Raw genomic sequence first — 72,089 nt, 5'->3', positions numbered from 1 at the left:
CAGTGTAGGCATATGACTGCTTTCTTGGTCACTTCCTTTCTTGCTACAAGGGACATTCCTTAGAATGTAGGAGACTGAGGTAAGTTTTCAAAATTGTGAGAGGCATAGATAAGGTGGACAGGAACTCTTCTTTCTTCAGGACAGGGGTGTCCAAAACCAGGGAGCATTGGGGGGTGAGAAGAGATAGCTTTAAAAGGGATCTGAAGGGAACTTTTCATGCAGAGGTCACTTTCAACAAACTCTGCACTTGTGCTCCTCAGTTTCCCTGTTCCATTACACTCCCAAATGCCCTACCAGTCATACATAGGATAAGCCTTATGCTGGTTTGACTTCCAAAAATGGACTATCTGTCTATATACAAATTTGATGACCAAGCCTAGTGCAATTTTCTTTCAAATAACTTATATAAATAACAAACAACAAATAAGTAATGAACAACAAGGATCCCAACACCAATGCTTGTGTCACACCATTAGTCACTGGTCTCCATTCCTTCGCACAACCTTAAAACCACCACCATTGCTTCCCCCCTCTGAGCCAGTTTTGAACCGACTGCACTAGCTCCTGCTGGATTCTGTCTGCTGCAACACTCACAACATGCTGGAGAAGCTCAGCAGGTTGGGCAGCATCCGTGGAAACGAACAGTCAATGTTTCAGGCCGAGACCCTTCGTCAGGACTGTAGAGGGAAGGGGCAGAGGCCCTATAAAGAAAGTGGGGGGAGGGTGGGAAGGAGAAGGCTGGTAGGTGCCAGGTGAAAAACCAGTAAGGGGAAAGATGAAGGGGTGGAAGAGGGGAAGCAGGGAGGGGATAGGCAGGAAAGGTGAAGAAGGAATAGGGGAAAACACAATGGGTAGTAGAAGGAGGCAGAACCATGAGGGAGGTGATAGGCAGCTGGAGGAGGGGGCAGAGTGAAACTGGGATGGGGGAAGGGAGGGGGAGGGAATTACCGGAAGTTGGAGAATTCAATGTTCATGCCCAGGGGCTGGAGACTACTGAGATGGTATATGAGGTGTTGCTCCTCCAACCTGAATTTAGCCTCATCATGGCAGTAGAGGAGGCCATATATGGACATATCTGAATAGGAATGTGATGCAGAGTTGAAGTGGGTGGCAACCGGGAGATCCTGTCTGTTGTGGCAGATGGAGCGGAGGTGCTCGACGAAGCAGTCCTCCAATCTGCGTCAGGTTTCACCGATGTAGAGGAGGCCGTACCGGGAGCACTAGATGCAGCAGATGACCCCAACAGACTCACAAGTGAGATGTTGCCTCACCTGGAAGGACTGTTCGGGGCCCTGAATTGTGGTGAGAGAGGAGGTGTAGGGACATGTGTAGCACTTACACTTGCAGGGATAAGTGCCGGGTGGGAGATCCGTTGGGAGGGACGTGTGGATCAGGGAGTCGCGGAGGGAACAATCCCTGTGGAAAGCAGGGAGGGGTGGAGAGGGAATGATGTGCTTAGTGGTGGGGTCCTGTTGAAGGTGGCGGAAGTTGCGGAGGATAATGTGCTGGATCCGGAGGCTGGTGAGGTGGTAGTTGAGGACAAGGGGAACTCTGTCCCTGTTGTGGTGGCAGGAGGATGGGGTGAGGGCCGAAGTGCAGGAAATGGAGGAGATGCATGTGAGGGCATCGTTGATGACGGCAGAAAGGAAACCACGATCCTTAAAGAAAGAGGACATTTGAGATGTCCTGGAATGGAAAGCCTCATCCTGCGAGCAGATGTAGCAGAGACGGAGGAACTGGGAATAGGGAATAGCAGTTTTGCATGTGGCAGGGTGGGAAGAGGTATAGTCGAGGTAGTTATGAGAGTCAGTGGGCTTGTAGAAGATGTCAGTGGACAGTCTGTCTCCGGAGATGGAGACCAAGAGATCAAGAAAGGGGTGAGAAGTGTCTGAGATGGACCAAGTGAATTTGAGGGCTGGGTGGAAGTTAGAAGCAAAGTCGATGAAATTGACGAGCTCAGCATGGGTGCAGGAAGCAGCACCAATGTAGTCGTCAATGTTAGCGAAGGAAAAGTTGGAGAGGAGTACCCGTATAGGTTTGGAGCATAGACTGTTCCACATAACCAATGAAGAGGCAGGCATAGCTGGGGCCCATGTGAGTGCCCATAGCAACACCCTTGGTCTGAAGAAAGTGGGAAGAGCCAAAAGAGAAGTTATTAAGTGTGAGTACCAGTTCTGCCAACCGGAGGAGAGTGGTGGTGGTGGGGAACTGGTGCGGTCTATTGTCCAGAAAGTAGTGGAGGGCTTTGAGGCCGCCTTCATGGGGAATGGAAGTGTATAAGGATTGGACATCTATAGTGAAAATGAAGCGGTCGGGACCGGGGAACTGGCAGTTATTGAAGAGGTGGAGGGCATGGGATGTATCCCGGATGTAAATGGGGAGGGACTGAACTATGGGTGACAAAATGGAGTCCAGGTAGGCAAATACAAGTTTGGTGGGGCAGGAGCAGACAGAAACTATGGGTCTACCGGGACAGTCAGGCTTGTGGATCTTGGGGAGGAGGTAAAATCGAGCGGTACGGGGTGTGGAAATTATGAGTTCAGTGGCTGAGGATGGTAGGTCTCCGGAGTTGATAAGGGCGATGATGGTACGGGAGACAATGGTTTGATGTTTCTTAGTGGGGTCCTGTTCCAGAGGTAAGTAAGAGGAGGTGGCAGAGAGCTTTCTTTTAGCCTCAGTGAGGTAGAGGTCCGTTGGCCAGACTACTATGGCACCACCTTTGTCTGTGGGTTTGATGGTGAGATTGGGATTAGTGCGGGGAGAGTGGAGGGCAGTGCATTCAGAGAGAGTGAGGTTGGAACAGGAGAGAGGAGTGGTGAAGTTGAGACGGTTGATGTCTCAGCGACAGTTGGAGATGAAAAGATTGAGTGCAGGTAGAAGGCCCAGGTGGGGTGTCCAGGAGGAGGAGGAGGGTTGAAGACGGGAGAAGGGGTCATCAGTAGGGGGAGGGAAGTACTTGCCAAAGAAGTAGGCTCAGAGACATAGGTGACGGAAGAAGAGATCAGCGTCATGGTGGGCACGGAACTCACTGAGGTGTGGACGGAGGGGGACAAAAGTGAGGCCCTTGCTAGGGACAGAACGTACTGCCTCAGAAAGGGGAAGGTCAGAGGGGATGGTGAAGACACGGCAAGGGTTGGGGCTGGGGTCAGAGGAGGGTGAAGAGTGGCAGGTCTCAGGAGGGAGAGCGGGGTTGGGATATTCAGGGAGAGCGGGGTTAGGGGTGGATGAGGGATCAGAGGAATGGAGGGGCAATGAGGGGTAGAGGGAAGGTTGGGAGTCGCGGGGAGGATAGAGGGTAGTGGAGGAATAAGACAAGCGGTAGGAACCAGTGGCAGTAAGAGTCTGGAGAGGATCAGGACCTCGGACCGAGCTGGATCTAGAGCTGGGGGTGGTGGAGCCTGTGGCCTGCAGGGCACCATAACTGAGGTCCCAGTCAGAGGCAAGTGAGTCCATGGCCCCCCGGGGGCTGGTGCCCATGTCCGGAAGGCTGTGGTTCCAGTCAGGCTCAGAGTCAGAGGCAGATGGGTCTTCGGCCTGCCGAAGGCCTGAGAAGTTGAGGTCCGAGCTGGAGGCGGTCGTCGTCGTGGGCTGCAGGTGGGGTGGTCCTTCTTGGATGCAATGAAGGAGAAGAAACAATGGTTGGAGGCATGAATCCAGCGGAGAATGAACAGAGTATTTTGTGTTTAGTATTTTGTCTGCTGTATTCCAGTACCCCCATTGAAGAGGTTCACTCATAGCCACGTAGATATGCCCTGGCCATAATAAAGACATAGCCAGCTTTGAATTTGATGAGCAAGGCACCACACTGGTAGTATTTTTCCGTGGAGAAGTTCCCAGTGAACATTCAGGAGCACCGGGTAATTGAACGAATCCCTGTATTCCACTGGATACACGAGCACGAAGATAGGAAATATTCAGCAGGTTTTGGAGCATCTGTGGAGAGAGAATTGATTATGTTCTAGGGGGTGGGGTTGGTGAACATATCAAAACCATCAGAGCTTAGTCATTGTATAAACCCAGAGCAGGCATTGTTTGTAACTGTATCTGAGTGCCTGAACAATGATACCAACAAAGTGCACTGACAATCCAATGATTGCGCATTACCCCGATGGGAAGTGGTTGCTCTGTGTTTTATTGGCTAGTTTGGAATTTATTATTAAGAAGTAAGTCTTCAATTGTTTGTTTATGTCTTCTGATGTTGATGGTTGGCCGGTATTTAGTTGATAATGCAATTATTTCTCTCCGTTTAAGTCCTGTCAATGGCAACAGGCATCAACGACACCCTGAGTGACCTGAACCGGACTCAAGAAAAGATCAGATTTGTTCTGAAAGTTTTTTATATTCATCCAGTCTATGATCTTCGTGATTTTATACACCTCTATAAAATCAGCACTCATTCCAATCTTTTTGAGTGAATAAATTCCCCACCGATTCAGCATCTCTCCATGACTCAGATGCTCAAGCTCTGATGACATCCTTGTTAATCCCATCTGCATTCTTTCCAGTTCAATGGCATCTTTTCTATAGCAGGGCAACCAAAACTGAAAATAATTTCCAAATGCAAACACCCCAGTACTTTCCAGAACTCCAATGTACCATTCCAACTTCCATGATCAATGTCCAGACTGATGAAGGCCAGCATGTCAAAAACCTTCACCATTCTGAGTACTTACAAAGCCTCTTCAAGGAACCATGTACCTGTGCACCTTGGTCCCTCTGTTCTACAACACTCCCCAGGGCCCTACCATTCACTTTGAAAGACCTATCTGCATTCCAAAAGTACAAATCGCACTTAACCGATTTTAACATCAAGCCCAGTTACCCAGTTACCCAGTTTATCAAGATCCTGATGTAAATTCTGATAACTATCTTCACAATCTGTGACACCAGATGGTTTAGTGCCATCTGCAGCTTACTATCTGTGTCTTGTACATTCTCATCTAATTAATTAATATTCTTGATAAATAGCAAAGGGCCAAGCACCGAGCCCTGGGAATATCACTAGTCATGTGTCTCCAGTTCAATAGCTCGGGGGATCAATGGGCATCTCACTGAAGAATATTGAATATTGAAATGTCCATATAAAATGGACATGGAGGGGATATTTGCTATAGTGAGGAAACCTGGGATAAACTAAGAATAGAAGAATACCCTTTTACAACAGAGATAAGGAGATGAGGAGGAATTTCTGTAGCAAAAGGTTGGTGAATCTGGAACCCGTTCCCACAGATGGCTGTAGAGGCCATCATTAGGTATATTTAAAGTGTGGGTTCAAAAGCTTGGAAAATGTTTGTTTGTTATGTGCCATGTCATATGAGGTGGGCGATAATGGTCTTTTCATTGACTATGATTGTCCTTGGTATATTTTGCAAAGAAGTGATTTGTCATTGCATTCATCTGGGCAGTGTCTTCACAAGTTGAGTGATCTCAGACATTACCTTGTGCCTTAGGCATTATATTCAAACAATTCCTATAAGTAACAAACAACAAAGATCTTAACACCAACTCCTGTGGCTTGCCATTAGACACCAGACTCCATTCCTAAGGACAACCTTAAAACCACCACCATCACTTCCTATCAGTTTTGAACCAACTACACTAGCTCTTGCTGGATTCTGTCTGCTGTATTGCAGTACTCCCAGTGAAGAGCTTCACTCATAGACACATAGATATGCCCTGGCCACAACAATGACATAACCAGCAAGGCACCACACTGGAAGTATTTTTCCATGGAGAAGCTCCCAGTGAACATTTAAGAGCATCGGGTAATTCAATGAATCCCTGTTTTCCATTGAATTCACAAGCACGAAGATAGGAAATATTCAACAGGTTGTGGAGCATCTGTGGTGAGAGAATTGATTATATTTAGGGGAGTTGGTGACCATTGCTCAAAAGTTAATCAGAGCTTAGTCATTGTACAAAACCAAAGTGGGTATTGTCTGTAACAGAATCTGAGCTCCTGAACACTGAGAACAAGAAAGTGCACTGACAATCCAGTGATTGCATATTCCCCTGAAGGGCAAATGGTTGCTCTGAGTTTAATTGACTGGGTTGAAATACATCATTAAACAGTAAGTCTTTAGTTGTTTGTCCATGTCTTTTGATGTTGATGCTGGGCTAGTGGTTATTTGTTAATGGAACTATTTCTCTCCTTGTAAGGAAACAGAAGAGATGGGCACACTCAGTAATCTGAACCAGTCTCAAGAAACACGTAAATTGATCAGATTTATTCTGAAAGTTGTTTGTTTTCACCCAATCTGTGTCTCTCATGATTTTATACAGCTCTTCAAAATCACCACTCATTCCAATCTCTTTGAGTGAATAAAGTCCTATCTATTCAACTTCTCTCAATAACTCAGTCCCGATGACATCTTGTTAATCCCATCTGCACTCTTTCCAGTTCAGTGGCATCTTTCCTACAGCAGGGCGACCAAAACTGAAAATAGTCATAGTCATACTTTATTGATCCTGGGGGAAATTGGTTTTCATTACAGTTGCACCATAAATAATTAAATAGTAATATGTAAATTATGCCAGGAAATAAGTCCAGGACCACCCTATTGGCTTAGGGTGTCTGACCCTCCAAGGGAGGAGATGTAAAGTTTGATGGCCACAGGCAGGAATGAGTTCCTATGACGCTCAGTGTTGCACCTCAGTGGAATGAGTCTCTGGCTGAATGTACTCCTGTGCCCAACCAGTACATTATGTAGTGGATGGGAGACATTGTCCAAGATGGCATGCAACTTGGACAGCATCCTCTTTTCAGACACCACCGTCAGAGAGTCCAGTTCCATCCCCACAACATCACTGGCCTTACGAATGAGTTTGTTGATTCTGCTGGTGTCTGCTACCCTCAGCCTGCTGCCCCAGCACACAACAGCAAATGTGATCGCACTGGCCACCACAGGCTCATAGAAAATACTCAGCATCGTCCAGCAGATGTTAAAGGACCTCAATCTCCTCAGGAAATAGAGACGGCTCTGACCCTCCTTGTAGACAGCCTCAGTGTTCTTTGACCAGTCCAGTTTATTGTCAATAATTTCCAAATGCAGTCACACCATTGCTTTCCAGAACTCCAATGTACCATTCCAACTTCTATGCTCAATGTCCAAACTGATGAAGGCCAGCATAGCAAAAGCCTTCACCATTCTGTCTACTTACAAAGCCTCTTCAAGGAACCATGTACCTGTGCACCTTAGTCCCTCTATTCTACAACACTCCCCAGGGCCCTACCATTCACTTCGAAAGTCCAACCTTCATTCTGAAAAAGCAACACCTCACACTTAACCAAACTTAACATCATTTGGCTTTCCTGGACCCAGCTCCCCAGTTTATGAAGATCCTTCTGTAAATTCTGATAACCATCTTCACAATCTGTGACACCAGTTAGTTTAGTGCCATTTGCAAACTTACTAACTGTGTCTTGTACATTCTCTAAATCATTGATGTTGTTGAATAGTAGCAATTGGCTCAACACCGAGCCCTGGGAATATCACTAGTCATGTGTTTCCAGTTCGATAACTCAGGGGGATCAATGGGCATCTCACTGAAGACTATTGAATATTGAAAAGCCCATATAAAGTAGACATGGAGGGAATGTTTGCTACAGAGTGGGAGTCTTGGACAACCTAAGTATGGAAGAATGCCCATTTAGAACAGAGATGAGGAGGAATTTCTGTAACAAGGGAGTGGTGAATCTGTGGAACCCATTCCCACAGATGGCTGTAGAGGCCATCATTGGGTATATTTAAAGTCTGGGTTGAAAGGCTTTGAAATACTTTGTTCATTCATTATGCACCATGTTATATGACATAGGCAATCATGGTCTTTGCATGACTATGATAGTCCTTGGCAAATTTTTCAAAGAAGTCCTTTGTTATTGCATTCATCTGAGCAGTGTCTTCACAATATGAGTGATCTCAGACATTATCTTGTGCCTCATGCATCTGCATTCAATTCATTTATATAAATAATGAACAAAAAATCCCAACACTAACATCTGTTGCATGCCATTAGTCACAAGTTCCATTCCTAAGGACAATCTTAAACGAAACACCATCTGTTTATAACCAGCTTTGAACCGACTAACTAGCTCTTGCTGGATTCTGTCTGCTGTATTGCAGTACTCCCAGTGAAGATCTTCACTCATAGACACGTAGATATGCCCTGGCCACAACACTGACATAACCAGTAAGGCACCACATTGGAAGTTTTTTTTCCATGGAGCAGCTCTGAGTGAACGTTCAGGAGCACTGGATAATTGAACGAATCCCTGTATTCCACTAGATACATGAGCACACGCTTATGCTCGGTAGCGGGTGTGCTTTTTGTTTTGCAGTGGGGAGAGGGTGGATGGTTGCTTGCTGCCGCTTATGCGCAGTAGGAGGGAGCTGTACCCCCCGTACTTTGGGGTTCTCACGTTTAACTGTCCTTCTTTCTTTGGGGCACTTCTCTGTTTTCGTGGATGTTTGTGAAGAAAAAGCTTTTCAGGATGTATATTGTATACATTTCTCTGACATTATACTTGACCTTTGAACAAAGATTGGACATTTTCAGCAGGTTGTGGGGCATCTGTGGAAAGGGAATTGATTTTGATTCCCTTCCCCCACATATTTCAGCAAAAAAGAATCAGCACACACCACCCACCAACCAAACAACAGCAAAGCTTTCAAGTGAGCCATGATCTGCAGTACAGAAAAACTAATTGTCAACCAGCCCATCCAACATGCCGCGGGCTGTCCCTCTCTCTCCCTAATAAAGGGGAAGGGAGGTGTCACACAGTGAGAGTGGAAAGCAACAAAAACAAACACCTTGGTGATTTATGGTGTTAAAATCTGCTGCATCACTTTTTTTGAGTTCTCAAACTCAAGAATCAGCTGCAAACTCTCCACCAGCAATGATAGAGAGAGAGAGAGAGAGAGAGAGAGAAAGAGAAATTCACCAGTGTAGAGACCTCCGATAGCTGATCTGCTGTTCCTGGTATTGCATTTCCTCCCACGACGCTTTAGTCAGTGGCACTGGCATAGAATTGGCTTGTCCACAGCCTCAGAGTCTCGAAGGTGCATTCATTTTCTTGGCTGCACCCTTGGGATACTGATAAATGGCCAGTCTGTGAGCCCCGGAAATGGGAACCAATGGTGTAAAGAACCATAGTTTGAGTGCACTGACAGAACCCCTCCACCTTGAAAAGGAAAAAAAAAGAGACATTAAAGGCAGAAATTAAACTGTGCCCACAGATGAGCTCAAAAGATGTTGTTCTCTAGCACTGTCATTTCTCCACAATGATGTTATTCAAGTCGGAATAACTGATGCTAAGATTAAGGAAGGCATTTTTGTTAATCCACAAATCATACAGATTATCAGTGATAGACAAGCAATTTGAAGAACTTCCATCGGGACCAAAGAAAATCACATGGAAGACATTCAAGGATGTTATTGAATTTTCTTTGGCAACCACGGAGCACCAAATTACATGCAGCTGGTTGACAACATGCTTCAAGCATACAAAACCATGAAGTGCAATGTGTCACTGAAGATTCATTTTCTGCATTCCCATTTAGACTTCTTCCCTGCAAATCTTGGCACTGTCAGTGATGAGCACAGTGAAAGGTTTCACAGGGACATTGCAGTCATGGAGAAACAGTATCAGGGCAACTGGAATCCATCAGTGCTGGCTGATTTTTGTTGGACACTTAGCAAGAAATATCAGACACTGACTACAAATAAAAATCATCAACAAAACATTTTTAGTTTAGTTGAACTATCGCAAAGTATCAGCACCATTATGTAATTAAATACATTATATTCAATAGAAGTTAATTTCTTGTTTCTCAAAATTCCTATGTGATACAATAGTTTGAAATTAAATTTGTGTTCGGCTTCAAGTAGTCTATCATAACCAAAGAAAATTCTGAGTGAAAAACATTTCTGAAAAAATTTGTTGTCCGGTGTAATGGAATTATCTCTCTCTCTCTCTCTCCCTCCCTCTCTCTTTTAGTCTCATCGATGGAAGCAAAATTGAATGCCGCAATGGAAATGCTGAACCAGACTCAAAACAAAAGTAGGTTGGAATCACTACTTGTTTATATGTTTGGAAAATTCCTACTTCCGATAAAAAGTGAAGGAAAGATTGCGAACTAGTGGCATGGGAGGAGGAAGTTATAGATTCTTTGAGTCATACAGAATGGAAGCCATCCATTTGTCTCAATTCTTCCACACTGACCAAAATTCCTGTTAGTTAAGTGATTTTGCCTGTGTCCGGGCCCATATCCATCTAAACCTCACCTATTCAAGTACCTGTTCAAGTGCTTTTTGAATGTTGTTTGTGTACCTTCTGCGAGCTCATCCCATAGATGGGCCAATTTCTGGATGAAAATGTTGTCCTTTACTGTTAAATCTCTCCCCTATCTCCCTAAATCTATGGCCTCTAGTTCTTGATTTCCCAGCCCTGGCTAAAAGACTGGACTTTCACCATATCTATACGCAGCTTGACTTTAAGCACCTCTAATATTAGATCACCCTTATTCTTTTATGCTTCAGTGATTAAAGTCTCAACGTGCTCAATCTCTCTCCATAACACTACTGACATTTCCTCTGTATTCTTGCCATCTCAGTGGCTTGGGTATGGAGGAATTGGCTGTGAATATGAAATCTTCCATTGTCTGCCCATGTCTTTTGATGTTGATACTCAGTTAGTCTCTATGATGATGATTTTTTTTCTCTCTCTCTTTTAGTCTCATCGATGGAAGCAAAATTGAATGTCATGATGGAAATGCTGAACCAGACTCAAAGCAAAAGTGGTTGGTCTCACTACTTGTTTATATGTTTGGAAAATTCCTACACACTCTGATAAAAAGTGAAGGAAAGATTGGGAACTAGTGGCATTTGGAGGAGGAAGTCATAGATTCTTTGAGTTATACAGAATGAAAGCTGTTTGTCTCAATTCTTCCACACTGACCAAGATTCCTGTCAGTTAGGTGATTTTGCCTGTGTTTGGGCCCATATCCATCTAAACCTCACCTATTCAAGTACCTGTTCAAGTGCATTTTGAATGTTGTTTGTGTATCTTCTGCGAGCTCATCCCATAGATGGGCCAATTTCTGGGTGACAATGTTGTTCTTTACTAATAAGTCTCTCCTCTATCTCCCTAAATCTATGGCCTCTAGTTCTTGAGTGCTTAAGGAAGTAGCCCAAGAAATAGTGGATGCATTAGTGATAATTTTTCAAAACTCTTTAGATTCTGGATTAGTTCCTGAGGATTGGAGAGTGGCTAATGTAACCCCGCTTTTTAAAAAAGGAGGGAGAGAGAAACTGGGGAATTATAGACCGGTAAGCCTGACATTGGTGGTGGGGAAAATGCTACAGTCAGTTATCAAAGATGTGATAACAGCACATTTGGAAAGCGGTGAAATCATCGGACAAAGTCAGCATGGATTTGTGAAAGGAAAATCATGTCTGACGAATCTCATAGAATTTTTTGAGGATGTAACTAGTAGAGTGGATAGGGGAGAACCAGTGGATGTGGTATATTTGGATTTTCTAAAGGCTTTTGACAAGGTCCCACACAGGAGATTAGTGTGCAAACTTAAAGCACACGGTTTTGGGGGTATGGTATTGATGTGGATAGAGAATTTGTTGGCAGCCATGAAGCAAAGAGTGGGAATAAACGGGACCTTTTCAGAATGGCAGGCAGTGACTAGTGGGGTACCGCAAGGCTCAGTGCTGGGACGCCAGTTGTTTACAATATATATTAATGACTTGGATGAGGAAATTAAATGCAGCATCTCCAAGTTTGCGGATGACACGAAACTGGGCGGCAGTGTTAGCCGTGAGGAGGATGCTAAGAGGATGCAGGGTGACTTGGATAGGTTAGGCGAGTGGGCAAATTCATGGCAGATGCAATTTAATGTGGATAAATGTGAGGTTATCCACCTTGGTGGCAAGAACAAGAAAACAGATTATTATCTGAATGGTGGCCAATTAGGAAAAGAGGAGGTGCAACGAGACCTGGGTCATTATACACCAGTCATTGAAAGTGGGCATGCAGGTACAGCAGGCGGTGAAAAAGACGAATGCTGTGCTGGCATTCATAGCAAGAGAATTCGAGTACAGGAGCAGGGAAGTACTACTGCAGTTGTACAAGGCCTTGGTGAGACCACGCCTGGAGTATTGTGTGCAGTTTTGGTCCCCTAATCTGAGGAAAGACATTCTTGCCATAGAGGGAGTACAAAGAAGGTTCACCAGATTGATTCCTGGGATGGCAGGACTTTCATATGATGAAAGACTGGATCGACTAGGCTTATACTCTCTGGAATTTAGAAGATTGAGGGGGGATCTTATGGAAATGTATAACATTCTAAAGGGATTGGACAGGCTAGATGTAGGAAAATTGTTCCTGATGTTGGGGAAGTCCAGAACGAGGAGTCACAGTTTGAGGATAAAGGGGAAGCCTTTTAGGACTGAGATGAGGAAAAACTTCTTCACACAGGGAGTGGTGAATCTGTGGAATTCTCTGCCACAGGAAACAGTTGAGGCCAGTTCATTGGCTATATTTAAGAGGGAGTTAGATATGGCCCTTGTGGCTATAGGGATCAGTGGGTATGGAGAGAAGGCAGGTACAGGGTTCTGAGTTGGATGATCAGCCATGATCATACTGAATGGCGGTGCGGGCTCGAAGGGCTGAATGGCCTACTCCTGCACCTATTTTCTATGTTTCTATCAATGGCCTTTAGCTCTTGATTTCCCAGCGCTGGCTAAAAGACTGAACTTTCACCATATCTATACCCAGCTTGACTTTAAGCACCTCTATTAGATCACCCTTCATTCTTTTATGCTTCAATGATTAAAGTTCCAACATGCTCAATCTCTCTCCATAACTCCACTGACTTTCCCTCTGTATTCTTGCCATCTCAGTGGCTTGGGTATGGAGGAATGGGGTGTGAATGTGAAATCTTCCATTGCCTGTCCATGTCTTTTGACGTTGATACTCAGTTAGTGTCTATAGTGATGATTTTTTCTCTCTCTCTCTTTTAGTCTTATCCTTGAGAATAAGGGCTCCCTTTAAATAATCATAGATTTCAGGAAGCACATGCTGATCACAATTATCTTGATAAGATAAAAGCAAAAGCACCTGGACTTACCGGTTTTAACAATTAGTCAATATGGGTTGCGCAAGGAACCCTGAAGCCTGATGCTCTGTGCCAAGCCAATGAGGTGTGCAGGGCTCATGACTGTTGGATGTTTCAGGTTGAGACCCTTCATCTGAGCTGAAGGATATGAGGGGAGTTAGGCAGTATGAAAAAGTGAAGGGAAGAGGTGGAGCAAAAACTGGCAGGTGATAGGCAAATCCGCGCTTGGGGAGGGGTGGGGGGTGGTATTGGGTGATAAGCTGATGGGAAAGGAGGAGAGTGGGAATGTTGTCTGTGGGTGTGGCAAACAGTGGAAGATGGTGGAATCTGATAGGAGAGGAAGGTGAAGCACAGAATCAAGGGAGGGAGATAAGGAGGAGAATGTGGATGATGAGCAGATGGAGAGGCTGGGGCGGTGAAAGAGAGGGTAATGGGGCTGATGGAAAAGGAAAGGAGAGAAGAAAGTGGGAAAAAGAGGACAGGGAGGGAGCAGTTTGAGTATATGATGGGAAATTGCTGGGGCACCCACCCCAAACCCTTAGGTGACATTTCATTTTGTGTCTTTATGCATTGTGCTGTGAAGTGTGCCCAGACACTGTGCTGTGACCTGTGCCCACCAAGATGTTAAACATCTATCAACAAGTATTGCCAATCAGAACACTTCTCCGTAGCTATGCTTGTAGACTGCTGAGTAACCGGGATGACACTTGATCTTATGTCATCTGGCTCTAGACATCTGCTGTGATGGAGGTGCCAATGAGTTTTCCTGTAGATAAGCCTGCAGGTGGGATGCATTTAACTGCACCAATATTATAGAGGCTGAGCAGTTGCAGAGCACAACTAATTTTGTAGGCAGAGAGTTGACTAAACTTCATATTTCAGGATGACAAGGGCAAAATAAGTCATAGTCATAGGAGCAGAATTAGGCCATTTGGTCCATCGAATCTGCTTCACCATTTGATATTGATTGATCCATTTCCTTCTCAACTCTATTCTCCTGCCTTCGCCCCATAATCTTTCACACCCTAACTAATCAAGAACCTATCCATCTCTGCCTTAAGTACACCCAATGACCTGGCCTCCACACCTCAATTGGCAATGGGTTCCATAGGTTCACCACCCTCTAGCTAAAGAAATTCCTCCTCATCGCTGTATTAAATGGATGTCCCTCTACTCTGAGGTTGTGCCCTCTGGTCCTAGCCAGCCCACTATAGGAAAGAAACAACCTCTCCACATCCACTGTATCTAGACCTTTCAATATTCGATAGGTTCTCCCTACCCCCTCCCCCCCACCGACATTCTTCTAAATTCCAGCGAGTAGAAAGCTCGGTTTGGACTTTTACATCTGTACGTTCATGGAAATTTGGCTGCTATTGATGTGTTTTCATTGAAACTTAACTATCGTGCTGCGTTTGTGGGCCTCATGGTGAGGTTCATGGAAAAGTAGCTGCTTTAACATTGACAAATCTGGATTCATCCCCAGCAGCGGGAGAAATGTTAATAGCGATCATTGCAGGATGAAGTGCACTCACTAATGTTATGTCTTCTTTAGTAGTTGTATTATAAGGTATGCTGTGTAGATGCCGTAGATGAGATGCATTTTATATTGAGTTGGAGTTTATAGTTAAGCAGGGAGGAATGTTGTGTGTTTTATATTTCAGTAGTATTTGAATAATACTGTAAATATCTCATTGATTAAACATTCTTGTTCATTTAAATAATTTCATAATGGGTTAATGAATTATTAATGGCTGAGAGGATCATACGGGTCTCCCTACCATCCACTGGGATCATTTATCAGGAGCGTTGAGTATGCAGGGCCTTTGGTACTGTTAAGGATCCTACCCCACCATCCACTATCCTCTTTGACTTTCTACCATCAGGTAGGAGACTCTGATGCATAAAGACAAGAACGGTCAGGGAGGGAAACAATTTCTTCCCTCAGGCCATTAGAAACATAGAAACCTACAGCACAGCACAGTACAAGCCCTTTGGCCTTCAATGTTGTGCTGACTGTGTAACCTAGTCTAGAAGCTGCCTAGAATTTTCATACCGCATAGCCCTCTATTTTTCTAAGCTCTATATACCTATCTAAGAGTCTCTTAAAAGAGACTTCTGACCTCCTTGCCACGTCACACTGAAATGTCACCAGTTGATCTGTTCTGTACCTCACAATATTTAATTTATGCACTTTGGTATTTTTATGCATAATGCATCTGTAGATTTTATTCTTTCTTTCCTAGGTTATTGTGTGTTATATGTGTGTTATGTGTACGATTGTGGTTCAAGAAACACTGTCACATTTGACGTTATACAGTTATATACAGTTAAATGATAAACAACTTGATTTGACTTGACTTGATATGTATCAATATGTGAATTGCATACATCCAAACACTACCCTATGATACATGCACACTTTGTGAATCTAAAACCCATTCTCATGGCCTCCCATCTCTTTCTTGCAATTAGTTTTTGTGTTTTGGAGTTACAAAACATAATTAATTTTCCAACGTGAGAACACTTACCATGAATGTTCCTCTGCACAATAATGGTGAAATATGAAACATTGCTCTGTGCTGGGTTAGTTTGTTTGGAACTCTCCTGCTGTACACTGGTCTTTTAGTAGGGGATTTGATTGCAATGGGTTAATGACCAAGTTAAACATGCAGGAGAAAGGTAAGAACAGTTTCAAAAGCTCCCTTGCAAACTGCCATAGTTCAAATAAAATTTATAAATTTATGAAGTAATTTCTACAGCATTTATCAAGGAGGATAGGAACGGTGGAGGGTACAGAGGATTAGGATATGAATGAGAAGGGGTTGGAGGAGGAAATGGATTTTTCCTTCAGCCATTTCTGGAGAAATCTTGTTCTCACTTGCATGAAATCTCGTTATGCACATGATGAGTAAGGTAATTTTATAAATCCTATTCTCAGCCTTTAGCTGAGAAATTGCAGTTGACACAACAAGCCTGGGGAAGTGAGGGTGTTCTGCGTCACATCAGCGATACTCTTGGGTGAGGCACCAGGGCTCATTGAGGGGTGATGTCCTACGAATGAACTCTCAGACAATGAGGCTGAGTGGGCGATTTAATGCTGAATGCAAGCTTGAAGGAGAGGAGCTTTCCCAAGATACAGAGATGCCGTGGACTTATTCTCAATGGAATCCATGCCCTTGAGAAATCACAAGGAAAGCAATGACTAATGGCTGCAAATTCACCACTAATGCCAGAGAGTTACCTTGTGTTCGGCTGGTATGCTTGGAGTTCACCTGCATTGAATTAGTCTTTGGTGAGTTCAACATTAATTCCTCAGTTGATGTTTATTTGATGGTGGAGGTGTTATCTGTGGTGAGAGACCTTGGTGCGGGTGGTTAGGACCCAAATGCTGGAGTAACTGAGACTAGAATCGAGACACGATACGAGACTGAAACGAAGACTGGGCTCTAAGCTAGACAAGAATCCAAAGTTGAACAGACGATCGAACACCGAACCTCAGTTCAGATGCTCTTTAAATATTAGAATCCTGGAGACAAACCATGGCTGCCGATCAGCGGGGTGGGCCTGAATCTTTAAAGGGATCATGCCAGTTGTCCGTATTCCAGAGACTGAGCATCTAAACCATGGATGCTGGCGTGGTTGAGTGCGTATTGTAACAGTGTCTGTGTCTTGTACTCCGATCTACAAGCAGAACCAACGAACATGACTGGGCAGAACAAATCTCACAATAAAAATAAGTCAGTAGAATCAATTTCATTGCCATTTTCTCATACACACTATTGGTATTGGGTTATTATTGTCACATATATTGTACGTGCTCTGGACAAAGAAGCGCGAGGTGAGGTCATTGTGGACGTTACCCACCCTGCAAACTGCCTTTTCCAAAAGCTCCCTTCTGGAAAGCTCTGGTGTTATTAAAACAAAAACTTCACCATGCTGTTTACGTTGTAAGTGCATGATGGTATTTATCTATTTATGCCCTATCCGTACTTTAACTTCTAAGATTTTTTTGTCTAGTTTTTTATTCTTAAAATTGTTGCGTGTCACACTAACACACCTCAGTAAATTACTAATCTATGTAAATGTATACTTTGAATAAAGTTGATTCTTGAGGGACAGTGAAAAGTTTATCTCGCAGACTGCTCTTACAGATCAAATCATTACACAGGCTATTGAGGTATAATGTAACAAGGGAAAGCAGGCTTCAGAAAAAGTGTAGTGCAAGTAAACAATAAAATGCAAGATCATAATGAGGCTGATTGTGAGGGAAAGACTCCATCTTATCATGCAAGAGGACTGTTCAAGAATCAGGTAACAGTAGTAACACTCACAAGATGCTGGAGGAACTCAGCAGGCTAGGCAGCATCGATGGAAAAAAGTATAGTCGATGTTTCAGCCCGAGAACCTTCGGCTTGGATTTCCAGCATCTGCAGATTTTCTCTTGTTTGTGATCTGATAACAGTGGGGTAGAAGCTGTCTTTGAATGAGGTGGGACATGCTTTCAGGCTTTTGTACCTTCTGTCCAATAGAAGAGGAGAGGGGAGAAGAGAGAATGTTTGGAGTGGGCGGGATCTTTGATGATGGTGACTGTTTTCCAGAGAGACTGGAGTCCATAGAGGAATGGCTGGTTTCTGTGATGTTCTCAGCTGTGTCCACAACTCAAAAGCAAGAGAAGGCTGGGATGGGACAGTCAGAGCAGAGAGTCAAATCTGAGAGATGGGCTAGATGAGCATGAGACTCCTGTCTCTCAATCTGTCTGTCATTCAGGGTGTCTTCCTTCATATTCTTAGTGTCTTTTTTTTGCTTCAGGACACACTGATTTGCAAAATATGAACAACTTCACTGGGAAATGCTGCCTCTCGTCAGACGAGTCGGGTTGCTGCAATGCTGGCAAACAGAGCCCATCGATCAAGATTCAGATTGCGGTGGACAACAAAGGGGTGGAACAGGTATGGAGCTGTTATACAAATTAACATACACACAAAATACTACCAGGAGCTCAGCAGGTCAGGCAGCATCTACAGAGAGGAATAAATAATCAATAATTTTGGCCGAGACCATTCATCAGGACTGACCCAAATATCAGCCTGAAATGTTGATTCTCCACAGACACTGCCTGATCTACTGAGTTCCTCAGGAACTGTGTGTGTATTAGCGTAGATTTCCCGTATTTTGAATCTCATGTAGATGATAAGTGGTAATATATCCTATTCTGGCGCACTGAGCAGCTCCTAACCTGATGACTGCAAAAATAAAAGTGCTCATAGCAACAGGACTTGCTGGGCTGGGAGTGCATCCAACATATGGGTATTACACGCCTTACTCTACTGAATACAGCTGGACCATTGGTGTGCACAAACAACAGCACGTGGGGAGTGGATTGTCACCCGGACGAAATGGGGAGTGATGTCACCCGGACAACACGGGGAGTGGATTGTCACCCGGACAACACGGGGAGTGGACTGTCACCCGGACAACACGGCGAGTGGATTGTCCCCCGGACAAGATGGCGAGTGATGTCACCCGGACAACATGGGGAGTGGTTTGTCCGCTGGACAACATGGCGAGTGATGTCACCCGGACAACACGGCGAGTGACGTCACCCGGACAACACAGCGAGTGGATTGTCACCCGGACAAAACGGGGAGTGGATTGTCACCCGGACAACACGGCGAGTGGGTTGTCCCCCGGACAACACGGGGAGTGACGTCACCCAGACAACACGGGGAGTGGTTTGTCCCCCGGACAACACGGGGAGTGGTTTGTCCCCTGGACAACACAGCAAGTGACGTCACCTGGACAACACGGCGAGTGGATTGTCACCCGGACAACACGGGGAGTGGATTGTCACCCGGACAACACGGGGAGTGGTTTGTCCCCCGGACAACACGGCGAGTGACGTCACCCGGACAACACGGCGAGTGACGTCACCCGGACAACACGGCGAGTGGATTGTCACCCGGACAAAACGGGGAGTGGATTGTCACCTGGACAACACAGCGAGTGGATTGTCACCCAGACAACATGGGGAGTGGATTGTCACCCGGGCAACACGGCGAGTGGATTGTCACCCGGACAACACGGGGAGTGGATTGTCCCCCGGACAAAACGGGGAGTGGATATAAACTGACAGCACTGGCCATCATTACATAGGTAGCAGGAGCCAACCAGCTACTCATTTCAACCTCTTCCCTCCACACATCCCCTTCCCCTCCACACATCCCCTTCCCCTCCACTCATCCACCTTCCCCTCCACACATCCGCCTTCTCCCCCACATATCTACCTTCCCCTCTCTCCTGGTAGATTGCAGTCCTTCCCCTCACCCCTCCCCCCTGCCCATCTTATTCTGGTTTCTTCCCTAATCCTTTCTAATGCTGATGAAGTGTGTTGGCCCAGACTCTTGGACTATTTATTTCTGTGTATAGATTTTGCCTGACCTGCTGAGTTACTCCAGCATTTGTGTGTGTGTGTGTGTGTGTGTGTGTGTGTGTGTGTGTGTGTGTGTGTGTGTGTGTTGTTGTGGATTTTCAGCGTCAGCAGAATCTCTTGTTTATTTGGTTGACTCACACATTTCTCCCAGCCACTACCTTCTTTGCTACATACACCATCAATTAGAGTCCTTAAAGAAGTACAGTGCAGAAACAGGCCCTTCAGCCCATCTAGTCCATGGCAAAACCATTTAAACTGCCTACTCCCATCGACCTGCGCTGGGACCAATGAAAAATGCGAGAGGTGATAACCCATTAGTTTAGCTGCTGTACCACTTTCTATCAGTGAATGTGAAAAATACATGAGTTTGTTAAAAAGTACAAATCTTATAAAAATATTATTTAAAAACTAGTAGTTTCCAACAACCCACAATGACACATTTCACTGTATGTTTTGATGTAGAGTCATAGAGAAGTACAACACAGAACAGGCCCTTTGGCCCATCTAGTCCAGATCAAAACCATTTAAACTGCCTACACCCATCAACCTGCTCCCGGACCATAGCCCTCCATATCCCTACTATCCATATACCTATCCAAACTTCTCTTAAATGTTTAAGTCAATCTCACGTGCACCACTTGTGCTGGCAGCTCATTCCACATTTTCACAGCCCTCTGAGTGAAGAGGTTTCCTCTCGTGTTCCTCTTAAACTTCTCACCTTTCACCCTTAAGCCATGACCTCTGGTTGTAGTCCCACCGAAGCTTAGTGGATGGAAAAAGCCTGCTTGTATTTACCCTATCTATATCCCTCATAATTTTGTGTATCTCTACCAAATCTCCTCTCAGTCTTCTATGTTCTAAAGAAAACAGTCCTAACCTATTCAAACATTCCTTATAACTCAGGTTCTCCAGACATGGGAACATCCTTGTAAATTTTCTCTGCACTCTTTCAACTTTGTTCACATTTTTCCTGTAGGAAGGTTCACCAGAACAACATACAATTCTCCAAATTAGGCCTCACCAACATCTTATACAACTTCAGCATAACATCCCATCTTCTGTACATTGGCCTTCATAAATCAATGTGCCTAAAGCTTTCTTTATGACCCTCTCTAACTGTGACACCACTTTTAATTAATTATGTACCTGTATTTCCAGACGCTTTTGTCCTGCTACACTCCTCAGTGCCCTGCTGTTCACTGTGTAAGATCTACTTTGGTTGGTACCACCGAAGTGCAAAAATGTAAATCCACAGATTTACCGCCCTCTGACTAAAGTAATTGATCCGCATCTCAGTTATAAATGGACGTCCTTCAATCCTGAAGTCATGCCCTCTTGTCCTAGAATCCCCTACCATGGAAAATAATTTTGCCATATCTAATCTGTTCAGGCCTTTTAACATTTGGAATGTTTCTATGAGATCCCCCCCCCCCCGCCCGATTCTCCTGAACTCAAAGGAATACAGCCCAAGAGCTGCCAGGCGTTCCTCATAGGGTAACCCTTTCATTCCTGGAATCATTCTCGTGAATCTTCTCTGAACCCTCTCCAATGTCAGAATATCCTTTCTAAAATAAGGAGCCTAAAACTGTACACAATACTCAAAGTGTCATCTCACAAGTGCCTTATAAAGCCTCAACATCACATCCCTGCTCGTATATTCTATACCTCTAGAAATGAATGCCAACATTGCATTCGCCTTCTTCACAACCAACTCAACCTGGAGGTTAACCTTTAGGGTATCTTGCACAAGGACTCCCAAGTCCCTTTGCATCTCTGCATTTTGAATTCTCTCCCCATCTAAGTAATAGTCTGCCCGTTTATTTCTTCCACCAAAGTGCATGACCATATACTTTCCAACATTGTATTTCATTTGCCACTTCTTTGCCTATTCCCCTAAACTATCTAAGTCTCTCTGCAGGCTCTCCGTTTCCTCAACACTACCCACTCCTCCACCTATCCATTAATACCCCGTAGACCAAATCATTGATGTACATCGTAAAAAGCAGTGGTCCAAACACCAGCCCCGTGGAGCTCCAATGATAGCCGGCAGCCAGCTAGAATAGGATCCCTTTATTCCCACTCCCTGTTTTCTGCCAACCAGCCAATGCTCCACCCATGCTAGTAACTTCCCTGTAATTCCTTGGGCTCTTATCTTGCTAAGCGGCCTCGTGTGGCACCTTGTCAAAGGCCTTCTGAAAATCCAAGTACTCCACGTCTACTGCATCTCCTTTGTCTATCCTGCTTGTAATTTCCTCAAAGAATTGCAATAGGTTTGTCAGGCAGGATTTTCCTTTCAGGAAACCATGCTGACTTTGGCCTATCTTGTCATGTGCCTCCAGGTACTCTGTAATCTCATCCCTAACAATCGATTCCAACAGCTTCCCAACCACTGATGTCAGGCTAACAGGCCTATAGTTTCCTTTCTGTTGCCTTCTCATCCTTCTTAAATAGCAGAGTAACATTTTCAATTTTCCAGTCATCAGGTACAATGCCAGACTCTATCGATTCTTGAAAGAGCATTGTTAATGCCTCTGCAATCTCTCCAGCTACTTCCTTCAGAATCCGAGGGTGCATTCCATCAGATCCAGGAGATTTATCCACCCTCAGACCATTAAGCTTCTTGAGCACTTTCTCAGTCGTAATTTTCACTGCACAAACTTCACTTCCCTGACACTCTTGAATGTCCAGTATACTGCAGATGTCTTCCACTGTGAAGGCTGATGCAAAATATGCATTCAGTTCCTCTGCCATCTCTGTACCTCTCATTACAATATCTCCAGCACCATTTTGTATTGGTCCGATATCTACCCTTGACTCTCTTTTACCCTTTATATACTTAAAAAAGCTTTTAGTATCTTCTTTGATATTAGTTGCCAGCTTCCTCTCATAAAAGCTCCCCAATCCTCTATCTTCCCACTAGCTCTGGCTTCCTTGTATGCCCTCTCTTTTGCTTTTACTTTGGCTCTGACTTCCCTTGTCAGCCATGATAGTGTCCTTCCCTTTGAAAATTTCTTCTTCTTTGGAATATATCTGGCTTGCACTTCCCTCATTTTTCGCAGAAACTCCAGCCATTGCTGCTCTGCTGTCCTTCCTGCAAATGTCCCTTTCCAGTCAACTTCGGCCAGTTCCCCTCTCATGCCATTGTAATTTCCTTTATTCCACTGAAATACCGTCACATTGGATTTTATATTTTCCCTCTCAAATTTCAATGTGAACTCGATCATATTGTGATTACTAAATTCCATGTAACAGTTTTCAGCCCATTTTTCCATCTGATGCGGATCCCTCTGCAAGCCATGATAGCCTTTCTTGCTGTCCACTATATCCCCTTCTCTCAATACCTCCGTCTCCACCATATCTGCTCTCAGGCTTTTCATTCTAGAACAAAGTAGGTTTCCTCCTTTTACAAAGAAAGGGGCTTCCCTTCCTCCAGCATTAACACTGCCCTCAACCACATCTCTTCCATTTCACTCAAATCTGCTCTTACCCCATCCCCCCATCCTCCCGCCGTCCTACCAGGGATAGGGTTTCTCTTGTCCTCACCTACCACCCCAGCAGCCTCTGTGTCCAGCACATAATTCTCCGAAATTTCCACCATTTCCAGCTGGATTTCACCATCGAGTACATCTTTCCCTCACCACCGCCGACCCCCCCCCACCCCCCAGCCACATTCTGCTTTCCACAGGGATTGCTTCCTATGCATCCCCCTTGTCCATTCATCCTTCACCACTGATCTTCCTCCTGGCACATATCCTTGCAAGTGGAACAAGTGCTACACCAGCCCCTACACCTCCTCCCTCACTGCCGTTCAGGGTCCTAAACAGTCCTTCCAGGTAAGGTGACACTTCACCTGTGAGTCTGTTGGAATCATTTACTGTGTTCGGTGCTCCAGCTGTGGCCTCCTGTATATTGATGAAACCCGACGTAGGTTGGAAGACTGTTTCGCCAAGCATCTACGGTCCATCCGCCAGAACAAGCAGGATCTCCCAGTGGCCATCCATTTTAATTCCAAATCCTATTCCCATTCTGATTTGCCAATCCATGGCCTCTTCCACTGTCGTGATGAGGCCGCACTTTGGTTGGAGTGACAACACCTTGTATTCCGTTTGGGTAGCCTCCAACCTGATGGCATGAACATCGATTTCTCAAACTTCTGGTAATGCCCCCCCACAACCACCCCCCACCCTTCACCATTTCCCACCCCCTTTTCCCTCTCTCACCTCAGCTCCTTGCCCACCTCTTGCTCTGGTGCTCTTCCCCCCCCCCTTTTTCTTTCTTCTATGCCCTTCTGTCTCTTTCAAAAATCAACTTCCCAACTCTTTTCTTTATCCCTCCCCCTCCAGGTTTCATCTATCACCTGGTATTTCTGTCACCCCTTCCCCCACCTTTCAAATCTACTCCTCAGCTTTTTTTCTCCAGTCCTGTCGAGGGGTTTCGATGTGAAACATCGACTGTTCTTTTTTCCATTGATGCTGCCTGGCCTGCTGAGTTCCTCCAGCATTTTGTATGTGTTATATCCCTAATCTTGGTGTCAGTATTCTTTATCCCTTCCCCATTTCCTCTGAAAGGTCCCATACCTGATACGTTAACTATTTCTCATTCCAAAGATGCTGGAAAACCTGCTGGTTGTTTCTAGAATTTTCTGTTTTTATCTCTGTATTAACTGTCTATTTATCAGGATACAATCCCTGAAGCTAATCAGTGCACTAACATTCCCTTCGAAAAGGGGGAACATTATCTTGGCCTGAGACGTCAACTGTTTACTTCTCCTCCACAGATGCTGCCTGTATGTTGCTGAAGATTTCCAACATCTGCAGAATCTCTTGTGTTTATAGGCCAAGGGGCCTGTTCCCGTACTCTGCTGGTCTATGTTCTAACTTCTATAGCTATCTGTCTTAAACTGAGCGCAGCTTCATGTTTTGACCATTGGTCTTAAAAGTCTCTTTAAGGACTTAACCCTTCCCACACCCCTAATTAGAGTGCTGTCATTCTCACCCACCTGCCTTCCCCCTCACCTGTTTTCACCTATCTTATAGCTTGTTCTGCTTCTCTCCCTCTCCTTCCTTCTTATTCTGGCTTCTTCTCCCTTCCTTTCCAGTCCTGATGAAAGATCGCAACCCAGAACGTCGACTGTTTATTTCCCTCTGTGGATGCTGCCTGACTTGCAAAGTTCCTCCACCATTTTGTGTGTGTTTCTATGTGTTGGCAGATACCTGAAGGTTTACTATGGCTGGGGCGAGGGCTATAGATCTTGGGTGCCATTGTTGGTGATAATAGTGTGATTGATGCCTGGAATGAATAATCTGGGATTGGGGGTAGTTTCACTCTGGGAAAGGATAATGATCTGGAAGGTGGAAAGTTACGGGGAGAGGTTGGGAGGGGTTCAGTGACTGCAGTAGTTGGGAGTCGAGCAGTGCAGTACGTAGTTTGGCGATATCACGTGTCACGTGTAAGAATGCAACTAGACAAAGTCGGGAACATGCGCAGAAATGACAGAATGATCTAGAAACTGTATGTTAAAAACATGCTTGTTGTTAACTGTTGTAAATAAAATGTTCCAGTTTTAGTTCTTCCAGAATATGGTTTGTTCTTAGTAATCCACGGTACGTGTAAAGAATACAACATAGTGTCAGCAGTCAGTCTCAAAGAATAATATGGAAACGGGAGCATTGAAGATAATCGAAAAAAAAGCACAAACTTTTTCATTGTTTGCTAAAAAATGGAAGTTAAAAATGGAAATGGAAGTCTTGCAACCCCCATCAATGCTTCAGCTGACTGGAAACATAGCTGAAAACTGGAAAAAATTTAAACAACATTTTGAAATTTATTTATCGGCGATTGGAGCAGAAAATAAAATGGAAAAAACGAAAGCAGCGATTCTACTCCATGTAATAGGGGATGACGCAATTGAGGTATATAACCATTTTACTTTTGAAAATGGAAATAATGTGAATCTAAAAGCGATAATGGACCAATTTGAAGCATTTTGTAAACCGAAGCGTAATGTGGAGTATGAGTGGTACAATTTTTTTCAAATGTTGGCACAGACCTGGTCAAGCGATTGATCAATTTGTTATGGAGTTGAGAAACCACAGTAAAAGATATGAGTTTGCAGAGCTTACAGACTATCTCATTAAAGACAGAATTGTTTGCGGCATTCTGGATAATGATCTGAGAGAAAGACTGTTAGAACAAGATTTGAATTTGGAAAAAGCTGTGGCACTCTGCAAAGCTTCTGAGACTGTGATGTCGCAGGCTAAAGAGCTTTTTATCGAGAACGGCTGTGTAGACACTGTAAAGTGTGAACATATTAGAAAAAATAACGCAGCGATAATGAAACCGACAGAGAGCAAGTCGGCATCTGAAAGAAAAAAACTTTGTGATCGCTGTGGGCGGCAACGTCATCTGAAAAGGTGTCCAGCGTATCGGAAAGTGTGCAGCACCTGTGGTAAAAGTAAACATTTTTCACGCTGTTGCAGAAGTAGAAAGGAAATAAAACATGTAAATGCAGTGCTTGAAAATTAACTTGAGGAGTTTTATATAGATGTGCTTTGTGAAAACAAACAAAGGAAGAATGACTGGACTATACCATTGCAAGTGAACCAAAACATTATTCTGTTTAAACTGGATACTGCAGCACAAGTAAATGTTCTTGCAGAATCTGAGTTTAATGCATTAAAGCCAAGACCAAAGTTACATCAGACAAATATAAAAGTGACTGGGTATTCAGGTGCAGACATTCCGATGTGTGGCACAAGTATCACACAAAAATATTGAGCACATACTTTCATTTGTGGTAGTGCCAAAAAATGTACAGTCAATACTGGGTTTATCTGCCTGTGAGAGACTGAATTTGGTAAAAAGAGTATTAGTCCTGGATAGTGATACAGAGTCAGAATACAGTGGACAGAGGCCAAATTTGCCGGTACAGTACAATATGGATCTGAAGCCAAAGAGTGACAAGAATCAGGATCCAACTGAAGAAGTGAAAGCACAAGTGAAGGAATTGAGAAGTTTTACTGAAATGATGAAGCCTCAGCATAAAAAAGAGATTACACAGTTAATGAATGAATTGTGATTTCTTCTCAAGGACTTCAAGAAAGAGCCAACTTCAGAGTTTCAGTTAACTTATGCAGACCAGACAACACATGAAAATAACAACGAAACACAAGAACTGTGTGAACTACTTAGAAGGTCTACTTGTGTTCATAAACCCCCCCAGAGAGACTGATAGAGACATGTTAAATTATGTATTTGTTCTGATCAATGTTGCTAATTGATTTTCTTTTTAAGGAAAGGAAGATGTGGTGATATCATGTGTCACGTGTAAGAACGTGATTGGACAGAGTCGAGAGCATGCGCAAAAATGACAGAATGATCTAGAAACTGAATGTTACCTGTAAAGAACACAACACGTAGGACTTTAGTTGCAGGGTAATGGGAGGGTAGGGTGTGAGTGGTAAGGGAAGTGAGAGTATATAGGATTAGGGTTGAAGAGCAGGAATGGGCAAGGGAGTGGTGATCAAGAGAATGGGGAACAAGGGAATCTGGAGTTGGGGGAGCAGGAATGAGAGAGGATGGAAGTTTGGGCAGTGGTATTGTCAAGAGAGAAGTGGAAGAATGTAAGGACAGAGAGAAAAGTTGGGGAAGATTGTGGTTTAAATAGAAGTCAGCTATCATTGAAAGGTGGAGCAGACTTGATGGATCCAATAGTCTAACTGTACTCCTTTATCTTATGGTTGAACATTCCTAGTGTGCTGAGCTTGCGTTGAGATTAGTGATTTTGGAAGTGGGGGCATTGCTGTGTGGAAATTCAGCCCCATTGTTTCCTATCAGTCATTTGATAGTAATTATGTACAAATTCCCTGAACAGGTTTGCTCAAGGATAAAAGGCAGTATCTCCACCAGTACTGAAACCCAACCTGAAACAACATCAGTTAGTAGCGTTACCGCAACCAGCTTGGATCAGGTTAGTTATCTTTATCATAGTCCGATTATGAATTCTTTCCCCGATTCCGAGCTCCTTCTCCACATAGTGCCCAAAGAGAATCCAATCCAAAGAGCCACAGAGATTTATTTATTAATTGTTCTGGACTCGGGGGGCGGGGGGGAGGGGTGGGGGGGGCTAGATATCAATGTTCAAAGTAAATTTATTATCAAAGTACATACTGGTATACAATCCTGAGATTAATTGTCTTGTGGGCATGTTTAGTAAATCCATGACAATAACCATAACAGAATTAATGAAATGTACCAACTTGAAATTTTACCGTGTGCAAAAGACAGCAAATGGTGCAAATGCAAAAAAAAAAGTAATAATAATAAATAAATATACAATAAATATGGAATGCATGAGATGAAGTCCTTGAAAGTGAGTCTATAGGTTGTGGGAACAGTCAGAATTTATTGCATTTCCCTATTTGCCCCTGAGAAGGTGATGGTGTTGCTTTCTTTAAAGATTGCATTCCTTCTGGTGAAGGTAGTACTACCGTGTTGTTGATAGGGGTTTTGGATGAAAGAGCCGCAGTAAGGATGGTCTGTAATCTAGAGGGGAACCTGCAGGTGGTGGTGTTCCCCTCTGCCTGCTGCCTGTGTCCTACCTGACGGTGGACGTGGTGCGTTTGAGTGGGGTTGGGAGAGCAGTCAGAGTGAGTAATGGCAGTGTATTCTCTATGTGGCACCCTCTTCAGACACAGCCTGCCTGTGGTGGAGTGAGAGAATGTTTAACACGTTCAATGGGGAGGGAGATTTTTTTTGCGCAGGACAGGGGATTTGGGGGCTGATATGCCTGATCCGTTTTGTTCATTTTTTTTTGGTGTGGGAGGAGAGATTTAGGGGTCTCTGTGCCTGGTCTGTTTTACTGGGTTTTTGTGCAGGAGGAGGGATATGGAGATGATGTGCCTGTTCCATTTTTGTTCATGTTTTTGCGGGGAGTGGGGCTTTGGGGGTTTGATGATCGTGCTGTCTTTCCTTTCTTGGTTTCATGGCTACCTGGAAAACTGAAGAATTTCAGAGTTCTCTACTTTGATAATAAAAATGAACCTTTGAATGGGGATTTAAAATAGATTAAAATTTAAGGAGGGCAAAGATAGATGGAAGTGTAAAAGAAAAAAATGGGAATGCAGAGCAAATTGGTGAACAATGGGTTAAGATTTCAGATGAAACACCTTTTAAAAATGGTGACAAAACTTGCATACAAACACTCCCAGAGTCAACTGATGACAACATTCTTTTGATTTTTGAATGTGCTCATCTCTCAGCCATTTTAAAAATCAAGCCCTGTTTTCTTGACCGGTCATGTTCTTGTGAAGTGTTCTGTGGACTGAGGCTGCTGTCCTTGGTGCAGGACATAATTTTGTGTCCATGAGTGAAGACATTGCAATGCGTTAATGAACTATGGAGGTTCACTCCAGACCTCTGTTGTAAGAGATAGGAATGGAAGTGGATTAAACCTTCTCTGCCCTGCAAAAAGGTCATGGCTGACCTGACTTTGGCCTCATGGGCTACTTTCCTGCAGCTTCCTATCATCTTGGCCCCCTTTAAGACTGAACATCTAACTGAAGCATGGCTCAAAATCTAAAGATCTTCCGGGTTAGAGAATTCTTTAAAATTCACAACTCGGAGAAGAAATTCTTCCACATCCCCATCATCAATGTGTTGCCCATTTTTGATATTATTTCCTGAGTTCCAGATTTGACCACTAGGGGAATGATCCTCCCAACATCAACTGCTTCAGAATCTTTTACTTCAGTAAGAGATTTCTAAATCTCTTTGAGTGTAGAGTGCAACTTGCTCTCTCCTTCCTCAAAGGCAATCCGGTTCCAGGATTCCACCTGGTGAACAGTGTCTTTGCTGACTTCAGTACAAGTATATTTCCCCTTCAATAAGATAACCAGAGGAGCATGCATCACAAGTAACACAGGTGACTTAATGTACACTCAGTGGCCACTTTATTAGGTACACTTGTACACCTGCTCATGAATGCAAACATCTAATCAACCAATCATGTGGCTGCAACTCTATGCATAAAAGCATGCAGATATGGTCAAAAGGTTCAGTTGTTGTTGAGACCAGACATCAGAATGGGGGAAGAAATGTGATCTAAGTGACTTTGACCGTGGAATGATTATTGTTGCCGGATGGGGTGATTTGAGTATCTCAGAAACTGCTGATCTTCTGGGATTTCCACGCACAACAGTCTCTATGGATAACGGTGTGAAAAACAAAGAAAACATCCAGTGAGCAGAGGTTCTGTGGGTGATATCGCCTTGTTAATGAAAGAGGTCAGGGGAGAATGACCAGACAGGTTAAAGCTGACAGGAAGGAGGCAGTAACTCAAATAACCACGTGTTACAGTAGTGGTGTACAGCAGAACACTTCTGAATACACAACACTTCAGATATTGAACTGGATGGGCTACAGCAACAGAAGACCACAAACACACAGTCAGCTTATGAGGGGCTGCCTCCTCATACACAGGAGGTGACTAATAACGTGGTCACTGAGTATATGCTCTCAGATGTTGGAATTGACAGCACAAGCTGGACTATTGGAAGATTAACATCTCCGAGTACCACTCAAGGGCTAGGCTTCAAAGCGCCACTAAGAAAGGGACAGACTTTCAACTATCTTGTATGATTTGTTTCCCAGGGCAGTTCCAAAACAGAAGGCATTTAATACATCACCTTGGAAGAACTGCACCATTTACACAGGTGAGAAGCGGGTGGCACGGTAGCACAGTGGTTAGCACAAATGCTTTACAGCATCGGTAATCGGGGGTTCAATTCCCACTGCTGTCTGCGTGGAGTTTACATCCTCCCTGTGACCACGTGGGTTTCCTTCAGGTAATCCGGTTTCAATAAGACTATAAAACCCAGGAACAGAATTGGCCCATTTGGCCCATCAAGTTTGTTCATCAATCATGGCTGAGTTATTATGCCTCTCAGCCCCATTCTCCTGCCTTCTCCCCGTAACCTTTGACTCCTTTACTAATCAAGAAACTGCATTCTAACCGTGTGTGAGTTTCCTGCCATATTCCAAAGGGTTAGGTTAGCAAGTTGTGGGCATGCTTTGTTGCCGCTAGAAGTGTGGTGACATTTGCGGGCGTCCCCTAGCACAATCCTCACTGGTCTGATTTGACACGAACAACACATTTCACTGTATGTTTTGACGTTTTGATGTACATGTGACAAATAAAGCTAATCTTTAGTTAATCACAATTTAATGCTCTTTCAATTGTTGTAAAAGGAGACAATGGTCGTGTTAACGTACTTAATATATTGATGTCTTGGATGGGTAGATGAAGAAAATTATTTCCTCTTTGGGAAAAGCCTCAAGTATCTGAGCAGTCACTTCAGTGCAGAAATGGGAAGAAAGATATTTTCCGAGAAAATGCTTGAAACATGAAACCACATCGCTTAGGTGCCTTGAAGAGAAACTTGATGATTATATAAAAGAAAAGGGAATAGATGGCTGGCTGACAGACTGAAGTGTTGCTACATGAGTGTGGGGTAGGGGGGAATCACCACTGAGGATAATTATGAACACAAGCTAGATGTCGTTCCCATTCTTTATGTAACTCAATCTGATTCAAGAGAAAACTCCTGTTTAGGTGGGCAGGGCGAGAAGGAATAATCTGAATGCTATTAATTCTATGGATATTTTCTTTCTTGGTTTTTGGCAGACTGTAGAGACGCGTTCTGTGAAATGATTCAATGCTTACTGACTACACAATCATTGACATGATTAACATGGCCTGAGCACAGGACTACAAGAGGATCTTCCAGAAAACGTCTCTTACAAGAATTGGATTAACATGTCGACATTTATATCCCCTAGCTGATGTATGAATAGCTTGTGTAGTGAATGAGTTCATATTCTAGTCAATTCCAACTCCACTTGGCATCGGTTCTATCAAGATGTATATTTCCAGTTCAATGGGTCTATCCACACCTACATTTCCAGTTCACTTTCCATAGAAAGATGATCATACCAGTGACCTGACTATTCTTGGCTATGTTTAGACACACTCGGTAAATTCCCAGCCAATCTAGGAAGTAAACTGAAATGTTAGAAGTCTTTAGTGAAACCTAGCTTCACATTCCATGCAAACATAGACATAAATACACAGACCCAAATCCACATACTCTGTGTGCATGCACACACACAAATATACATATGCACATGCCCGCGCAAAAATGCACACATACTCACTTCACACAAATAGCTGCACACAAAGATGAATACATGTATGTGTGTGTGCGTGTGCACGCACACACACACACTGACACAAGTACGTAACAGCGCACACATACATAACAGCAAACACTCATTCACGAATGTACACACCTGAGTACAGGTGCATGTATTCACTAAAACAATGCATACTCACAATTACAAATACACGCAAACACAGACACACTCTCCAAGTGAGATGAGATGACTAGGGCCGATTGTGATGGAGAAGAATCAGAGTTGAATTTGCCGAACTAACACTGCAAAGTGTCATGTCCACAGAGGAAATTTCTCTCTGTTTAACACAGTAGAATTTGAGTCTACCTTCCCATACAGCACCTGTTCTCACTATCAGAGTGACCTCTGCCCTTTCACATCACAGCTGCTGAATGCAATCAACAAAAAACGGTTTCTTCATCTCCCCTTCTCTGCGTGCTTTACATCTGCCTCCCCTGCTGACCTGATGATGAAGGGAAAGGTTCTCACGGCTGTAATATCATGATTTAATCATTCCTTCAGTCTTGTTTCCTCAGGTCCACATGTGACAATAAGTATCCAATACCAAAACTAAAACCAGTCTCAAGAACAATGAGTAAACTCCATAGAGACTCTGTTGGAAGATTGAAGTTGGGCTCTAAATCTACAAGCTGTACTACAGTGCCTTTCGCAGCAACCATCAGGGGTTGGCTGGATTAATTCCATTAAGACCAGAAGAGAAAGGAGCACAATTAGGCCACTTGGGCCATTGAATTTGCTCCACCATTTCATCATGGCTGATTAATTTCCTTCACAATCCCAGTCTCCTGCCTTCTCCCCATATCCCTCATGCCCTGACTGATCAAGAACCAATCAAGTTCTGCCTCAAATATACCCAATGACCTGGCCCCCACATCCAACTGTAGCAACGCATTTCACAGATTCATCACTCCCTGGCAAAAGAAATTTCTCCTCATCTCTGTTCTAAATGGACATCCCTCTATTCTGAGGCTGTGCCCTCTAGTCCCAGACTCCTGCACTATAGGAAACATCCTCTCCAGTTCCACTCTATCTAGGTCTTTCAACATTAGATAGGTTTCAGTGAGATCCCCCCCTTCATTCTTCTAAATTGTAGTGAGTATAGACCCAGAGCCATCAATCTCACCTCATATGATAACCCTTTCATGCCCCAGAATCATTGTTGTGATCTCCTCTGAACCCTCTTCAATGTCAACACGTATTCCTAGATAAAGGGCCCAAAACTGCTCACAGTACTCCAAGTGGGGCCTCACCAGTGCTTTATAAAGCCTCAGCAGTACAATCTTTGCTTTTATATTTTAGTTTTCTCAAAATGAATGCTAACATTGCATTGGCTTTCATAACCATCCACTTGATGTGCAAATTAACCTTTATTGAATCATCCACGAGGACTCCCAAGTTTCTTTCCACCTCAGATTTTAACTTTTATGCCAGTTTAGAAAATAATTTACACTTTTATTTCTTCTACCAAAGTGCATGATACTGCATTCCATCTGCCACTTCTTGTCCATTATCCTAATCGGGGTCTTTTTACCTTTGTAGTTTCTTATCTCTATCTGCAAGGATTCTACATCTTCTGATCCTATGTCACTTTTTCTATGGATTTGATTTCATTTTTAAGCTCCCAACTATGATAATCTTTCAGCCACCACTCAGTGATACCCACAACATCATACCTGCTAATCTCTAACTGCACTACAGCATCATCTACCTTATTCCCCGTACTGCGTGCATTAAATTATAACACCTTCAGTCTTGTATTTGTCACCCTTTTTCAATTTTGTCCTTATATTACCCTGCAACTCATCCCACTGACTGCAATTTTGCCGTGGCAGAGATATTTAAATCACCTTAAGGTATTCTGAGGTACCGGATATATAAGTATTTGGATAGGCATGGACTGATTAAGGATAGTCAGCATGGCTTCATGTGTGGTAGGTCATGTCTAAGCAATCTTATAATGTTTTTCAAGGAAGTGGCTAGGAAAGTGGATGAAGGCAAGGCAGTGGACGTTGTCTACGTGGACTTTGACAAGGTCCCATATGGGAGGCTGGCTAAGAAGGTTCAGGTGCTTAGTATTGAAGAACAGGTGGTAAATTGGATTAGGCATTGGTTTTGTGGGAGAAGTCAGAGAGTGGTGGTAGATAGTTGCCTCTCTGACTGGAGGCCTGTGGCTGGTGGAGTGCTGTGGACAGCAAGGAAGGCTATCATGGCTTGCAGAAGGATCTGGATCAGCTGGAAAAATAGGCTTAAAAAGGGCAGATGGAATTTTGTACAGACAAGTGCGATGTGTTGCACTTCAGTAAGACCAACCAGGGTAGGCCTTCATAGTGAATGTTAGGGCACTGAGGAGTGCAGTAGAGCAAAAGGATTTGGGAAGGCAGGTCCATAGGCTCATAAAGAAAACTTTTGACACATTGGTCTTCATAAATAAAAGTACTAAGTACAGGAGATGAAACATTCTGTTGAACTTGTATATGACGTTGGTGAGGCCTAACTTAGAGTATTGTGTGCAGTTTTGGTCAGTTACTTATAGGAGAGATGTAAATAAGTTTAAAAGAGTACAGAGAAAGTTTACAAGGATGTTGCTGAGTCCAGAGGACCTGAGTTAGAAGGAAAGGTTGGACAGGTCAGAACTTACTCCTTGGATTGAGAAGAGATTTGATGGAAGTTTACAGAATTCTGAGGAGTATAGGTAGGGTAAATGCAAGCAGACTTTTTCTACTGAGGTTGGGTGGGCGTACAACCAGAGGTTATGGTTTAAAATTGAAAGGTGAAATGTTTAAAGTGGAAACCTCTTCACTCAGAGGTTCGTATGATTGTGGAATGTGCTGCCAGCACAAGTGATGTATGTGAGGTCGATTTCAATGTTTCAGCGGTTTGGATAGGTACATGGATGGTAGGGGTATGGAAGGCTATGGTCCCAGTGTAGATCGATGGGAATAGGCATACTGAATGGTTCAGCACAAACTGGTGGGCCAAAAGGCTTGTTTCTGTGCTGTACTTTTCTATGACTCTGTCATCTGCCTGCCTGTTCTTCCTGACATCTTACTGCATGCTGCATCTAGTTGTATACCAACTGCCCCATCCTCAGCCCTATCACTCTGCTTCCCAAACCCCTGTCAAATTAATTTAAACCTTCCCCAACAGCGCTAGCAAACTGCACACAAGCATATTGGTCATCTCGGGTTCAGGTGTAACCCATCCCTTTTATGCAATTCAGAAGAGATCCCAATGATCCAGAAGAGATTCCAATGATCCAGAAAGCTGAATCCCTGCCCCCTGCACCAGTTTCACAGCCACACATTCAGCTGCTGAGTCATTCTGTTCTTACGCTCACTGGCACATGACACAGGCTGCAATCCAGAAATTACTACCATGGAAGTCTTGTTTTTCAGCTTTTAACCTAACTTCCTAAAATCTCTCTTCAGTACTTCCTCCCTTTTCTACCTGTCATTGGTGCCAATATGTACCAAGAATTCTGGCTGCATGCTGTCCTTGACCCAGGCACCTAGGAGGCAACATACCATCTGGGTGTCTCTATTGCAGCCACAGAATCTCATGTCTGCTCCTCTAACTATGCAATCCCCTGTCAATACTGCAGTCCTCCTCTTCCAAATGCCCTTCTGAGCCACAGCACCAGACTCAGTGCCAAGGCCTGGTCGCTGTGGCTCCTCACCACCCCTCCACCACCGGTAGGTTGTCACTCCCAACAGTACCCAAAGCAGTACGCTTATTATTGAGGGGAATGGCCACAGGGAAACACTGTACTGACAGTCACCTAGATACCGGTCTCTTGAAACCTAGGGGAAACGAGCACTCTGTGGCTCGTACCTATCACCTCCTCAGCATCCCATATGAGACAAAGGTCATCGAGCTGCAGCTCCAGTTCCTTAACAAGTTCACTGAGGAGCTGAAGCTTGGAACATGAGGTTGGAGGTCTCCTAGAATTCCCACATCTCACAGAAAGAGCACAACACAGCTCCTGGAGTCATTATTCAGGGGTAAATGACATGCTCTTGTTTCTGAATATTGATGCAAACTGCTTAAAACTGATGTTGCTCATGGTTCAAATTTAATTGCCATTCAACCATACATGAATACCCATGAATAGAGCCAAACAAAGCAGTGTCACTCCAGGGCCAAGGTGCAAACCACAGTACCAACAGTCACAAAGTCACACACTGCACAAGCACATATCGCGCACCTAGGATAATGAACACAGACACACAAAAAATACAGTCCTGAGTGCATGAATGTTGCAGAAATCAGCAGCTGAACACAATGCAGTCTGTTTTCTGCTGAGTGAACACTTGAGGTCAACAGCAACTCCAGCTTGGATGGTGTACCACACTGCCTCTGGTTGAGTGCAGGGACTCTGAAGCCTCTCTTCTGGGCAGCTCTAACCAGGCAACGCCATAGTTTGAGGCTGCAACCAAAGCCACGCAGCTCCCCCACCGTCCACCCAACACCTGCCAATAAATCAGTGAATCAAACCTGCAGCATCCCACAGTAACAATGCCGAACAGGGTCTTGAGATCAAAAGAAAAGCAAATCGAACCTGCAGCATCCCACAGTAACAATGCCCAACAGGGTCTTGTGATCACCTGCTGGTAGACTGCATCCTGCTTTCGCGCACCGACGCCTCTCTGACGCAGACAGGAGGACAACCCACACCAGTTTCTCCACCAACAAGCTACTCACTGATGGGGTAGACTTGCAGTACTTTAAGTTGTTAATGTCCAGTAGGGTTTTGCAATTACAAAAAAATGTTTAGAAAGACCATAAAACCATATGATATAGGAGCAGAATTAGGCCCTCTGCCTCATTGACTCTGCTCCGCCATTTAATCATGGCTGATTTTTTTTCTCCTCCTCAACCCCAGTTCCCGGCCTTCTCCTTGAAACCTTTGATGTCATGTCTAATCAAGAACCTATCAATCTCTGCCTTAAATACACCCAGCAACCTGCTCTCCACGGCTGCATGTGGCAACAAATTCCACAAATTCACCACCCTTTGACTAAAGAAATTTCTCCGCATCTTTGCTTTGAAAGGGCGCCTCTCTATCCTGAGTCTGTGCCCTCTTGTCCTAGATTCTCCCACCATGGGAAACATCCTTTCCACATCTACTCCGTCTCGGCCTTTCAACATTCGAAAGGTTTCAGTGAGATCCCCCTCTCATCCTTCTGAATTCCAGTGAGTACAGATCAGGAGTCATCAAACGTTTCTCGTATGATAACCCTTCATTTCTGGAATCATCTTTGTGAACCTCCTCTGGACCCTCTCCAATGCCAGCACATTTTTTCTAAGATGAGGGACTCAAAACTGTTCACAATACTCAAAGTGAGGCCTCACCAATGCCTTATAAAGTCTCAGCATCACATCCCTGCTCCTGTATTCTAGATCTCTTGAAATGAATGCTAACATGGCATTTGCCTTCCTCACCACTGACTCGACCTGCAAGTTAACCTTCAGGGTGTTCTGCACAAGGACTCCCAAGTCCCTTTGCATCTCAGATTTTCCAGAAAAGGACAATAACACCTTTGGAAGACCCTGTAGAAGCCACTGTGATTGAGTGTGTCGCTATTTGTTGGACTTAATGCCAAGATTGTAGGAACTGAGGATGAGATTCAAGCTTTCAAATATTTCCAGCTCTCTTCCTAAAGCACCTTGGAATACTTTATTATATTTAAATGCCTTATAAATAGAATATTATTGTAATGGAGAACAATCTGTCTCTTTGGACTAATTTGGTCATGATGTACTCAACTCTTCAGTAAATGTGCATATATTTCTGGTTGCTTTATGGAAATTATCCAGTGATGTATATAATGTTCTTCCTCAATTACATTGTGAGTGTGTTTAAATTGATAATGCTTTTTTCTCGTGTGTGTGTGTGTGTGTGTGTGTGTGTGTGTGTGTGTGTGTGTGATGAACATTCAGTGCTTGGTTACTGACAGAACAAGGATCTGAAGAATAGCTAGCAAGACTAATGGCTCTTTCTGAGCTGAAGCATCTGTGGATTATCTTTGCATAATTTGCTTGTAATTGAAGAATTCTTAATAAAGTAATTGCTTTTAATGAAAAGAAAATATGAAGCTCAACCACACAGATCATTAGGAACCCCCTGAGTCTTTAAGCATAATTAATTGTAATTCATTAAATGACTCAGTGGATTTCAAACAGTACTGACTCAGTTATTGTGACTAATTTTCTCTCTCTCTCTGTCTCACACACACATTCTCTCTTCCACATGCACAGATACTTGCTTCCATGCACACACATACAGTGTTTCCTCACAATTTTATAAGCGTCTATAAGGTCACCGCTCATCCTCCTACACTCCAGTGAGAACAGGCCAGGAATACAGCCCAGGAACAGGCCATTCGGCCCACAATGTTGTGCTGACCTGGCTGAAAAGCAAATCAAAAACACCCAAACACTAATCCCTCCTACCTACACCACGTCCATGTCCCTCCATCTTCATCACATACACGTGACTATCCAGACGTCTTTTAAAAGCCTCTAATGTATTTGCCCTTACCACCATACCAGGCAGCTCATTCCAGGCATCCACCACTCTCTGAGTAAAAGCTTACCATTCACATTCCCTTTGAACCTACCCGCTCTCACCTTCAATGCATGCACTCTGGTATTAGATATTTCAACCCTGGGAAACAGATACTCTTTGTCCACTCTATCTATGCCTCTCATAATCTTGTAAACCTCTATCAGATCCCGCCGCCCCCCCCAGCCTCCAGCGCACCAGAGAGAACAACCCAAATTAACCCAGCCTCTCGTGATAGCATATGCCCTCTAAACCAGGCAGCATCCCGGTAAACCTCTTCCACACCCTCTCCAAAACCTCAACATCCCTCCTATAGAGGGGTGACCAGAAATGTATGCAATACTCCAGGTGTGGCCTCGCCAGAGTTTTATAAAGTTGCAATATAGCCTCCAATCTCTCCTTGTGAATAAAGACCTGTCTTCATTTCAAAGTTCAAAGTAAAACTTACTATCAGGGTGTATGCATGTCACCATAAACAACCCTGAGATTCTTCTTCTGCAAGCATACTTAGCAAATCTATAGAAGCGAACTGTGAACAAGATCTGTAAACTGTAAACAAACTGCGCAAATGCCGATATAAATAAATAGCAATAAATAACCAGCATGAAATAACGAGATAGAAAAGTCCTTAAATGGGTGTAGTTATCCCATTTTGTTCAAGAGCCTAATGGCTGAGGGGTAGTAATTGTTCATGAACCTGTTGGTGCAAGTTTGAGGCACCAGTGAAGAGTAGTGAGAAACCAGCATGGCCTGAGTGGCGAGGATCTTTGATGATGGAGTCTGCTTTTCTACAGCTGCATTTCATGTGGATGTGCCCAATGGTTGGGAGTGTTTTACCTGTGATGTACTGGGCCAAATCCATTACCTTTTGTAGGATTTTCCACTGAAAGGCATTGGTGTTCCCATACCAGGCCAGGCCATAACACATCTGTCTGTGTTTGGCCCACATCCCACCCCCACCCCCCAAAGCCTTCCTTTCCATTTGTCATTCTAAATTTCTTTTAACTGCTGATATTGAATTAAATTTCAAAAATTACAGGGTTGTATTTTGGAAAGTCTAATCAAGGTAGGACTTCACAGTGAATAGCCAGGCTATGGCAAGTGTTGCAGAGCAGAGGGACCTTGGATTTCAGATATGTGGCTCCTTGAAAATGGAGGGAGTTATGGCAGATTGGGGTGGGGGACAGGTGTTGCTGAAGGTGTCTTTTGGCACACTGACCTTCATCAGACAAGCACTGATAGAAAATTGGTTGAACAGGATAGGACTTTAATCCTTGGAGTGTACAAGATCACATCTCGGCATCCTACAATTGGACAGGTACATGGATAGGAAATTGTAGACAGAAAGAATTCACACTGAGTCTGGGTTCACCTTCAGAACAAATTTTCTCTTTATTACAAGCTGACATCAACAGGAGAGTCACTCATCCTAGAATGAAAGCTCCCCAATCTGAAGTTTTATTATTCTTATTCTATTTCTTATCTACTTTTGCCTCACTATCTCTGCCCCACGTGCAATTGTGTATACAGAGAGTGAGGTAAGCCTTTTGCAGTGTCAGGCTTCAGTACCTATGTTCCACGTCAGCTGTGTGCAGTTCCACTTTTACCTTACAGGGTATATAATACAAAGGCAAACTTCTGTCCTGGAGTTTTATGAAGCTGCTGTTAGGCTGTTAGCCTACAGTTTCTGGCTCGGGTGAGTTGAGGCTGTTACAGACTTTCAATGCCTGTTTCCAATCTTGGAGCGACCCCCTTTATTTCTCTACTACATGCTCAACCACTCCCACCCCCCATCTCTCTGTTGTACTGCAATCCACTCTTCCCTGCTATGAATTTACCATTCCCTACTCCTGTAATGTTTAGAAGGTCATGGGCCAAAAACTTGCAAGTGGTTCCATTTAATAACAGAGAATGTATACAGTTTGCAACCTGATTGGATGGGAATGGGACCAATTAAAGCCGAAGGACATTTTGCCACACTGTGCAGCTAAGACTCTAGGATTATTGAACTTTGACATGAGGTTGTCAAACCATCACATTTCATGATGCCTGTAGAAGCCTGCAAAACGTAATAAGTACCCAGGGATAGTGTGAATAGCCAGTTTCACTTACGATACAAGGGCGTAAGTGGTTTGAAAGCTAGATGGGGGAACTGACGGTTGACCCATTTATTAACATAGAGGCTGCAACCTCTGCACTGTAGGCAGCTCGGCGATCGCTCTGCGGCAAGCGAGAGATCTGACTACTTCCGTTCGTCATGGCTCCTCTGTCGCAAGATAAAATACATGCAGCAGATTTTATCAGGACGCCTCTCTTGCACATCTCGCTTGGAAAGACTTAGAACCAACTTAGCACGAAACCGCAAAGGAGCCGAAAAACAGCAGCAACATTCTGGTGTGATTAAAGTTTCCATTCCTCCCTTAAAAGTTTGGCTCTGGTTGGAGACAATTTAGGAGTCCTGTCTGGTTGTGGATTGTAACAAAGACATTCAAATCAGCCACAACTTGGGCCCTTCAGGGTACCTAAGTGACAAAAGGGACCTGGCACTCACTTTGCTCTAGACATCTACTGTATATACCAACTCTTCCCTGTAGTACGATCCTCTCCAAGTACAATTGAAAATTTTTTAAAAACTGAAGTTTTAAGTAAAAGGAAACCTGCTGAAAATGTCCAGCATATCAGGCAGCATCTATGGAGGGAGAAACATTTCAGGAACAGAACCATAACCACCAGCAGTTGTACTTCATTTGGAGCCTGAGGAGACTGGAATGTCACTGAAGACGCTGGCAAATTTCTGCTAATATATTCTAACTGTTACATCGACGCTGGTCAAGGAGCCTCCAGTGCACAAGATTGAAAGGGGCTGCAGAGTGTTGTAGCCTCAGCCGGCTCCATCACAGGCACTATCCTTCTCACCATCGAGGACATCTTCAAATGACAGTGTCTCAAGAAGGCATCGTACATCATTCAGGACTCCCATCCCTCAGGGCATGCCTTCCTCTCATTACTACCATCAGAGAGGAGATACAGAAGCCTGAAAACATGCGCTCAATATTTGAGGAACAGTTTCTTCCTCTTTGCCATCAGAAGTCTGAACAGATAATATATCCATCAACACTGCCTTACTATTTTGCTCTGCTTTTATGCTTTAATTTTTTTCTATATTTCTCTGATTGTAACTTTTTTATGTACTGCTGCCACAAAGCCACAAATTTCACGACCTGTGTCAGTGATCATAAGCGTGATTCTGACATTAACCCTTTCCTTCAAAGCTTAATTGCTTGGTTACATGGCAAGGAAAAGGAATTGGGCTAACAAAGAAAAATAGAGAAGAAAAACTTACATAGGAATTTAAATCCTGCAAAGATATGTATCAATGACACTCAAGGGTTAAAGTTGTTCCCATTCTGATTGGTGGAGTGTTGCAATATAAGGCAGTGTTATTTCCCTAAAGTGGCTGTAGCACACTGGGAACTCCCTGTGGCTCTACAGAAATAAATGTACATTATTTTGGGAACTCACAGTGACCGAGCTAAGGACTTCTTGGCAAGGTGGCAACTTCATACTGATTTGGAGCCCATTATCATTAATTCCTCCACATTTTCTCATGATTCAGACCATAAGACATAAGAGCAGAATTAGGCCAATTGGCCCATTGAGTCTGCTCCATCATTTGATCATGTCTGATTTATTGTCCCTGTCAACCCTCTTCTCCTGCTTTCTCCCCATAACCTTTCCCCTTACTAATAAAGAAGCTATTAACTTCCACTTTAAATATACCCAATGACTTCGCCTCCACAGCCATCTATGACAAAGAATTCCACAGATCCACCACCATCTGGCTAAAGAAATTCCTCCTCATCTGTTCCAAAGGGATGAGGAGGAATACTTAACTGCATATGGCCAGAGGAGAACATAATGAAGATATTGCAGTAGACGACTCTGCTTGTTTTGCAACCCAATGACCAGTCCTAAGTCCCTTCTGAATCAATGTCTTTACATCTGCTGTTCCAGAGATCTCCGAAAATGTGAGATAGAATCACAAATCCAAGCACAATAACCTACGACTCAGGGCAGACTCAGTGATGTGCTGCTGTCCTCTCAGCCTTCACCATGTATCCTTTCGATCTGATGATCCCTCTGTCCTTAATAATTGCTGAGTAGCGAAGGATCCAGGTTGGCACCCACTCGGAGATGACAGGGTCCTGCAGCTTGGCACTGAGGGCCTCCTGGAGCATTTCCGCTGGAAGGATATCTGGGCAGGGGAGAAAACCACCGTGAAGTATTGTAAATTTAAGAGATTCTGCATGTGCTGGAATTCTTAAGCAAAACACACAAAATGCCAGAGGAACTCAGCAGTCAGGCTGCTGAGAATGGAAGGGAATAAACAGTCGATGTTTTGGGCAGAGGCCCTTCCTGTGGTTATTGCCCTCTAAAGATCTTGCCTAAATTGTTGAATTCCTCAAACATTTTGTGTGTGTTGTAAAATATTGTTATCTGAGCCTAGGTCCGTGGTGCAGAAGGGAAAGAGGAAGATGAGGAATATGCTAGTCATAGGGGATTCCATAGTGAGGGGAACAAACAGCCTGATAGAGATACCCGCATGGTGTGTTGCCTCCCAGGTCCCAGGGTATGGGATGTCTCAGATCGGAAGAGAGAATTCAGGGAGTTAGGTAGGAAGCTGAAAACCAGGACCTCTAGGATAATAATCTCAAGATTGCTGCCTGTGCAACTTGCTAGCGAGTGCAAGAATAGCACAATCAGGCGTATTAATGTGTGGCTGAGAGACAGGTGTAGGGGCAGGGAATCAGATTCCTGGATCACTGGGCCTCTTCTCTGGGAGGTGCGGCCTATACAAAAAGGATGGGTTACATCTGAACCCAAAGGGGTCCAATATCCTAGCAGGCACATTTAATAGAGCTGTTAGGGAGGGTTTAAACTAATTTGGCAGGGGGATGGGAACCAGTGACAGGGTTGAAGAAGGGGAAAACAGAAATAAATCAAAGGTAGCGGCCAACAGAGATTATAGAAAGAACAGGGAGATGAGGTTTAATCACAGCAAGTGACATGAGTTACAGGGCAATAGAGGTGTGGTACAGTTAAAACAGAAAGCAACAAACACTGGACTGAGAGTGTTATATTTGAATGCATGCAGACTAAGGAAAAAATGGACGATGTTGAAATTCAGCTACAGATTGGCAAATATGAAACTCGGAAACTTGGCTAAAGGATGACTGCCATTGGGAGCTGAACATCCAAGGATATATGGATTATCGGAGGGATAGGTTAGTAGGCAGAGGGGGTGGTGTGGCTCTGTGTATAAGAAATAATACTAAGTCATTAGAAAGAGATGACATTGGATCGGAAAGTATAGAGTCTCTGTGGGTTGAGTTAAGAAACCGCAAGGGTAAAAGGACCCTAATGGCAGTTGTATACAGGCCTCCAAACAGCAGCCGGGATGTAGATTACAAGTTACAGCAGGAAATAGAAAAGGCATGTCAGAGGGGCAATGTCATGATAATTGTTAGAGATTTTAACATGAAAGTGGATTGGGAAAACCAGGCCAGTACTGGACCTCAAGACAGAGAATTTGTAGAATGTCTAAGGGGTGGCTTTTTAGAACAGCTTGTTGTTGAGCCCACTAGGGGATCGGCTGTGCTGGATTGGGTGTTATGCAATGATCTGGACGTGATAAGAGAGCTTAAGGTTAAGGAACCCTTAAGGAACAGTGATCACAATATTATCGAGTTCACTTTGAAATTGAGAATGAGAAACTAAATTCCAATGTGTCGGTATTTCAGTGAAATAAAGGAAATTAAGATGGCATGAGAGGGAACTAGCTGAAGTTGACTGGAAAGGGACATCTGCAGGAAGGACAGCAGAGCAGCAATGGCTGGAGTTCCTGCAAAAAATGAGGGAAGTGCAAGACAGATATATTCCTAAAAAGAAGAAATTTTCAAAGGGAAGAAGGGAAGTCAGAGCCAAAGTAAAAGCAAAAGAAAGGACATACAAGGAAGTCAGAGCTAGTGGGAAGGTAGAGGATTGGGAAGCTTTTAATAACTTGCAGAAGGAAACTAAGAAGGTCACTAGGAGTAAAAGATGAATTATGAAAGCACACCAATGACTAATATCAAAGAAGATACTAAAAGCTTTTTTGAGTATATAAAGGGTAAAAGAGAGTCAAGAGTAGATATAGGACCAATACAAAATGACACTGGAGATATTGTAATGAGAGACACAGAGATGACAGAGGATTGAATGCATATTTTGCATCAGTCTTCACAGTGGAAGATGCCTGCAGTATACCGGACATTCAAGAGTGTCAGGGAAGTGAAGTTTGTGCAGTGAAAATTACGATTGAGAAGGCGCTTAATGTTCTGAGGGTGGATAAATCTCCTAGACTTGATGGAATGCACCCTCTGGTGCTGAAGGAAATAACTGGAGAATTACGGAGGCATTAATGATGGTCTTTCAAGAATCGATAGATTCTGGCATTGTACCGGATGACTGGAAAATTGCAAATGTTACTCCGCTATTTAAGAAGGGTGAGAGGCAGCAGAAAGGAAACTATAGACCTGTTAGCCTGACATCAGTGGTTGGGAAGCGGTTGGAATTGATTGTTAGGGATTACGAAATACCTAGAAGCACATGACAAGATAGGCCAAAGCCAGCTTTGTTTCCTGAAAGGAAAATCCTGCCTGATAAACCTACTGCAATTCTTTGAGGAAAATAACAAGCAGGGTAGACAACGGAGATACAGTAGACGTGGAGTACTTGGATTTTCAGAAGGCCTTTGACAAGGTGCCGCACATGAGGCTGTTTAGCACGATAAGAGCCCATGGAACTACAGGGGAGTTACTAGCATGAGTGGAGCATTTGCTGATCGGCAAAAAACAGAGAGTGGGAATAAAGGGATCCTATTCTGGCTGGCTGCTGGTTACCAGTGGAGTTCCACAGGGGTTGGTGCTGGGACCACTGCTTTTTACAATGTACGTCAATGATTTGGACGACGGTATTAATAGATTTGGGGCTAAATTTGCCGATAATACAAAGATAGGTGGAGGAGCGGGTAATTTTGAGGAAACAAAAAGCCTGCAGAGAGACTTAGATAGTTTAGGGGAATGGGCAAAAAAGTGGCAAATGAAATATAATGTTGGAAAGTGTATGGTCATGCACTTTGGTGGAGGAGATAAAAAGACTATTATTTAGATGGGGAGAGAATTCAAAATGCAGAGATACAAAGCAATTTGGGAGTCCTTATGCAGGATACCCTGAAGGTTAACTTCCAGGTTGAGTCAGTGGTGATGATCGCAACTGCACTGTTGGCATTCATTTCTAGAAGCAGAGAATATAAAAGCAGAGGTGTGATGTTGAGGCTCTATAAGGTACTTGTGAGACCACAGTTGGAGTATTTTGTGCAGTTTTGGGCTCCTTATTTTAGAAAGGATATACTGACATTGGAGAGGGTTCAGAGAGGATTCACAAGAATGATTCCAGGAATGAAAGGGTTACTGTATGAGGAACGTCTGGCAGCTCTTGGGCTGTATTCCCTGGAGTTCAGGAGAACGGGGGGGGGGGATCTTATAGAAACATTCTGAATGTTAAAAGGCTGGAACAGATTAGATATGGCAAAGTTATTTCCCATGGTAGGGGATTCTAGGACAAGAGGGCACGACTTCAGGATTGAAGGACGTCCATTTAGAACTGAGATTCGGAGAAATTACTTTAGTCAGGGGGTGGTAAATCTGTGGAACTTGTTGCCACAAGCTGCTGTGGAGGCCAAGTCATTGGGTGTATTTAAGGCAGAGATAGATAGGTTCTTGATTAGCCAGGGCATCAGAGGGTATGGGGTGAAGGCAGGGGAGTGGGGACGACTGGAAGAATTGGATCAGCCCATGATTGAATGGTGGTGCAGACTCGATGGGCCAAGTGGCCTACTTTTGCTCCTATATCTTATGGTCTTATGGTAAAAACCTCAGTGAAATATTGCTTCCCATATAAACCAGCTAGTACAGCATTACTGAACATTGGTGCCCACTATTTTTGCCACAGGTAGATGGGACGAGACGGAAGATCAGCTCAATGAGGACCATATGGGGCAAATAGCCTATTTCTATGCTATAGTACTCTATAACTCAATTGAAATATTTTATATCAGTTTTAATAATGGCTACATAATCATATAATTTTGATACTAACAGGTGCTGATTATTGTTTCTAACGTTAATGGAATTTCTCGAAATTTAGGAGATTGTTGCATTCTCCTAACCCATGATATAAATAATGGAGATAATTAATAAGCAACACACACAAAATGCTAGAGGAGCTCAGCAGGCCAGGCAGCATTTATCAAAAAGAGTACAGTTGACAATTCAGCAGGATCGGGGAAAAAAAGACCCTTCAGCAGGATTGGGGAAAAAAAGATAAGGAGTCAGAGGTAGAAGATGGGGGAGGGAGGGGTGCAGGAAGAAATGTGAAAGATATGTGAAACTGGGAGGGGGGAGGGGTGAAGGAAAGAGCTGGGATGTTGATTGGTGAAAGAGATACAGGGCCGGAGAAGGGGGAATCGAGTAGGAGAGGACAGAAGGCCATGGAAGAAAGTAAAAGGTGGAGGAGAACCAGAGGAAGGCAATGGGCAGCAAGGAGATAAAGTGAGAGAGGGAAAAGGGGATGGATAATAGAGAAGTAGGGTGGGGCATTACCGGAAGTTCGAGAAATCGAGAATCATTCCATCAGGTTGGAGGCTATCCAGACAGAATATAAGTTGTTGCTCCTCCAACTTGAGTGTAGCCTCATCGCGGCAGTCAAAGAGGCCATGGATTGAAATGTTGGAATGGGAATGGGAAGAGGGATTAAAATGGGTGGCCACTGGGAGATTCCACTTTTTCTGCCGAGCACCTACGCTCCATCCGGCAGAAAAAATGGGCTTTCACTAATAAAGACAGATAATCCAGGTGGCATTATACAGTAAGAGGCAAGGTTTACTTGGCAATCGCTTGGCTGAACCTGCAACAGAGATAACCTCACTTAGAAAAGTTGTACAGAATTATGAATTCAAGAATGAACAGGCTATTGGCTTTCTGATTTGGCATGTGAATCAGGGATGGACACGTTAAGTGAGCAGTGGTGGGAGATTCAGAGGCAGAAGGCTAAGCTTCAATAACAGTCTAGTATGATTGATCGGCACTTCTACACTGTTGCTGCTGGTCACTGTAAACTTGAATGGATAACCAGCCTGATTAATCTGCATTCGGTTGCATGGCAGCTTCATTAAATTGGAGTGATGTCACATCTTGAGTATGGCATTGAGATATTATTGCCCCACTAGAGGAGGGATCTGAAGTTGTGGAGAGGGTGCAGAGGAGGTTCACCAAGGTATTGGCTGGATTAGAGGGCCTGTGCTATAAGAAGAGGTTGGGTAGTTTTCTCTGGATCATTAAAGGCTGCAGGGAGACCCAACACATAGCGTACAAAGCTGGTAGTTTTAAAGATTCAAAAGTTCAAAGTACGTTTGTTATCAAAGTATGTATGTAGCACACAACCCTGAGATTCGCCTTCCCACAGACAGCCACGAAACAAAGAAAAACCGTGGAACCCGTTCAAAGAAAAATATCAACTGACTGCCCCCCACACAAAAAAAATGCACAAACAGCAACAAGAGTGAAAAACATAGAATAGAAAACACAAAATCAAAAGAGTCCAGGCGTATTCAGTTCAGTTCAGTGTTTGCTATCTGCAGCCTGCCCTGACTCAAAATTGCCCCAAATAGCAACAAAGACAGGAGTAACCAGAAACCAGAAACTGATCATACTGTGTTTTGTGCACCTCAATTAGACCTTTTACAGCAGAGCCGTCACGTCTAATTCCAATTTAAGGTGTGAGGGGGTAAATTCAAAGGAGGTGTGCAGGGCAAGTTTTTTACACAGAGAGTGGCGGGTGATTGGTGTAGAGGCAAATATGACAGAGGTATTTAACAGGTTCTTAGCTAATCAGAAATATTGTGTAGCGATATAGACATTGTGCAAGCAAAAGGGATTACTTTGGATTAGGCATTTAGTTGCTAGATGAATTAGTGTAGTACAAAGTCATGGGCCAATGGTGTACTGATCTGGTGCTGAAGTGTACTGCTTTATGTTCTATGAATGTTGTCTAGGATATCATGGTGGGCTTCCGCAAGGTTATGTAGGATTCCCTGCATCCCATAGACCCAGCAGATGCAGAGTCAGTTGAATATCTCAAAGTCACCTCCAAGAGAAAATGCACAAATTCACTTGTCAGGCATGGGTACATCCACCCCTGTGTTGAAGTGGGGCTTGAACCAGTGAGCTCCTGGTCGACAGTGTGCTCCTGCTTCCGTCAAGTTGATCCAGAAGTGACAACACAGCAGAAGAGAATGAGGAGGACACCAAATAGGAAGAACATCAGATATTTCACCTGCAGGGTCATTGTGAGTCAACAACTGGATGCCGTTTTCCCTGGCGAATTCAGTTAGTTCGGGTGGTATTACACAGCAAGAGGCAAGGTTGACTTGGCAACTGCTTGGTTGGACCTGCTGCAGACATAACCTTGGTTAGAACAGTTGTAAAAGACAGCTGGTAACAGTGAGATTCACACTTGCTTTCTTCCCCCATTCATTTCAATTCTCTTCCCAGTTTTTCACCTACCCTTCTGCTAACATGGTCAGCATGGGAATAATGGGCCAAATAGTCTGCTTCTTTGCTGTATGAGTCTGAACTATCAGTTGGTGGAAATTCTAATTATCTGGTACCTGGTCCAAGTGGCCACTGTTTAGCTGACAAGCTGTTCCACTGTAAAGGCCATCTGGTCAGACCAGACCATGGATGTAGATCAAACCTCATTCACACATCCACATCTCTAGTCAGAAACCCCAGGCAATTGCAGGCACACGTTGACAATGAATAATAAGACCATAAAGCCATAGGAAATAGGAGCAAAATTAGGCCATTGACCCATAGAGTCTGCTCTGCCATTCCATCATGGCTGATTTATTTTCCCACTCAACCCTATTCTCCTGCCTTTGACCTATAACCTTCGATGCTCTAACAAATCAAGAATCTATTAGCTTCCATTTCAAATATACCCAGTGACTTGTCCTCCACAGGCATCTGTGGTGATGAATTCCACAGATTCACCACCATTCTGGCTAAAGAAATTTCTTCTAATCTCTGTTCAAAATGAACATCCCTCTATTCTGAGGCTGACCCCTCCACTCTAGGAAACATCCTCTCTACGTCCAGTCTACCTGGGCCTTTCAATATGTGATAGGTTTCAGTGAAATCCCCCCCTCATTCCTCTAAACTCTCATGAGTACAGGCCCAGAGCTGTAAGAAGTTCCTCATATGATAACCCTTTCATTCATGGAATCATTCTCGTAAACCTCTTCTGGACCCCCTCCAATGTGCGCACATTTTTTCTTAAATAAGGGGCACAAAACTGCTTACAATACTCCAAGTGTGGTCTGAGCAATGCTTTATAAAGCCTCAGCATCACACCCTTGAGGTATGATCTCCCTGCAGCTTTACTGGAAGCTAGTTTGTCTGACCCACCAATTAACCCATGAGATTTAGATCTTCGTGGTTTCCTTCCTGATCCTGTAATCTTTCCATCTTATGTCAGCAATTCAACGGGCAATTTGAAAACTCCTGCAAGTACTGATCTGATAAAAGGCAACTTTAAAACTCTTGCACGTTCTATGTAATTTGGCGCATAGTTAGGTGAATGTGAGCTGTCTTTTAACATGGCTGGGGAGCCTAGAATTTAGAGGACATAGGTTTAAAATGAGGGTAGAGAAATTTGGTCATCAGCCTGAGGGTCAACTTTTTCACTCAGAGGATGGTGAGTACATAGAATGAACAGCCCAAAGAAGTGGACAAGGCACATCTATTAAGTACAGTTTAAAAGCTGTTAGATACATGGATAGGAAGATTTAGAGGGACAAAGATGAGCTAATGGGACCAGCTGAGATGGAATTCTTGGCTGGCATGAAAGAGTTGGGCTGAAGAGCATATCCTGTGTTGTTTGTCTCTGTGACTCCACCATCCTATGTTTCAGCCATTTCCCCACATTTGCAATCTCCCACATCATTCCTATACCTGCCCTGACCTTTGCCATATGTGGAGGAAAGAGGTTAAGCTTGAGGACAGTGGCCGGGGGGGGGGGTTAGTATTAGCAGAATTGTGAGGAAAGCATTTAAAGAAACAGAACGGGTCTACCTTCTTTGTACAGTAGATCAGTAAGTCCCCTGATTGTATAGGTGCTAATCATCCTAATCATCTGAATCATCTGAGAGGCAACGTGATGAAAGGATTGTTTGGTACTCTGAGCAATGAGGAACCAATTGTGTTGGTGCTAATGTGTAAATTGCGGAAACAATGTCTGGAGACCGGCTGACCTCGTGTAATTAGATTTACCGTATAATTTGGAGGCCTAACTTTGCATTTGGGGAACGTGCGGAATAGCTCCCATGAATTCACAAAATGAAAGCGGTAACTAGCTTTGAGGTCTTTGCCTACTTTGTGTCTGATCTGTACTAAATTCTCTAGCTCCATACATGAGCAAAGCTGGTCCCCATAGGCAGCCATGCTTCATTTGCCTTGGACTGCAGCCTTTCTCCTATAAATCTTTGCCTTTGTCTCCTGTAGGATGCTTCTTAAATCCACCTCTCTGACCAAGCCTCATTTGATAACACACACCCGTGGGAAATGTTTGCCAACATAACGATGGATGCTATAGCTGCTTTGTATGTGCAGACTTGCTTGGAGATGCTTCTATCGCAGAATCATTGTATTGTACAGCACAAGAATAATCCCTTACCTCTCTTTAATTAAATGCTCTGAAGGACCCTGCCATTTACAGCACATGTCCTCATGGAATTTTCCCTCCCAAAGTACCTCAGATATCTGGACTAAATTCCATCTGCCTATGCTCCACCTAACCTTCCCTCTGATCTATGACCCACTGTATCCTCAGACAACCTTCTTTAGTATCTATAATTCCACTGATCGTCATGTCATCTACAATCTTACTGCCACCCCTACATGCTTATCAATTCATTGATATGCATGCCAACATCAAATATTCCAGCACTGATTTCTGTGCTACACAACCAGTTAAGATTTCCTGTCATTCCCCACACCTCTCTGCCTCCTATAACCCAGCCAATTGTGAGCTCTTTTTTCATGAAGAACCTTCTCCCCAATTCATACTGAAATCGCTTGCCCCTTGTTCTGAACGTGTTGACTAGGGGTCTTAATCTTGAAATGTTAACTCTGTCTCTCTCCACAGATGCTGCCTGACCTGCTAAGTATTTCCAGCATTTTTCATGGATTTTTGTTTCTGAAACTGTTCCTCCTGTTCTAGACCCCTCAGTTGATGGAATGATTTTCCCTGTCAAGTGCTTTAAGAAATATATAAGCTTTGATGAGATCTTCCTATTCTTCCATACTAGAATGGGACCTAAACACATGAACTGTAATGACACAGGGCTATAGACTAATAGGAATAATATTTGGTTTATTATTATCACGTGTATCAAGATTCAATGAAAAAAATTGTCTTGCATACTCTTCCTACAGATCGAATCATTACATAGTGCATTGAGGTAGAACAAGGTAAAATAATAACAATGTAGAATATAGAGTGTCAAAGCTACAGAGAAAGTGTGGTGCAGGTAGACAAGAAGGTCCGAGATGATAATAATGTGGATTGTGAGGTCAAGAATCCGTCTTATTGTACGAGGGGCCATCACAGAAATGGTCTCTCATGCTTCAGAGTCCTGAAAAGTGGACACTCTTGGCATTGATTAGAAGGTGGTAAAGTCCCAACTACGATATGAGGTGTCTTGTACCAGCAAACTCAGCAATTATTATGCATCGCTAGTGTAGCAGAACATAGAACACAGAACGAAGAAAGCAGGACACCGAACATAGGACAGTACAGCACAGGAACAGGCCCTTCAATCGATAACCATTGATTGGCGAGGATGTGGACTTGTTTTGGGGGACTTTGAGGTATTTCTAGATCCTGTTGACTCATTTTATTGCTGTTTTTGAGCAGTTTGATCGGGGCGATCAGTTTGAACTGGGGCACCAGTGAAAATTGGTTCTGCGTGCCGCCTGCAGTGGTAGAGTGACGCGGTACTGAACTGAACTGAATGCTACTGGACTCCTGGTTTGACATTTGCTATTCTGTGTGTTGTCCCCTTGCTTTTTGCATATTGGGTGTCTGATGTTTTCAAAACGGGTTCCATGGTGTTTCTTTGTTTCATTGCTGGCTGCAGCAGGATGGATCCCAGAAGTGTATTCTATATCTATGTACTTTGAACCTTTGAACTAATTATACTAGTAATTAAACATCTAACTAAACAAACCCCTTTTACCTACACATGAGTGATATCCCTCCATTCTCTGCACATTCATGTGCCTATCTAGGAGCCTCTTAAACCCTTGCCATGCTGGCCTCCACGGCTACCCCTCGCAGGACATCTGGGATCTGGTTTGCTTGGGCATCATCCTGGGTAGGGAACTGGGAACCACGAGCCTCATGAGGGCATGCAGCACAGAAGCACTGGTGGTTCAAGCACTCCTCTTGATGCATCTTAAGTGTTGTAGGCGTCTCTACTCCACCTCGCTGAATGCAGCCTCACTGAAGGAAAGGGTCAGGAGCTCAGCTCCTCTTTCACACAAAGGGCCTCTCCAGCCTGGACTAGCAGCCTTCAAAACAGCAGTCACTTATAGATGTAACGAAAGTCAAAACTGAGCTTACTGTCATAAGCACAATCATATATGTGACCTAGTGGAATGAAAAACTTACTTGCAACAGTATCATAGAACCACAGCATCAGATAAGCAATATTTACAGTACAAGAAAAAACATAAACATAAGTTATACACAACTTATACCAGAAAGAACACAATTAGAATTTTTAAAAAAGGAAACAAGGTCTATTGTAGTGCAAAGTAATCAATGTGACCATAGCGTTGCCACAGTGGGGTGGAGATTAGAGTTTACGATGGTTGGTTCATGAACTGAGTGGTTGGAGGGAAGTAGCTAATCCTCAGCCTGGGACTTTAGGGTTCTGTGTCGGCCTTAAAGCAACAGTAATTCTGCAACAACAGATACTGCCACAGATTATCGCTAAATGAATGATCAAACGAATGGCAGCTAAAGGTCAATGTTATTGGCGTACCTGGCCAGATCAGGTAAGGATGGAAATTTCCTTCCCCCCAGGACATCAGTGCACTTTGGTATGATTGATACTACTTTTTTATATCTACTCTAATTTTACTTGATTACTTAATGTCCAGAGTTGCCATTCAAACTCCTGATAACAGATTAATGTTTATAATTCCTAGGCACATAGGAAGAAATTTATCCACCACACTGTGGCAGATTGGAACTGGTTTATTATCATGACGTGCACCAAGACAGAGTGAAATGCTTTTTCTGTGCATCAAGTTAGTAACAACGAAAACAGAATGCAGAATATAGTGTTTCAGTTACAGAGAAACTGCAGTGCAGGGAGACAGGTTTGAACCACAATGAGGTAGATTGGGAAATCAAGAGTTCATCTTTAGTATATGAGTGTTCAAGAGTCAGAATCAAAATCAGGTTTATTATCACTCACACATGTTGTGAAATGTGGTGTTTTGCAGCAGCAGTACGGTGCAGGACATGAAAACTGCTATCAGTTATGATAGATAGGTAGATAGTAGATAGATAGTAGATAGTCGATAGATAGATGGTAGATAGTAGATAGATAGATAGATACTGTAGATCATGAATCCGATAAAAGCTGGACAGAAGCTGTCCTGGAGCCTAGTGGGACATGTTCTCAAGTCTTTGTATCTTCTGCCCAACGGGAGAAGGGAGAAGAAAGAATGAATGAGATCGGAGGGGCCATGTAGTGTTAAGAAACATGTTCCCCTGTGTGTGGAAGTGGGGGCGTCAACAATAGAGCAAGGTGAGAAAGAGAAGTTGGGGACTCGCACCTGTACATTTAGGCAAAATGCCTCCAGCATCTCCCGGTCCATGTCCGACACTCCGATTGACGTGACCATCTGCTCTTGGACCAGGGACTCCAGCTCCTCCCAAGGGGGCAGCAAGTCTTCCAGGGAGTGGACTTTCTCTCCCGGCAGTTGTGGCAGAGCCAGGATTACAGAATCTAGTTGAGACACTCGCAGCTCTAAGCAGGCTGTGATTGAAGAGAGAAACATGTCAATTAATCCTCTACTCTTTCCATTCTGATCTGAAGAAGGATGGATTAGTTGGACTTCAGGTACTGTATCAATTTCAAAATTCTCAGCCATAGATTCATCCCTCCCTGGTTATGTAGAACCCATCTCCTCATCCTGGCTTTCTAAGCAGTGCCTTAAGATATCTGTTCTCTGCTAAACTTACTCCATGTTCCTTCCCCTATGGAGCTGTTCAACTTTGTATTCCAAAATGATAATGGAGATACAAGAGACTGCAAATCTGAAATATTGGGTGAAAAATGAGGTGTTGGAGGAACTCAGCAGATCAGGCAGCATCTGAGAAGGAAGTAGACAGTGGACGTTTCAGATTAATACCTGGACTGAAAGTTAAAGGTGCAACAGCCAGTAAAAAGAGATGGAGGAAAGGAGTGGTGCAAGACTTGGCTGGTGAGAGGTGATAGCCAGGTGATGGGCAGGTGGAGGAGGGGTGAGTGGGTCCTGAATTGCATGGATAACTTCAATCACCTCAAATGTGAACTGATTCGGCAATCTACAAACCCACTTTCAAGGACTCCACAAATCATTTTAGAACATAGAAACATAGAAAACCTACAGCGCAATACAGGCCCTTCAGCCCACAAAGCTGTGCCGAACATATCCTTACCTTAGAAATTACCTAGGGTTACCCATAGACCTTAATTTTTCTAAGCTCCATGTACCTGTCCAGGAGTTTCTTAAAAGACCCTATCCGCCTCCACCACCGTCACCGGCAGCCCTTTCCACGCACTCTCCACTCTCTGCGTAAAACACTTACCCCTGACATCTCCCCTGTACCTACTTCCAAGCACCTTAAAACTGTGTCCTCTCATGATAGCCATTTTAGCCCTGGGAAAAAGCCTCTGACTATCCACACGATCAATGCCTCTCATCATCTTGTACACCTCTATTAGGTCACCTCTCATCCTTCGTCACTCCAAGGAGAAAAGGCCGAGTTCACTCAACTACTCTCATAAGGCATGCTCCCCAATCCAAGCAACATTCTTGTATATCTCCTCTGCACCCTTTCTACGGTTTCCACATCCTTCCTGTGGTGAGGTGACCAGAACTGAGCACAGTACTCAGGGGACTGCATGTCCTCATAATCATACTCCAAGTGGGATCTGACCACAGTCCTATATAGCTGCAACATTACCTGTCAACTCTTAAACTCAATCCCACGATTGATGCAGGCCAATGCACTGAATGCCTTCTTAACCACAGAGTAATTTTCTCAGTAGTATTCTTTTATTTGCACACTTTTCCTTCTTTCTTATATTAGTTGTTTGCCAGTCTTCATTTTTTATTATTTCGTTGAGATGCAGCACGGAATAAGCCCTTCTGACCTTCGAGCCCTGGCACCCAGCATTCCACTGATTGTAGTCCTAGCCCATTCGCGGGACTATTTACAATGACCAATTAACCTACCAATCAGACTGTGGGAGGAAACCAGAGCACCTGGAAGAAACCCATACAGCTACAGGGAGAACATACAAACTCTTTACAGGTAGTGAGGGAATTGAACCTGGGTCGTCTGTACTGTAAAGCATTGTGCTAACCACCGGTTATGTATAGCTTTTCACAATTTCTATTGCATTTCTTTATTTTTCCGTAAATGCCTGCAGGAAAATGAATCTCAAGATAGTACAGTATGCGGTCATGTATTCTATATGAACTTTGACAGTAAATTTACTTTGACTTAACCTTGATAGTGACAGAGGCTGGGGAGAGGTGAAATGTGGAGAGGACAAAGGGCTGTCGATGATGGATTCAAACAGGAGAGAAAGATGGAGCATGGATTCAAAGGAGGGAGTGGGGAGAACAGATGGGAGGAGTGTGTCGGTGATGGACAGATGGAGTGGGTGGAGGAGTGGATGGAAACAAGTAGATAAAATCTCTGGCAGTGAATCTAACCATAATGTACACGGAAAGTTGTCTAATTGAAAGACAAGGAGCTCAGTGGCACTGTCAGTCGAGCTGCTGTCTCATCACTCCAATGACCTGTGTTCAGTTTTGAGCTCGGGAGCTGTCAGTGTGGAGTTTGCTCCATGACCACCCCATGTTCCGGTTTTGTCCTAGTGGGTTGGCAGGTTAATTAGCTGCTATAAGTTGTGCCTGGTTTGTAGGTGAGTGGCAGAATCTGGGAAGGATTGACGGGAATGTGGGGCATAATCAATGGGATTCATGCAGCTTTAGTGTAAATGGCTATGGACAGCAGGTCAAGGAGATGAATCTGTGCTTAGCTTTGAATGTCCACTGTAAACTATGCCTGCTGTAGACAGGGGCAAGGGAATCAGGGGACAGTTTTGGTCTGTCTCAGAGGAATGCAGGGGAATAGGACAAAAAAGATTAAGTCCAATAGTCGGAAGACGTACAGATTAATAAGTTAATTAGTCACATGGATGTAACTGGGTGGCGTGGTCTTGTTGTGCTGGAAAGGGCCTTCACTGCAGCAAGAAGAAAGCCTGTCCTGGGTGGTGGGGTATCTGAAGACGGATACTGATTTCCTGCAACACTGATCCGTGTAGATGTGCTCAGCGGTGGGGAGGTCTTCACCTGTGATGGACTATGCTGTATCCACAATGTTTTAGGGCCATTGGTGTTTCTATACCAGGCTGTGATGCACCCAGTCAATATACTCTCCACTACAAATCTACAGAAGCTTATCAAGGTTTTAGATGTCATGCTGAATCTTTGCAAATTTCTAAGGAAGTACATGCTGGCACAAGGACAGAAGCTCTGAAATGATAACACCGAGGAATTTAAAGTTGCTGACCTTCTCCACCTCTGATCCCCTGGTGAGGACTGGCTCATAGACCTTCAGTTTCTTCCTCCAGAAATCAATAATCAGCTCATAGGTCTTGCTGACATTGAGTGAGCGTTGTTGTGACTCCACTCAGCCAGGTTTCCAATCTCCCTCCTATATGCTGATTTTTCACCATCTTTGATTCAGCCTTTGACAGTGGTGTCATCAGCAAACTTAGATATGGCATTGGATCTGTGCTTAGCCTCACAGTTATATGTATAAAGCGAGTAAATCAGGGAGCTAAGCACACAGCGTTGTGGTGCACCTGTGCTGATGGTGATTGTAGAGGAGATGTTGTTGTCAGTCCTAACTGACTGGGGCTTGCAAGTGAAGATATTGAGGATCTAACTGCACAAGGAGATCTTGAAACTTAATGAATAGTTTTGACAGGGTGAAGGTATTGAATGTCAAGCTGTAATTGATAAAGAGCATCCAGATGTCCAGATGCTCCAGGGTTGAGTGAAATGGCATCTGCTGTGGACCTGTTGTGCCGTAAGGTATTGGAGAGGATCCAAGTTGCTTCTCAGGGAGGAGATGATATGGTTCATCACCACCCTCTCAAAGCACTCATCGCAGTGGATGTAAGTGCTACAGGATGATAGTTGTTGAGGCAGGTTACCATATTCTTCTTAGGCACTGGTATAATTGAAGCCTGCTTGAAGCAAATGGGTGCCTCAGACTGTCAAAGTGAGAGGTTAAAGATATTGGTGAACCCTCCATCCAGTCGATCAGCACAGGTCTTTAGAACTCGGCCAGATCCCTATTTGGGCTGGATACTTTCCGTGCATTCGCCATCCTGAAGGATGCTCTTACAGTGTCATGAGGAACGTGGGCGTTCATGAGGATCCGCCAAGTTTTGATCATCAAAACGAGCATAGAGTTCATCTGGGAGCAAAATCTTGTCACCCGTGTCGTCTAGTTTCACTGTAAGAGATGATAATGCTCAAGGCCTGACACTGCTGTCGAGCAACCGTAAGTGATTGAAGTTTGAACCTGTGACATGAAGTAGGCTGAGGTGCAGGAACAACCAGGCCTGTGGGGCCAAACAGCTTACTCCCACTTCTGGTTATAGTTCTGAGGATTTGGCGCGTGGCCACAGTGGGGTGATGATGTGGGACAAATGTAGGAATGGATGAGGGCATGGCTACAAGAGTAAATGTGAACAGTGGGAGGAGAAGATGGCAGCACGACGCAGCGCGCGTGGCCTCTCCGGTGATGAAATCTGTTATCTGTCAAGTAGGATGCCGTGCACAATTCTGATTTGATGGAGACAGATGTGAGAGCACGGAGGAACATCTGGTGAAACTTCTGAAATGCCTGTTTCGCTGTCGCTGCTACTGTGTGATCCAGAATCTCCAGAGGGGAAGGCCCCGAATCCTTGGCTTTCCCTGTTGCTTGGTGGCCGGGGCGGGGGCTGAAGCGCTCGGCAGAGATGGTGCTCAGTGTTGGAGGGCTGGTCGGAGGCTCGACGTTTTCGGACGCTCAGAGTCGGACTGTGGTCGGGTGCTTCCAGGGTGCTGCATCAGCAAGTTTGCGGCGCTGGCGACTCATGGCAAGAAGAGTTTCTTCCTTCTACCATCTGCGTGAGATGTTGGGGCTATTGGGACTTTGAGACTTTTTTTTACCGTGCCCATGGTCTGCTCTTATCAAATTATGGTATTGCTTTGGACTGTTGTAACTATATGTTATAATTACTTGGTTTTGTCAGTTTTAGTCTTGGTCTGTCTTATGTTTCTGCGATATCATACTGGAGGAACATTATATCATTTTTTAATGCATGCATTTCTAAATGACAATAAACGAGGACTAAGTGTCCTCATAATCTAATCTAGGCTCCCACAAACATGCCAAGCACCCACAAGTCTGTCTTCAGCCATACGGGAAGATGGACCAGGACAGCATGCTGCCGGAGGAGCTGGTGCTGCCTCCTCATGGCTTGAGGGCTTAACCCTGACCTTGAGTGCTGTTTGCATCTTCCACCGCGGCTGTGTGCTTTTCACCAGGATGCTCCATCTTCTTCCCATCTCTCACGGATGAGCTGGCAGATTCATTGGCTGTGGTAAATCGTCCTTTCAGCAAGAAACATCCAGTAGCATCGGTAGGAACATGAGGGAGAGAATAGTGAGGAGGGATACAAGGAGAAGGAGAATGGAATGATGGAATTGCTCCATGGGAGCAGGCATGGATCTGGTAGGCTAAACAACCTGTGTTGGAAATGTGAACACACAGTCTGTTGTGAAATGGAGTTAACCATGGCCAGCAATGGGTCTCAGGTTAATGTCAAACCAAGCTACTACTGGAGTTCTCTGTCACAACGGAGGAGCACACATCCTGAATGAAGAAAGGTTGTCTTAACCCCAAGTTCCCAACAGGCGGGGTCACAAGGCTACAAGCTCTTCAGTATCTTTAGAAGGCTACAAGGTTCCACGGTGTCCAATTGCCTGCTTCAAATCTTAGCAAGCCTACAGTGCAGCAGAAAACCTTTCAGCCCATCGCCTCCATGTGCCCCAGTAAACAGCCACCCAACTTCAAGCACTAGCTCTGTAGGGCACAACAGACTCAGTGTAATTCATAACCATAGAGTACAGCGCAGAAACAGGCCCTTCAGCCCATCTAGTCCATGCCAAAGCCACTTAAATTGTAATTCCCCTGGTATTAGGAGTCCCTATCCATACAACAATAAGAGATTTACTCGTTCTTCCCTTGGAGTGTCAAAGTTGGTCCCACCTACCTTCAGTTGCAGCCTCTTTGATGATTCCAGGTTCATATCTGTAGATGAACAGTTTGGCTGAAAAACACAAGAAGATCAGCAGTTATTCATACAAACAAGGCCCACTGTCTTAGCTTCTCCAAACCCTATCCCACATTTAAGAGCCAGCAACCTACAAACAGGAGTTGAGAAGTGGAATGAACAAAATACTCTTTCTTCTGGCCAATTTGAAAACAATGGGCCGAATGGACTCTTTTCCATCATGATTCCAATATCCCTCAGGACCTTCCAGCTCCATCATTGATGCCCTTACTACTAAACTTTGAGATTTGGGAACCTGTTTAAAAGGTAAGGCATGGCAATTTAATACAGGTCGACCTTCACTAATCCGGCACCATTGGGGCCTGAGGAGTGCCGGATTAGTGAAAATGCCGAATTACAGATGGATCACATTAAGCATAATCAGTGCCGGATTATCGAAGGAACCAGATTACAGGTAGTCGGATTAGTGAAGTTCGACCTGTACAAAGATGAAGAAATTTCTTATTCCCTCCCACCCCCGCCAGAAAGTTTGAAGTCTTTCTGAAAGAAGGGTAGTCATGGTTTTTCAATCTGTTTAAGGCAAAGGTAAATGGTGGTTGGTTGTTGGGAAACAATGGGGTGGGAAATGGGAATAATTATATTAAGGCAGCACAGCGATTAGTTCTAAACACAAGATTCTGTAGAACCAGAGTAACACACACAAAATGCTGGGGGAGCTCAGCAGGTCAGGCAGCGTCTATGGAAAAGAATAAACAGTTGATGTTTCAGGCTGAGACACTTCATCAGGGCTAGAAAGACAGGGAGAAGAAGTTGGGGAGGAAGGGAAGGGAAGGAGTACAAGCCGGAAGGTGACAGGTAAAAAAACTCTCAGGTAGGCAGATGGATAATAGAAAAACGGAGGACTATAAAGGAGGGGAAGGGATTGTTAGATTCATCTTAGAGTAGATTAGAAAGTTGGTACAATATGGTTGGAAGAAGGGTCTGTACTGTGCGATAATGTTCTATGTTGTATGATCTAACTTCCACCAGCCAGGTATGCATTTAAATTATACAGAAGAAACTAGACAGATACTAAGAGGTCACTATTTCCCGGTATGGAGTAGTCACTATGTCGTACACAGATACTGAGGGATCACTGACCCCTGGTATGGGATAGTCACTATATTGTACACAGATACTCAGAGATCACTGACTCACAGTGTAGATGCAATGATGTAAGGTGATAAGTTCCTGGCACTGATTAAATTAATTCTGGGATCAGCTTGGCTTCTCTGCACAAGTCCAGTTAGAAGTTATTTTAGTGGGTAAATTTCAGAACGGATATTTTCGAGCTTCCATCCCAACGTGTTTGTTTAAGACCACAATTAGGATAACCAGATGCCCAAATATACAGCATTCTCCATACAGCATCTCAATTGGCGATAATTATTCAAACCATAGCTTTAACCAATGTTGCTCTACCACCTGACCACCCCCACCCCCCCACCCCCTGCTGAATAGTATTGGCCATAGAGTCATTGAAAACTACAGCTCAGAAATAGGCCCTTCAGCCTATCTAGTCCATGCTGAACAATTTAAACTGCCTAGTCCCATCAATTTGCTCCTTGACCATAGCCCTCCATATCCCTCCCATTTGTGTACCTATCCAAATCTCTCTTACTTGTTGAAATCAAAATCACATTTGAATTACAATGAAATGCACTGGCAGCTCATTCCACACTCTCTCTGTCCTCTGAATGGTGATGAACTCTTTATGACTGGATGGGAAGGACTTTCTCTGAACCAATGCTAGGAAGGCCTATCATAAACCACAAGCAATCAGAAGAACTCTGCCTGGATCTCATAAATCCACCAAGAGCTCCCAGTCAGAGAGACCTACCTGTCATTTTGATGTCTTCTCTCTCTTCAGGTCTAATCTTCTCATGATCCTGCATGAGGTTGCAAACAACATGTTCTGCTAGTCCCTGGCAAAATTAACAAGAAAAATGAGATGGTGTTAAATATTAAAGAGACGAACAACGTCATTAGTTGAGGGTTCCACAGAGTTTAATTGCTCATGTGGCCATTGCTGACAAAGCCTGCATTCACTGTCCATCCCTCATTGCCCTGGGGAAGGTGGTGTTGATCAGACTTCTGAAACCAAAGCAGTCCGTTTAGTGAAAGTGTCTCCAGTGCTGCTCCAGGATTTAATATAGTGATGTCAAAATAACAACCAGAGCAGGAACAGTGAAGGAGGCCATTCAGCCCATCAAGTCTGCCTCTAGCTCTTGGGGGAGACAGCCTGCCAGTCCCATTGTCCAGATTTTCTCTGTAACTTTCCAAGTCAAGTTGAAGCCTCCGCATCCAGTGGCCAGGACATAATTCTCCACCGCTTCTGCCATCACCAATAGGATCCCACACCAAGCAAATCATTCCCTCCCACCCATTTTCTGCTTTCTTCAGGGATTGCTCCCTACATGACTCCATTGTCCATTCGTCCCTACCCACTGATCTCTCTCCTGACACTCATCCTTGCGGAACAAGTGCTACACTTACCCCTACATCTCCTCCCTCACTACAATCCAGGTACCCAAACAGTCCTGCCAAGTGAGGCAACACTGAGTCTGTTGGGGTCATCTACTCTGTTTGGTTCTCCTGGTATGGTCTCCTGTATATCGGTGAGACCCAACATACGTTTGTAGTTTGGGAGACCGCTTCGCTAAGCACCTACACTCCATCCACCTGAAAAAGCAGGATCTCCCAGTGGCCACAAATTTTAATTCCACTTACCATTCCCATTCTGATATGTCTATCCATGGCCTCCTCTATAGTTGCAGTGAGGCCACACTCAGGTTGGAGGAGAAACACCTTTTATTCTGTCTGGGTAGCCTCCATCCTGATGGCATGAACATCGATTTCTCAAACTTCTGGTAACGCTCCCGCCACCCTTTCATCATTCCCCATTCCCTTTTCCCTCTCTCACTTTATCTCCTTACCTGCCCATCTCCCTCGGGTGCTTTTCTTTCACTCAGGGCCTTCTGTCCTCTCCTATCAGCTTCCCAGCTCTGTGCTTCACCCATACCCCCTCCCAGTTTCACCTATCACCTCGTGTTTCTATCTCCCCTTCCCCCACCTTCTAACACTGACACCTCACAAACAAGAGAAAATCTGCAGATGCTGGAAATCCAAGCAATGCACACAAAATGCTGGAGGAACTCAGCAGGCCAGGCAGCATCTAGGAAAGGAGTGCAGTTGACGTTTCGGGCTGAAACCCTTCAGTAGGACTGGAAAAAAAAAGCTGAGGAGTAGATTTAAAAGGTGGAGGGAGAGGAGAGAGAGAAAGACAAAGTGATAGGTGAAACCTGGAGGGGGAGGGGTGAAATAACGAGCTGGGACGTAAATTGGTAAAAGAGACAGAAGGCCATGCAAGAACGACAAGTGGGGAAAAGCACTGGAGGGAGGCGATGAGCAGGCCAGGAGCTCAGGTGATAGAGGGAAAAGGGGTGGGAAATGGTGAAGGAGAGGGAGGGGAGGAGAGGCATTACCAGAAATTCGAGAAATCGATGCTCACACCATCAGGTTGGAGGCTATCCAAATGGAATATAAGCTGCTGTTCCTCCAACCTAAGTGTGGCCTCATCAAGACAGTGGAGGAGGCCATGGATGGATATACCGGAATGGGAATGGGAAGTGGAAATAAAATGGGTGGGTGGCCCCTGGGAGATTACACTTTTTCTGGTGGACGGAATGTAGGTGCTTGACAAATTGGTCTCCCAATCCACATCAGGTCTCACCGATATACAAGAGGCCACATTGGACACAGTATATGACCCCAACAGGCTCACGGATGAAGTGTCGCCTCACCTGTAAGGACTGTTTGGGGACCCTGCTTGGTAGTGAGGGAGGAGGTGTAGGGGCAGGTGTAGCACTTGTTCCACTTGCAAGGATAAGTGCCAGGAGGAAGATCAGTGGGGAGGGACAAATGAACAAAGGAATCACTTAGGGAACGGTCCCTGCGGAAAATGGAAAGTGGGGCTGGGGAGTAAAATACGTCCTTGCTGGGGGGATCCCGTTGGAGGTGGCAGAAGTTTTGGAGAATTTTGTGCTGGGCATGGAGGCTGGTGGTGTGGTAGGTGAGGACAAGAGTAACCCTATCCCTGGTAGAGTGGCAGGAGGATGGGGTAAGAGCAGATGTGTGAAATGGAAGGATGAGGTTGAAGGCAGCATAGATGGTGGAGGAAGGGAAGCCCCTTTCTTTAAAGAAGGAAGACATCTCCTTCGTTCTGGAATGAAAAGCCTCAACCTGAGAGCAGATGTGGTAGAGATGGAGGAATTGACAGAAGGAGATGGCAATTTTATAAGCGACAGGGTGGGAAGAGGTATAGTCCAGGTAGCTGTGAGAGTCCATGGATTTATAATAGACATCAGTGGATAAGCTGTCTCCTGAGATAGAGACAGTGAAATCGAGAAAGGGTAGGAAGGTGTTGGGAACTCTAACTCCTCATCTTTTTTCTCCAGTCCTGCTGAAGGATCTCAGCGCGAGACATCGACTGAACTCTTTCCCACAGAAGCTGCCTGGCCTGCTGAGTTCCTCCAGCACTTTGTGCGTGTTGCTTGGATTCCCAGCATCTGTAGGTTTTCTCTTGTTCAAGTTCAAGTTTGTTGTCACTAAACCATACACACTTCTACAGCTAAATGAAACAAAATCCCCTGAAGCCAAGGTGCTGAATACGGTATGTATAGTCACATACGCAACACATCATTACAATCCAGCACGTAAAGTCACAAAATACTATTAACATGAAGATTGACAGGTCGACGTAAAGTTTGAGGTGCATGTTTAGATAAGACAGTATAATGTTACTGGCAGTGTTATAATAAAACAAACAGTCACATAAATACATCATAAGACCATACCATACAGGAGCAGAATTTTGTCATGTGGCCCATTAAGTCTGCTCTGACATTCAATTGTCTGATTTTTTTCAACCCAATTCTCCCGATTGCTCCCCATAACCTTTAGCCGCTTACCAATCAAAAATCTATCAATCACTGCGTTAACTACAGCCTCTACAGCCGTCTGTTGCAATGAATTGTGTCGATGCATCATAAGGGAAGTTCTTATGTTGGTGTTCAGAAAAAAAAACATAGAAGAAGACATTCAAAGAGGAATTAGTGTTCCCATAAGAAAACAGCATCATCAAGGACCCACGCCATCCAGGGCATGCTCTCTTCTCGTTGCTTCCATAGGGAAGGAGAAACAGGATCTTTAGGTCCCACAACACCAGGTTTAGGAACAGTTATTACCCTTCAACTATCAGGCTCCTGAACCAGCATCGACAACTTCACACACCTCAACACTGAACTGATTGCACGGCCTACAGACCCACTTTCTGTCATAATATGAACTGGCAATATTGAAGCACAAGTGCAAAGGGAAGACAGACTCTGATGTAGAGATGGTGATGAGAGTTTATTCTTAATAATTCCAAAAGAACATCGGTGACTTGGCCAAGTCACGCAGCAAGGAATAACATTCTCAGAACCAGGACCTCGCGATAATCAGACATCCACTTAAATAACACAAGGCACATGGAATCTCTAAGCCTATCAAAATAAACGTAACAATCTTAAACCGAAGGCACCAGAAGACCAGGTACAAAGAGCAAGTCACTTGAGAAAAACACAAGGAACGCTAAATGATTAACAACTCTTATTAAACAACAATTAACTCATTTAAGTACTCGAAAACTCTCAGAGCCAAATGCTCTCCACTGCCCCAACAGGCCCAAAGAGCTCATTACACTTTCAAGGTCTCCACAGCTCATGTGTTCAGTACTATTTATGTATTTACAGTACCCTTAAACACCCTACCTATATATACAGTCCTCCTGGTACATTGTATAAAAATGTAAAATATTTTCTTCAGATAGCTTCTAACCTGAAGTGAATAGAAAAAATTTTCTGATGATTTCTGATAATAGATTATTGTGTGAAATTTCTCTGTCTCCCTCCCTGTATTGAACAGACTACACTTCAAAAGTATTTAGCTGAATGTAAAGCTCTTTGGAATACCTATGACTGTTGCTATATAGAAATACAATTGCTTTTGTTCTATTGGAATGTACCAAAACCTCCTGCTGGTTTTACCTCCCTCTGGATGAGTTAGGCTGAACAACACTTTGGAACTTGTCCGGTGAGTGTTAATCTTACTGTGCGTTTAGTACTTTGACAAAAGACAGCTTCAACTGTGAATGACATATCATTTTCCTGTTGAATAAATTATGCCCATATTGCTGGGAGTTTGGAAGATTATCAGATTACATCTTGGAACATATTGATCCAATCATGAAGAAGGCACGGCAGCAGCTCTACTTAGTAAGGAAGAGATTTCTTCTGGCCACCAAATAATACTTTTGCAAGTTTCTCCAATGGACAGTTTTAGGCCCCTTATCTTAGCAAGGATGTGTTGAAACTGGAGTGGGTTCAAAGGAGGCCCACAAAAATGATTCCAAGATTGAATGGCTTGTCATATGATGAATGTTTGATGTCTCTAGGCCTGTATTCATGAGAATTCAGAAGAATGATGGGTCACCTCATTGAAACCTATCGAATGTTGAAAGGCCTTGATAGAGTGGAAGTGGAGAGGATGTTTCCTATGATGGGGGAGTCTAAGACCAGAGGACACAGCCTCAGAATAGAGGGGTGTCCTTTTAGAACAGAACTGAGATGGAATTTCTTTAGCTAGAGAGTGGTGAATCTGTGGAAGTTGTTGCCACAAGCCACTGTGGAGACCATGTCATTGGGTAATACCTAAAGCAGAAGTTGATAGATTCTTGATTAGTTGGGGCATGAAGGGATACAGGGAGGAGGCAGGAGATTGGGGCTGAGAGAGAAATGGATCAGCCTTGATGAAATGGCAGAGCAGACTCGATGGGCCAAATGGCCTAATTCCGCTCCTATATCTTGTGTATGTGTGTGTATATATATATATTGTTTGCATATTAGTTGTTTTTCTTTATGTGTAGTTCATTTTTTGTTGTATTGTTTTCTTCTACTGTGTTCTATTCTCAGTGACAATTTAATTAGATACACCTGGAAGTACACAGTGTTAATGCAAATATCTAATCAGCCAATCATGTTGCAGCAACTCAGTGCATAAAAGCATGCAGACATGGTCAAGAGGTTCAGTTGTTGTTCAGCAGAAACATCTGAACAGGGAAGAAATGTGATCAAAGTGACTTTGACTGTGAAATGATTGTTGGTCCTAGAAAGGTTGCTTTGAGTATCTCAGAAACTGTTGATCTTGTGGAATTTTCACACATAAGTCTCCAGAGTTTACAGAGATTGGTGCGATAAACAAAAAAAATCCAGTGGGTGGCAGTTCCGTGGGTGAAAATGCCTTGTTAATGAAAGAGGTCAGAGGAGAATGGCTAGACTCATTCAAACTCACAGGAAGTTGACAGTAACTCAAATAATCATGTATTACACCAGTGGTGTGCAGAAGAGCATCTCTGTTGGAATTTAGCTCAAGCAGTAACGTGGGGCAGCCACATACCTTCGATTCAACTTGATCTAGATTGAACTTTGAAACCCATTCCACCAATGCAGCCTTGATACAGTGCAGAATCTGAAAAAAAATGGTTTGGCATCATGCATTAAATAATCAGTCAGCAAACTAGCTAGAAAGATAGGCAAGTAGAATGTGTGGAGAAATTGGTTTTACAAATTGTATTGTTATTTCCCTTTAGTCCCTGCAAGGACATCCCTTTAGAACAGAGATGAAGGAGAATTTCAATGCCTTCATCGTGGAATTCATCGCTGTGCAGACCAGGTATTTAAAGCGGAGGTTGATGGGTTCTAGATTAGTAAGAGCATCAAAGGTTATGGGGATCCTACCCCACAACCAACAAGCTCTTTAACACAGGGTTAAATACACTCATGTGCCCATCCATTGAGATGTTCCCACGACCAATGATCTCACTTTAAGGACTCTTTGTCAAGTTATTTCATGTTCTTGTTATTTATTTATATTTACATTTGCTCAATTTGTTGTCTTCTACACTCTGGCTGATCTTTCATTGATCCTTTTACTAACTAAAGATTTACGTAGTATGCTCATGGTTAATGAATCTCAGGGTTGTATGTGGTGTCATATATGTACTTTGATAATAAAATTTATTTTGAAACTTTGAAGGCAGGAGAATGGGGTTGACCAGGATAATAAATCAGCCATGATGGAATGTCGCTGCAGACTCGATGGACCAAATGGCATAATTCTGCTCCTGCGTTTTATGGCCTTATGTATCTCAGGCTAGAGTGAAGGGTTGACTGTGGTTACCTGTGCTGGAGTGATCTGTCTCAGATGTCACTGCTTACATATTGCAAGTCAGATATATCAGGAGGTCAAAGCCTATTTAATCGATCTACTGTTGGACTCCAGGAGAAGAGCACCAACATCTGGATGCAATGGGCATGATGCACTTCCCACCTGAACTCTCAGCTGTGATTGTTTAATATACTCAAGGTGGAAGTGGATATATATTCGAAAGACCGGGAGCTGAGGGTCATGAGAAACTATCACAGGAGAGAACTTGAGGATAGAAGAACACGCTCCAGTCCTCATTGAGAGACCTGTGATGACCTCTCAATGAGGACAGTGATACAGTCACGAAGAAGGCACGGCAGAGGGTCTATGTCATTAGGAATCTGAGGAGATTTGGTATGTAACCACATCTTCTTGCAAATGTCTGTATACAGTGGAGAGTATTCTGACTGATTGAATCGCAGCCTTGTATGGAGGCTTCAACGCACAGGAGCACTAGAGGCTGCAGAGGGTCGTTGACTCAGACACAACCCTCCCCTCCATCAAGGACATCTTCAGGTTGCAGTGTCTCAAGAAGGCAGCACCCATCTCAAAGGACCCTCGCCATTTGGGACATCTCCTCTTCTTGTTACTACCATCAGGGAGGAGATACAGAAGACTGAAAACCCACAACTAACGATTCAAGACCAGCTTCTCCCTCCCCGTCATTAGGTGGAGATGAAGCATGAAGTAGGCTGGAAGGACAGGTTCAGGCAGATGTCGTTGTCACAATGCTAATTTCTCCCCATGAACGCATCGAGTTTTTTGTCAAAATGAATGTTGTGGTCTGTGATGAAAGGGCAAGAATTGCACAGCAATTTCGGTGACAACTCAAAAGGCTGACTGAGTGACATAGATGGACTGGATATTCATGCAGAGACAGCAAAGAACTAAAATTGGTAGCAGGATTTTCTAGGAAACATGCCAATTCATTGCCAACATTGTTGTACAGATTGATATCGCCTCAAACTTATCAATAGCAAGCTCAGTCAGATGTTGTTGATAGGAAATGTTATCAGATCAGACACCTGCTCGATGAGATTCTACGAATATTTTGGAACATAGTATCAATCTGCAAACACAAGTCATCTGTTGAATCTGGTGCCCCTGGTGCAGCCTTGGTGAAATCCGACACAGATTGGTGGACTAGTTTGTCGAGCTCTCTCACTCCGTAAGCTGTAAGAGGCAGGATGTACCGGTGGCCTCCCATTTCAATTCGACTTCCTGTTCCCATTCTGACATGTCTGTCCATTAGCCTCCTGTAATGTCATGATGAGGCCACTCTCAGATTGGAGTAGCAACAGTACATCTTTCATTTGATTGGGTAGACTCTATCCTGATGGCATGGACATCTCCCCGCTCGCTTTGCAGTCCTGATGAAGGGTCTCAGCCTGAAACATTGACTTTTTATTCCTCTCCATAAATGCTGATTGACTTGCCGAATTCCCCTAGAATTTTGTGTGTGTTTACTACACAGATTCCTTTATCTTGGCTTTTTATGGGGTAGAGTCTTGGGTCATTGAACCTTGACAGTGCCAAAGAATGTATACTTGCCAGGGGAATCAACATTTCCCTCTCCCTACCTACCATCTGTACACGAGAGCCTGGGTATTCTGTTGGACCTCAGCCCTCAGATACCCATCAAGCATGAGCTTGTCCCTTGATTTTTGCAGAAGCCCAGTGCTTGCAGTAATTAGTGCTGAGATCTCCTGCTCATTCTGGGCAGAGAAGCCAGGTGAATTTTAAACAGGGGGCCTCCAGTTTTCGCTAAGCTTAACTTTTTAAACAGGGCAGCTGCCAGGCTCATAGCATGAGTCTAACTGTTCAAGAGGTGCAGTATAAGACAATGGGGAATTTAATTAGGTTTATGTGAAAATGGACAACACTGGTTAAATTGTTTAACACAAGGAAGTTTGCAGACCAGATGGAAACAATTACATAGAATATTAATAACTGATCTATTAATAAGTTGGATTATTTCCCAACACTCGTTGTGGATAGCTGGGAACTGTGCTTCTAAGAAACTCTTAGACCATTTATGTAAAAAGTTTATCTGAGGAAATATCACTGTGTGTAAAGTTACCCAAGTGGCAAAGAAACTGTATACATGAAGACATCAGTTTAGGCTTATTAGGAATGGGGAATGGAGCATCAAGAAGCGTGAATGCAACATGGGATGAACTGGCGTTCATTCCTCCGCCTTCGATTTCTGTCATGAATGACTGGTTCAACTACATTGTTGACATGTCTTTTAGTTTAGAAAGAATGAAGGATGTGCAATATTTTCCTTGACTCTGGAACTTCTCCCAGGAGCTGGAACTCAGACTCTCTTAAGTCAGAGGTCCCAGCTGATACTTGAACAGATCTTGTGGGGAAATCCAGTGCTCAGGAAACTTGGAGTTTGGGACAAAGTAGAGGAGTTTTCCCATCCACCAGAGGTGAGGACGCACACAGAGGGACCCTACAAGCCCACTAATCTCAGCCCTCCAGAGTACCATGTCATGACAACAACCTTACCCTCAGTGTTAACAATGCAAAAGAACTGGTCAGCCTGATAAGACATTCCACTAGGTGCAAGGTCAACTTCTATCTCATTATAATAAACTATTATATGGTTCCCTAGTATAATACAAAAGACTTTGACCTCACAACCTACCTTGTTATGATCTTGCACTTTATTGTTTACCTAAAATGCTTTTCCTCTGTAGCTGTTACACTTCATTCTGCATTGTTATAGTTTTACTTTGTTCTACCTCAATGCAGTGTGTAATGACGTGATCTGAATAAACAGCAGGCAAGACAAGATTTTCATGGTATCCAGCACATGTAGCAATAACAACAATTTCCAGTGTCAAAGAGGTTCTGCCTTACCACTGACCATATACATTACCTCTTGCTGTGGTGTCCCTGGAGGTGCTCGTGATGAGCCGCACCATCTCACAGTGTTACCAGTGTACACACGGATCGATTTCACTGCGCTGATGTCAGACACCCAGGAATTCAAAGAAGTCATTTTAGAGACCCGAACTTCTATGAAATAAGATATCAAACTCAACAGCAAAATTAAAACGCCACGCCTTTAAGCTGAGTAAAGTTTCATTTCCACTGAGTTTCTGATGATTAGTGCACACAAATGATCATCAGGCTGTCAACTGTAATGCATAAATAGAGAAATTCTGCACCATAAGACGTAAGTAGCAACCAATCAGAATGAAGTATTTGTTTGAACTATACGTCCAATGAGACTTGTTGGGTGGAGATCTTGCTGAGCAGCTGAGTCACTGTTGGGTAATCTGTAAATATAATGACTCTGCAGAATTCTGCTCCCATCTCCACCCAGCACTTATTCACTCTGGAACGATCCATCGTTCATCAGTAATATAGGAATGACTGAGCAGAATTCTAGGAACCCAGCAGGGCAGCCAATCAGAGCTCTGGGGATATAGTTACATCTCCCAAAACCGAAGCACCAGAAATGTAAACTCTCCCACACGATCTGAATTCCCCCATTTCCCCACCGATTCATGTGTCTGTTTAAAAGCCACTTGAATATTGCACTCATTT

The 72,089-nt window shown here is 43.9% G+C and overlaps 1 protein-coding gene across 3 annotated transcripts; it reads right to left on the bottom strand.

The window, feature by feature from the left end:
* Positions 1-39,719: 39,719 nt before the first annotated feature.
* LOC134339314 (glutamate--cysteine ligase regulatory subunit-like) lies at positions 39,720-71,697 on the bottom strand. 3 transcript variants are annotated; one of them, XM_063035711.1, is made up of 7 exons: positions 71,416-71,692; positions 67,719-67,790; positions 62,062-62,146; positions 60,162-60,218; positions 54,385-54,587; positions 48,809-48,926; positions 39,720-42,629 (listed from the first exon to the last, which is right to left on the bottom strand). In XM_063035711.1, the coding sequence occupies exons 1-7, from the start codon at positions 71,536-71,538 to the stop codon at positions 42,454-42,456; spliced, it is 834 nt and encodes a 277-aa protein (XP_062891781.1). In that variant the 5' UTR covers positions 71,539-71,692; the 3' UTR covers positions 39,720-42,453. The 3 variants fall into 3 exon arrangements, with proteins under 3 accessions (XP_062891781.1, XP_062891783.1, XP_062891782.1); XM_063035712.1 differs by having other exon boundaries at positions 39,721-42,629; positions 48,809-48,923; XM_063035713.1 differs by lacking the exon at positions 48,809-48,926 and having other exon boundaries at positions 71,416-71,697.
* Positions 71,698-72,089: the final 392 nt, after the last annotated feature.

The sequence above is a fragment of the Mobula hypostoma genome, chromosome 29 (assembly GCF_963921235.1).
Source record: "Mobula hypostoma chromosome 29, sMobHyp1.1, whole genome shotgun sequence".
Lineage (NCBI taxonomy): Eukaryota > Metazoa > Chordata > Chondrichthyes > Myliobatiformes > Myliobatidae > Mobula > Mobula hypostoma.
This window is presented reverse-complemented; position numbering and strand designations above follow the sequence as displayed.

What these genes read in the sequence shown, in the direction of transcription:
- LOC134339314 (XM_063035711.1), bottom strand. Translation starts at nt 71,538, where the DNA reads ATGACTTCTTTGAATTCCTGGGTGTCTGACATCAGCGCAGTGAAATCG. An exon ending in CAGGGACACCACAGCAAGAG is followed by an intron (nt 67,791 to 71,415) that starts GTAATGTATATG and finishes ATTTTTTTTCAG; the next exon opens with ATTCTGCACTGTATCAAGGC. An exon ending in TAGATCAAGTTGAATCGAAG is followed by an intron (nt 62,147 to 67,718) that starts GTATGTGGCTGC and finishes TAATTTTGCCAG; the next exon opens with GGACTAGCAGAACATGTTGT.